Source organism: Pinus tabuliformis, chromosome Q, assembly GCF_031772625.1.
Source record: "Pinus tabuliformis cultivar Carrire ecotype Pingquan chromosome Q, CPIR1, whole genome shotgun sequence".
Lineage (NCBI taxonomy): Eukaryota > Viridiplantae > Streptophyta > Pinopsida > Pinales > Pinaceae > Pinus > Pinus tabuliformis.
Window position 1 is genome coordinate 249,940,186 of NC_142296.1, and position 72,089 is coordinate 250,012,274.

The window sequence follows — 72,089 nt, forward strand, 5'->3', positions numbered from 1 at the left end:
ATGGATATAAATTTTAATAAATAAAAATTAGGTTTAAATTATTTTTATTTATTTGTAATTTATATATTTATATATATATATATATATATATATGTGGAACCATTTTTTAGGTATGGATATTAATTTTAAGTTACATTTTATGAAATCAATAGACAATATTGTAATTATAACCAACATACATTTATCTTAATTTAGGATCTAGTGTTAAAAGGGATAAAATATTTCAAGGTGGAAATCTCTATTTTTCAGTGCAAAACTTGAGGGAAGGTTTGCACTTTTGAGAGATGATTTTTCTCGTAAATTTATAGATCTGGATTTAAGATGGATCTAGGTTGGTTATATCTATATTCTTGTCAGTGAAACCATTTTATTTCAAAGATCATTCATCTTAATTAGCCTATTTAGATGACGGAGTGTCGTCAACAGATTTATATATGTATCTTACATTGCATCGTAAATGAAAATGATTTAATTTATTTGAATTGGGGAATTGGTTTAGGTTTTTCTTCCTATATCCAAGCCTACATGTTATACTGGTGTAAATGCATATAAATTGTAAGGATGGATGCAACCCCTATCATTTATTTCACTCTAGCCTTTTTAATAATTAGGTGGGAGTTGTTTTCCACCCTAGTGCATGACTACAACATTAGATTTTAATACTAAAAATGTAGACATTTGGACAATTCACAATTGTTTATTGATCATGATATTTTATTGTGATCTTATGATTTACCTTGTTTAATAGAATGAAAAATACCAAGCTTGAAAAAATCTATTAAAAAGAATAATGGAAAGAAAAAATTGCAAATAAAAATAAAAGAACACAATGAAATTGATAACGAGGTTCACCCAATGTAGGTTACATCTCTGCGTTTACTTTCAATAGAGTGGCCTCTTCAATTATGATCCAAAATTACTCAAATTACACCAAATCCCCAATCTAAAGTTGGCTCTCTATTATGCAGCTTTACAAAAAGCCTCAAAGAACACCTCATGAAATATTTGATTTCTTATATCTCTAAATGGGCACAAAATCTATGTATTATCATGCAAACATTGATAATCACACTACAAAACTAAAGGGAGCAGCCTTTTCTTACAACTATAACCTATGTGGAAAAGTAGAAGCACTTTTACATATAAATAGTGTTGGGGGTCTGCAGCCTTGTGGTCGATCCCACAAAGCTTATGGCCCCTTTTGTTGGCATCATATAAAAATAACAAATATTAAAAAAAATTATAATCATATAATATATATGGTCCATTGTTATACCATTGTGTTATAACCAAACCATAGCAAATATACCATTCAAACACTATTGGTGGTCGATCATATGGATTATCAATATTGTCAACATATTTTTGGTTGACAAGGAGGTCACGCAGTCAAATCCATGTCCTTCCTCCCATCCTTTTGCATGCAATTACAAATAAAGTTTAAATTTAGAGTATGTTGTTACATTTCAACAAACAACCCAGGGCTCATTGGTGGAGCCCTTGGCTTGTCGTCACCGAGGTAAGGCTTTCAAGCCTTGTCAATCCAACCATTTCAACGAATCAATTTTTTAGTGTTCGAAGGTGCCATGTGGCACCCCCTGATTGGGCCACATGTTGCCACCTAATAGGTCCACCTATCCTACCAACTCAATGTCACTTAATTTCCATGTCACCTTGTGTCTGCCACATGTCAAGACTAGGTGTTGCCATATCATTACATAGGTCACACTCAGATACTGCCTGATCATCCTGTTTGTACTGCCACATGTCAAATCGAGATGCTACCATATGTCCTAATAACTTTTACTTTTACCTATGGGTCAAAATCTTCAAAATGTTATAAATTCTTCATATAGACTTCATTTGACTCTATTCTAGTTGCATTAGAATCATCTCATTGAGTTCTTCAACATGGTGTTATTTCCATAAATTTTGGGGACTTCAAATTTTAGGCGTCTTTGGATCCTCCTAGACCAATCCTCCCCACTGGGAAGCTTTTGGGCCACCAAAAGATAAATTATTCAACAAATAGGTAAGGGTATTTGTCCCTCACTTTATATATCTTGATCTTCCAGACTTTTCTTGGATTATTTCCCTTAAGACCCACTCGAAGATATTCCACATTTCTTCACCGTGAAGTCCTCGTCTTCCTATCTAGAATGAAATCTTCCTGCATCTTCTTTAGATATTTGGGAGAAAAATCATCAAGGGAAGGAAATTGAATACTCTCATCCTGGTCTATGATAATTGAAGGCTCATATACTTTCAATTTATCCACTTTCAAAATTGAATACATTTAAATATACAACAGTAAATTTAACTTTAAAACGTTAGTTCCAACCTTCTCCAAAATAGTAAGTGGGCCATACCAGATTGGCTTAAGCATCCTACCTTCTATTTTTAACATATCTTTGTTGATATTAAGCCAAAATCTATCACCAACTTGGAAATGATGATCCATCCTATGTTTATCATGCCTAACCCTAAGCTTGACTCTTCTGAACTATTCATGTACTGCTTTATGCACCATTTGGATCAAATTCTGAGGTGTTATCTTCATATATTTTCTCATCAAAATCAATATCTTTCCCAAAAACCAAATCCAATGGAGACTTTGATAGGTACTCAAAATCATTTTCAAATGGAGAGATATGTATAGATGACTGCAATTCTTAGTTGTAGGCATGTTCCATGTAGTGTAGTTGTTCATCCCAGAGCTTATGATTCTTGTTGCAGTGTCCTCAAAGCAAATGTACCACGGTCATGTTGACCACCTTCGTCTATTTGTTGGTATGACAGTTAAAATTACTACTTATCTTCATCTTGGTGTCCATCAATCTCCATAAGCTTGACCAAAATTCTCCCTAAAAGGAATCTCGATATAAAATAATAGAAGTGGGAAATCGAAAGTGAACTGAAACATGCTGAAAGAATAATTTCACAGTCTGTTCAGCTATCACCTGCTTTTTGCAAAGTGTCAAAATAAAAATCTTTCTAAACTTATCCACAACTACATACAAGTAATCTTGATCTCTTATGGACATAGACAAACCACGTACGAAATCCATAGAGATTGTTTCCAACGAATGAGAAGGAACTAGAAGAGGTGTATAGAGACACAATTTTTTATTAGTGGGTTTACTAGTAGCACACAATACACACCCTTTGACAAACCTCGACACCATTTCTCTCATTCAAGGCTAATAACAAAATCTCTACAAATGAGCTACAGTCTTTCCTAAACCAAAATGCCCTAAAATAAAAGAAGTATGGGCTTCTCTAATCACACACATTATTTCTTCCTATGGAATACATAATTTATTAACATGATGGAGTAACTTAACTTGAAAATGGTAATTCTTCACTTGTGAACCATGAGTTAACCTCTTGTTGATTGGCATCTAGATTAGGGGCAAAAAGTTGCTCAAAAATCAAATTTCTCATAATCGCTCAAACACTGAATGACTGCATCCGTATCTATGATACGATCCCAACACAACTCGTTTTGCCAAATAAAAGAATTTTGAAAAATAAAATTATAGTCACTGCACAGTCAACAGTCCGTACTGCTGATGTGGCAGGTGACTATGCAGGACAAAATTGGGTTAACATTCAATGAGGACACACCAAGTGGTGCTTTATGATTGTTCGACAGTTTGATGTGTTGGTTTTGTATTGGTTGTTGGAGGACCAATGAGAAGGTGACGTGGCAAGCCCGGAGGCCAACATGTGTCCCTCCCCAAGGGCTTAGCAGGTTGGTGTGCAGTGTAAAATGTTATTTGGCAGGCCAACAGAGTTGAACCCATGACCTCACCCACACAAGCCCCATGCTTTACCACTATGACACCACCATTTGACTTAAAAAATAATGGGTGTGATTTTTATTTAAAAGGGTAGCACATGGCGGTTGGGGGAGGAGAGGGCCAACCCCCTTTTCATATGACCAACACCTCCAAACCGAAGGCTAGCACTTAATGCTAACCGTGTGTTTAATGTGATAAGTGGGGATTAGCACTAATTAAAACATGCGTATCCGTTAATTAATCACGGATTAAGTTGGCAGTGGTTTTAGTAGGCCCGATAAATCTGGCGCTGCTCCAATTTTGGTGGGGCTAACTAGAGTTTCTCTAGATTTTATGGACTTTTCCTAGGGAAAACTGAAGAGACCATGACTTTTGCAAAATTTGACCAATTTTGGCTTAGAAAGAGTCATTCCTAGATTATTTGGATGTTAAAAACACAATGGAATAGGTTGTAGAGGAAGAAAGGCACTTTTGTACGTGATTTTGCTACGTTGAAGTTTAAGGAAGCCTACGGCCACCAGGAGAGGGGGTCAAGCCTAGATCAGCTGAAGTCCAATTGCAGAGCTTGGATATTCATTTTTTGGGTTTTTGGGCCTTCTGAATCCAATGGAGTAGGCTGCAAAGCCATTGGAGCACTACAAGTGAATGTAATAATACAATTGACCATTAATCCAAAGAGGACCTAGCCATTGAAGCAGGTCCAAGGAGATGTAACCCAGGATGGGTGAACTCCTTTATCAGCATTGTGTTATGAGTTACTCTATTTTACTTCTCTGCAATTTAATTTTTGTATATGTGTTTTAAGCAGCTAATTAACCTCATAAATTGCTCATAAAAGACACTCAACACTTGACACATAATTCCGCATAGTTTAGTTAATTTGAGATGATCCTAAGCACATTTTTTAAAATATTTATGAGAGAGATTGCATAGCATTAAAAAAAATTCCCAACATTCAAATCAAGTTGGTATCAGTGTAAGGTTAGCTCATTCTAACCCTAAGATGGTTTGCCAAGGTTAGCTATAAAAATAGTTATTGGTTTTGTATTTGTGCAAGGAGAATTTAACCATGTGCAAGTTTATGTGTGTAAGCAAAAGAAGGGAGATGGTATGAGATGCTTTTTTGTTGAGAAACTTTTTGAAGCTTTGTGAAGCTTTATGATGCATTACAAGTGTGATGGAAACTTCAAAAAGTGATGTTTCTAATACATCTTCCTTAGCAAGACTCTTGATAAAGAGATGTTGCAAGATCTTATCATCATGAGAGATATGGTGCAAGAGATGAATGAATATAGGAAGGAGAAAACTATACTTAAAGAGTTGATGGCCATGAAGGAGGAGAAGCAAAATCTTCTTGAAAAGATGCATGAGATGGAGTTCAACTCCATGATGCCAAGGAAACCCTAACCAAGTATGTGCATGAAAATGAGGTATGAAATTCAATTTTATCTTCAATTTCCTCTCAAAATGATTGCTTAGGTGCTTTTGAAAGACACACTAGAGGAATAGGGTCCAAATTATTGATGAAGATGGGTTATGAAGGTAATGGGTTAGGCAAACATGCACAAGGCATAGTTGAGACAATTGTTGTTGAGAAAAGGCCTAGGTATTTGGGTCTTGGTTATGGACAACATGATGGAGAATGCTCCAAAGTAAAGGAGGCACATGAAGGTGTTCCAAAAAGGACTTTAATCACATGTCCATTACCTCAAGCTTGTGAAGTTTGTGTTCATGAGGAATGAAAAAGTTTTATACCTACTTTGCAAGAAGATGCTCATAAGCATACAACTAGTGGAAATGGAAAACAAGAGGATGTTGAAAGATCCAAGGCCATTGAAACCATTGTTGGTTTTTCGAAGAGAGCCACTACCTCATCGAATTTACCTCTTCAATAAGGCGACAAAGGTGAATGTGCAAGGTATGAATCCGCCTTTAATCAAGTTTCATTTGATTATGATAAACATGGTAAATCTTCACATAAGATTTGGAGAAAATTTACATGTTCCTTTTGTGGTTTGAATAACCATACTATTTCAAGGTGTTGGAAGAGGATAACCATACACAAGAAACTTTCAAAACAAAAGAGACAGAAAGCCAAAGGTCCATTGGATAATGGAAACCATGTTGAAAAGAAGATGCAATTATTTTGCACTCATTGCCATAAGTAGGGTCATCTTGTAGACAAGTGTTGGACTTTGCATCCAACAAGTCATCCATGACATTTGAAGAAGGTGGAGAGAGATTTTGGCAAGAATGGAAAAGAGGATTCCATAATTGATGTGAGTGAGGATGATAAACATTATGAAGTGTAGCTGAAAGAAGCACCATTGAAATGGTTTGGAAAGAGATGGTTATATTTCTTAACCAATTAAGGCCTTGCATTTCTTTTGATAATTGATGCAAATCTTGCCTTATTGATGAATTTTCTTGTTATTTGGATGCATTTATTTTCTCTTGAAAGTATGTTGCATATTGCATCAAGAAAGATGTTGGAAACATAGAGTTATATTGACTCACTTAGATACAACAAAGATGGCAATTTGCAGCTACAAATTTACATGCATGTTGCATTCTTGAACTTGCATGTTTACACCAGGAAGGTATTCAAAAGTGGAGTATGTTGACTCACTTTATTGTAGCAAAATTGGTCATCTTAGCTCTTTAAGTACTCGTACATAGCAATGGGATTCTTTTACTTTTGATTGTGCTTCTGAGAGAGTTGAGAATTGTTATACATGCATGAGAGTTTGTGTATGTGAACAGTGGAATTTTAATAGTTTCATTGTGCTTGAACATGCATGAGTGATTGACTTGTGTTGGTTGATTACTTTGTTAACATGTATGTTGTCAACTTGAGAGTGTTGTTCATTTGCACATGCATGAGTATCAACTTGTGTGGTCGATTGATTGTTACATGTATGTTATATCAATGTGGAAAGGTTGATTTTGTCTCCAAGGATGAAAGGGAGTTGTGACGAATTGTTTCATGAGAATATGGAATTCTTGTTGTAAATCATCAAGTTGTTGTACTTGCTTTTGCTTGACTCGAAAGTCAGTTGTTTGAAAAAGCATGTTTTGTCGACTTGTGTTTAGTCGATGGTTTATACACCAAGATGTAAGAGTACATGGTGATGTTCACATGATGTGACATGTGTTGCTTTGAAGAAGTAAAAGGAAGAGGTCATCAAGTTCTATTCTTGCATGTGTGTTTTTCAAGGTTAATGGTGTTTCTTGTGACAAGATGTCGCGGGATTTTGGAAGGTCCATGCTTGAGGAAGAGGCTCATGATTAGCCTTCATTCTCAAATAATGACATTAGAAGCATGTTAATACTGGAGGATGATGGAATCAAGAAGCAAAAGTGGACAAAAATGCCAAAAAAAAATTACAGCCATTGTAGACCATTTGATGTGATGACGCCCAAAAGCAAAAGAGATGGTGAATGCATTCTTCCAGATGTGGAATTTGGAACCATGGAGGTAAAAGAATAGTTATTAATTTTCTTGTTATTACTGATACTGGAACTCATTACTATAGTTCACTTAGATGGGCTTAACTTGGAAAAGTAGTTTCCAAGGAGAAGCTTGCATTGAATGCATGTGTTGCAAATGAGGAACATGATTCTCAGTGGGAAGGTCATCAGTTAGCTTTCCAAGAACTGAGGGATTGCTTTGGTACAACAGGGTGGTTAATCAACAAGGATCTAGCAAGTGTTGGATTGGGTCAACAACAAAAGGAGAACATTGGTTGAAGTACCAAGCCATTTGCAAGGCAAGGCACATCAGTTAACCCAAGTGGTTTTCATGGAGAATTTTCCAAGTAGAATCAATTGATAAACTTAGGGAGGAGAAGAGTATTCGGCTCTCATCAGATAACCAAATTTTGTGGGTCCAAAATCCTTTCAGTGAGAAGGAGTGATCGGAATTTGGATTAGGAGCAAAAGATTGCTCAAAAATCAAAGTTCTCAAAATTGCTCAAAAACTCAATGACCACATCTGTCTCAGTGATATGATCCCAATGCAATGCGTTTCACTCAAAATAGAGCTCGTGTGAGAAAAATAGAGACTTCTATCTTCTTTGCCAAACAGAAGAATTTTGCAAAAGAAAAAATGTAGTCACTGCCCAGTCAACAGTCTATACTGCTGACATGGTAGGTGACTATGAAGGTAAAAATTGGGTCAACATTTAATGAGGACATGCCAAGTGGCGCTTTATGATTGGTCGATAGTTTTATGTGTTGGTTTTTTTAATTGGTCGTTGGAGGACCAATGAGAAGGTGATGTGGCAAGCCCAAAGGCCACCACATGTCCCTCCCCAAGGGCTTAGCAGGTTGGTGCACAGTGTAAAATGTTATTTGGAAAGCTGGCGGAGTCGAACCCACGACCTTGTCCACACAAGCCCCACACTTTACCACTATGCCGTCACCATTTGACTTAACAAATAATGTGCACGATTTGTATTTAAAAGGGTAGCATGTGGCACTTGGGGGAGGAGAGGGCTAGCCTCGCGGACCATCCCCCTTTGCATATGACCGACACTTAACTCTAACCACGTGTTTAATGCGCTAAGTAGGGATTAACAATAATTAAAACCTGCTTATCCCTTAATTAATCACGGATTAAGTTGGCGGTGATTTTAGCAGGCTTGATAAATCTGGCGCTGCTCCAATTTTCGCAGGGCTAACTAGAGTTTCTCCACAAATTTGGTGGTGTTTTCCTAGGAAAAACTAAAGAGACCATAACCTTTGCAAAATTCAACTAGTTTTGGCTCAGAAAGAGTCATTCCTAGATGATTTGGATGTTAAAAATACAATGGAGCAAGTTGCTGAGGCAGAAAGGCACTTAACATAGTTACCAAACAAACGAGAAAATGACCCAGTAGCCATTTTTTTAAGGTAGCAAAAAATCGCTCGATTTTGAAAAATGGTGATTTAAAATACACATTTTTTTTTAGCATATTTTTTCCACTTTAATTTTTTTTATATATCAAGTATGAACAATTTTTTTAAATGTTAGTGATTTTCATGTTGATTTTCAAGAGTGTTGATGCAACATCAACACATGTTTTTAGAGGGCTTATTTTTGACACTTTAAATATTTTTATGTATCAAATGTGAACATTTTTTTTTTGTTAGTGATTTTCATCTTGATTTTGAAAGTGTTGATGAGCATCAACTGTTTTTGTTTAAAGGGCTTAGTTTTTACACTTTAAATTTTCTAATAAATTAAGTGTGGATATTTTTTTTTAAATGTTGGTGAATTTCATGTTAGTAATAAAACATAAAAATAAAAATAAAAAACATGACAAAAAAAATCAAAATCAAATACCAAAAAAAAAAAAAAAAACTATAAAAATGTAAAAAAGAAACAAAAATGATCTCATAAAAATAAAAAAATTGAATAAAAAATTGACAAGAAAAAAAAAATAAAGAAATATCAAAAAATAAATAAAAAATGAAAAATTTTCAAAAAAAAAAAATAATTTAAAGAAAAACAAATTAAACCAAAAAAAAAATCTAAAAACATTTTTTTAAGTTAAAAAACAAATAAAAAATAAAAAACCTCATTAGAGAAGAAAAAACTTAAAATAATTACCAAAGAAAAATAAATTAATTAATTAAAAAATAAAATTAAAAAATAAAAAAAATTTTAAAATTAAAAAAAGAATTCAAGACAAATAAAAAATAAATATTAAATTGCTTGAACAACAGGGCATGGTGGCATCCTGCATGACTGTGGGAGCATCTATGGAGAGAAGTGGCACGATTATGAGGAGAGAGGTTGGCAAGAACGGTGACCGCAGATGGATGGGACGTAGGGTAGGTGGGAAGGGATACATGAGGATGGCAAGAGGAGGGAGAAAGCATAGAACATGGAGACGAGAAGACGGGAGCAAGGCAGCACAAACGTTGGGGACCTTAGGGGCTGAGCATATTTTTGGGTATGTTTCTACAAGTTTACCTCCTGTAACTCCTATTGAGAAGTATGTTAGAAAATTATATATTACGGAGCAATGGAACACATAAAATATTGCAGAAGTATAAACACAGAAAATGCATAAAACAAGAGAGACACAAATATACGTGGTTCACCCAGTTTGGGCTACGTCCACCCCGAACAACCAGTCCTTCCTTTCTATTATCCAGCAAAAATGAAGAGACACAACCTACAGCAGATCTAGTGTAATACCCTCTGTTTTCTCTCACAGTCTCACCTCTCTGCTTCTTGCTCGAAGAATACACATATATATTACATAGACTCAATACAATTCCCTCATACAAAGAAAGGGGTTTCCTTCTAGGCAAAAAAATGCTAAACTAAACATAAGTTCTACCATCAGATCATCTGCCTAATGAACGGCCCAGATTGACTAGAAATTACTATACTTTTACAAGGCAATTTTACATCTGCTTTTAGCATCGGGGGCACTACCCCCCAAACCCCCCGCTTGGGGGGGGCTCCGCAATGGTCGCAGCCACCCCCCTTGGACCCCCCTTGCAGCGAATATTTTATGGGCAGCGTTGCCACTCTATTTCGAACTGGGGTCCAATGTGGCGATACCTTTGAATACAAAAGATAATCAGGCTCCACATCCAACAATCTCCCACTTGGAGACTGATTATAGCAACTCCATCGCTGCTTCATTTGCTGGACGATGACTCCTCTTAGGACCTGGCCGTTTCTCATCTTCATCATCATCCTTGAAGACAATTGAAACTAAGCATATTCTCAATTTCTCCCTGGTTACAAGTTTTGTTAGCATATCTACAAGATTCTGGCTAGTGTGTATCTTTTCCAGTTTCAACTCTCCATCTTCAAACACTGATCGTATGAAATGGTACTTAGTCTTGGAATGAAATGTTGAGTTCTTTACAAGATGAATGGCACATTGGCTATCACTGTATAACGTGCCCATATCATGCTTCTTATCCAATTCACCCATAAGCCTTTGTAACCAAATCATTTCTTTACTAGCCTCTGTAGCAACAACATACTCTGCTTCTGTTGTTGAAAGTGCAACAACACTTTGGATTTTTGAAACCCAACTGATAGTTGTTCCACCAACAGTAAATACATATCCTGTAGTGCTCCTCCTGTTATCTCTGTCACCTGCCATGTCTGCATCAACATATCCCTGTGGAGAAATGTTCGAACCACCAAAGCATAATGCTTGATTTGTGGTACCTTTCAAATATCTGAGAATCCATTTCACTGCCATCCAATGTTCCTTTCTTGGATTGTTCATGTAGTTTCTTACAACTCCCACTTCATGTGCAATATCAGGCCTTGTGCAGACCATTGCATACATTAAGCTTCCAACTGTTGATGCATATGGAACTTTAGACATATAATCCATGTCTTCTTGGGTCTTTGGGCACATTTCCTTACTAAGTTTGAAATGGCTAGCAAAAGGTGTACTAACTGGTTTTGCATTGTGCATATTAAATCTTTTCAACACTTTTGTATGTACTCATTTTGAGACAATATTAATTTACGATTTTTCTTGTCTCTAGTTATTCTCATACCAAGGATTTGTTTTGCAGCTCCCAAATCCTTCATTGCAAATGAATTTGCCAATTTTCTTTCGAGCGCATTTATTTCCTGCATGTTAAAGCCTGCAACAAGCATGTCATCTACATACAATAAAAATATAATATAGCTGCCATCATTTTGCTTTTTCAGATAAACACAATGATTCGAGTGACATCTAGTATAACCTTGTTCAGACATAAACTTGTCAAATTTTAGATACCACTGCTTTGGAGCCTGTTTTAAGCCATACAAGCTCTTCTTCAACCTGCACACTAGTTTCTCCTTCCCTTTCACTTCATATCCTTGTGGTTGCTTCATATATATCTCTTCCACCAAATCCCCATGGAGAAAGGTTGTCTTTACATCTAACTGCTCAAGATGCAAATCTTCAACTGCTACTAGACTTAAAATAGTTCTGATTGAAGTCATTTTAACAACAGGAGAAAATATTTCATCAAAATCAATACCTTTCTTCTGTGCAAACCCCTTCACCACAAGTCTAGCTTTGTACCTCTGTTTTCCTCCATCTTCTTCTGTTAGCCTATAAACCCATTTATTCTTCAATGTAGTTTTTCCTGCAGGCAACCTGACTAAGTCCCAAGTCTGGTTATGCATTAAGGAGTCCATCTCTTCTTCCATAGCTACCTCCCACTTCTTCTTGCTTTCAACCTGCATTGCTTCTTCATAACATTTGGGTTCACCAGAATCAGTCAGCAATAAATAATATAATGAAGTAGAGTATCGTTTAGGGGGTCTACTTATCCTGGTAGATCTTCTAACACCACTTTCAGGTGTTTGGGGTGCCTGTTGCTGTTGTGGTGGTTTTTGTTGTTGAGGTTGTTGATTATTATTATTTTTAGGCACCTTACTTTTTTAGTGATTTCATCAAGAACTACGTATTCCTTGTTTTCTTTTTCCTGTTTCTTTTCCTGCAACTGATTCTTATACAAGACCCTTTCATTGAATATTACATCTCTGCTCCTAATGATTTTGTGATTTTCGTAATCCTATAAGCAATAACCAAAATCATTAACATCATATCCAATAAAGGTATATTTCTTTGACTTTGCCTCAAGCTTTGTTCTATTTTCTTTATCAATATGGACAAAGGCCTCACAACCAAAAGGCTTTAAAAAAGAGTAGTTTACCTTTTTACCTATCCATGCTTCCTCTAGAACACCACCATCCAAGGAACTTGAAGGCCCTCTGTTTATTAGACAGACAACAGTATCTATATCATCTACCCAAAATTGTAAAGGCAATCCTACATGCAATCTCATGCACCTTGCACGCTCCATGATTGTTCTATTCATCCTTTCTGACACAGCATTTTCTTGTGGTGTTCTTGGAACTGTCTTCTCTCTGCGAATTCCATGCTTTGAACAGTACCTATCAAACTCTTTGCTGCAATATTCACCTCCATTGTCTAATCTGAGACACTTTAATTTCTTTCCTATCTCAATTTCAACCAAAGCTTTCCATTTCTTGAAAGTATCAAATACATCAGATTTTATTCTTAATACAATAAATCCAAGTTTTTCTAGTTGCATCATCAATAAAAGTAACATAATAACGAGAGCCACTGAGAGATGATACCTAAGCAGGTCCCCATACATCTATATGCACAAGCTCTAATTTTTCGCTCTTCTTTTGTTTCCCAACTCTAAGAAATCTGACTTTCTTCTATTTTCCATAAATACAATTCTCATAGAAGTCCAAATCAACATTCTTCAAACCCAGCAACAAATTCCTTGAGTGAAGAATCTTCATCCCCTTTTCACTCATGTGTCTGAGCCTATGATGCCATAATGCTGCATCTGCTCATTTGGAAGTTAAAGCATTAACAGAGTTAGAAATACCATTTCATAAATACAATGTACCAACCTTTTCACCTTTTGCTATTACTAGTGCTCCTTTGGTAACCTTCCAAGCTTTATCTGTGAAAGTTGTCACACAACCTTCACCGCCTAACTACCCTGTTGAAATCAGATTTTTCTTTAGATCTAGAACATGCCTTACCTCCTTTAGTAGCCATTGGTTTCCATTCTACTATTTTACAAGAATCTTACCCATTCCAACAATTTTACAGGGTTTATCATCACCCAAACAAACTTGTCCAAAATCTCCCTGAACATAGTCATGAAAGTATTTCTTATTAGGTGTGGCATGGAATGAGGCCCCTGAATCTACCACCCAGGAATCAGTAATATTTTCGAAGGAAAGAATCAAAGCATCTTGTAACACCTCACTTGTCACAGTTGCTTCATGATTGTTTTCTTGCTGTGCATCTCCTTATTTTCCCTTCTGATATCTACAATCTTTCTTTAAGTGTCCTTTCTTTCTGCATTTCTAGCACACTATCCCTGATCTAGACTTGGATCCGCCTTTCCTTGATTTACTGTGATCCTAAGCTCTTTCCTCTTTCCATTTTTCTTCCTCTAGACTTTGCACCCAAAGCATTACCCGATGTCTCACCAGCTCTTTTCTGTTGCATTTCCTCGCTAAGGATAGCACCGACAACATCATCAAACTTTAAAGTACTAGATCCAGAAACAGAGTTACTAATGGCCATTACTAAACCATTCCAACTTTCTGGTAATGAGCACAAGAATAACAGAGCTCTAACTTCATCATCAAAGTTTACCCCTATAGAACATAACTAACTTGTAATAGTATTAAAATCATTTAAATGGTCTGCAATAGATCCACCTTCCAACATCTTCATATTTAATAACTGTTTCATAAGAAACACCTTGTTTGAGGCCGAGGGTTTTTCATATAGTTTCTCCAATGCCTTAATCAAACCCTCTGTCATTGTTTCCTTCGAAATGTTGAAGGTGACCGACACTGCAAGGCACAACCGTACTGTTCCAAGTGCCTTTCTATTGAGAAGGTTCCATTCTTCATTTTTCATTCCTGTCGACATCTTTGTTTTTCCGCCCAATGGTAGGTACACATCTTTCTGATATAGATAATCTTCCATCTTCATCTTCCACAGCAAGAAGTTTTGGCCGTTAAATTTCTCAACCCTAAACTTACAATCTTCCGCCATTGCTCCCACTCGAATGAGAAACCCTTCTTTCCTATGAGTTTATCAGCCAAATAGACCTTCGGCTCTGATACTAGTTGTTAGAAAATTATATATTACGAAGCAATGGAACACATAGAATATTGCAAAAATATAAACACAGAAAACGCATAAAACAAGAGAGACACAGATATACGTGGTTCACCCAGTTTGGGCTATGTACAACCTGAATAGCCAGTCCTTCCCTTCTATTATCCAGCAAAATGAAGAGACGCAACCTACTTCTCACAGTCTCACCTCTCTGCTTCTCACTCGGAGAATACACATATATTACATAGACTCAATACAATGCCCTCATTCAAAGAGAGGGGTTGCCTTCTAGGGAAAAAAACCCTAAACTAAACATAAGTTCTACTGTCAGATCATCTGCCTAATGAACAACCCAGATTGACTAGAAATTTCTATACTTTAACAAGGAAATTTTACATTGTTTTTAACTTCAAGGGCGCTGCCCCCAAAACCCCCCGCCAGGGGGGGGCTCCCCAAAGGTCGCAGCTGCCTCGCCCCCTTGGACCCCCCTTGCAGTGAGTATTTTATCGGTGGCATTTCAAACTGGGGTCCAATGTGGCAATACCTTTGAATACAGAAGATAATCAGGCTCCACACCCAATAAAGTATAGTATGTTGAATGAGGGGTGCAAGCTTGGGTATGCTGGGAAGGGGCTGCAACAGGGTTGACCTAAGGACAGGGAAGAGAGATAGAGAGATAGCTGAGATCAACTGCATAATAGAAGCTAGGGCATAGACATGAATGAGGAGGGAAATTTCAGGATAAAGGGTCGGTCCTGGGAGAGAGCCATGACTCTACAGAGAGACGGGGGGGATTGAATTGGGTGGGAAGTCTTAGAAAGAAGAAGATGTTGCAAGATTGGATGTATGAAGATTTTCCAAATCTAATTTTTTACGTTGATAATTGTAAGCAGGAGTTGGAAAACAAAGAGATGGCTTGCCTAGGCAGAGGTAGAGGCTGAGGAGGTCAAGGGCGCTAGAGCCAGACAACAAAAAAAGAACCTACCACTTCGGAGAATGCAGGGCCCAGAAAGGGTAGGAAACCCATCGAGGTGGCAGTCAATGAGGCAGCAAGAGCATACAAAGAAGGAACAGATGCCGACATTCGTAAGCTGATCCAGGAGATGGAGGACAGTATCATGGAGGAAGACTCAGAGCCGGAAATGGAAGAATGGGGGGACCTTGTCCCCGACCCAGGGCATACCAGGGGCAGGATGTCTCTATTCAAACAAACCCTGCACATATACTGGGTCATGAAACGCTTGTTGGCCAGAGCTCTGGAACAGGTGGCGGGGGAGATGGCGGAAATTGCCCAAGGCATGCCCAACCTCAAAAAGGATATGAAGAATCTGCAAATGATAATGTTTATGTAGGATAGCAAGCTGGATAGGATCCAGCAACGAATGATGGAGCTGTCTCCGGTGCCGGGTGACTCTGCTGCAGCACTGGCTATTATGGATTCCGAACAGGATGATAGCAAGGAATAGCATTTTACCTTCCAGGTTTTACCAGACTTTTTAGCAGATAGCCTTTACTTTTCTTGTCTTTGTATGTCAGTTTAGACCATAAACTGTGTATCTAGTTGTGAAGTGTATTTAGCTTGGGTTGAAAGACTTGTAAAATTTTGTGACTGGATGGCTTATAACAGACTAAGGTGGCCAACAAACATGGTTTCCCATGTGGGCAAGTTGAGGTCACCAAGATTTTGTATATGGAACAACTTGCTTTTATAAATAGAAAAAAGAAGGAACTACCGTAGCTTACAAAAAAAATAAAATATTAAATTAAAATTAAAAAATAAATAAAAACATTACAAAATATATAAAATAATAATTAAAAATAATAATAAAAAAGAATTAAAAAAAAAATACAGCCACTTTCCTCCCTACCCCTCCCCTCAACCCTGTCCCTTCTAGCCTCCCCCCTCCATTCTCCCCGCACCCCTCTCTCACACCTCTCCCCCTCCCCCCATTCCCCATCTAGCCCCAAGCTTGCAGCCTCGAGGCCGCTCACTAGGGACTAGGAGGTGAGGGGGGTGAGGGAAGCGAGAGAAGCGAGGAGGGGGGAGGTTGGGGCTAGACCCTCACTCACCCCCCGCTTACCTCCCCTCTTCCCTACCCTCTCCACCCCCACCTCCCTCACCTGCCTCACCTCTCCCTCTCCCCCAATGACCACCTGCCCTCCCCCCCTTCCCTCAGCCCCTCCCCTCCCTCCCCCCCTCAACCCCCACCCCTCTCAGCCCTCAGCCAGCGGCCTCCAGGTCGTTGGCTAGGGGCCGGGAGGGGGGGGGTGAGGGAACAGGGGTGGGGAGCAGGGAATGGTGGGGAGGTGGGTGAGGGTAGGTGGTCGAGGGTGGTGGGGAGGGTAGAGGGGAGGCAGGTGAGTCAAGGGTAGGGGGAGAAAGGAGGAGGTAGTGGGGAGGGAGGTGAGTGAAGCAGGGGATGGGGGGATTGTAGAAATTTTGAATAATTTAACACATATTCAACAGAGATTATCCTGATCATGTACTATTGTGGAATACATACACAATACATAATCTCCTCTACGTTGATCATCAATATAGCAGCATCAATAACAATAAAACATCAAGAGCATTCACACATTAACACAGTATGTAACCCGGGGAAAGCATCTCGCTAAAAACCCCACACTATCTGTATATTAATGATTGAGACCATGTAACATTACAAAGTACAATGCTTATCACAAGCAATCCAGTACCAGCTCCACCTGTTACACACAATACAACTAAGATCTGATCTCCAAATCTATTCCACTGCTTGCCTGCCTCCACTGCTCAATACCTGCCCAAGAATGAATGAGAATGGTCTACCAAACTCGTACTTCACCTCCAAAGAATCACTCACAATGTGTAAGACATGAGCAGAAGCTACAAACTGGGCAAATACATGAGCAAACTCATTGGCATACTCAATCCCTTAATTGTGCAAGATCTGATGCACAACTATAGTCACAACTGATAGCAATCTAATTCTCTAACACCTGTCCCTGCTGAACTGAACATGCACTGACATGAAACTGAGTTAACTGATGTATTCTATAGTTGTATTATGAGTTAATAATTAGTTTAACAACTCATCATTAGTCTATTTGCAGTTAGACTAACTACAACTAGTTTAACCAAGTCAAACTGAACACAACTCCATCAACTCCACCAAACTCAACTGATTGAGTTCTAACTGAAGTCATGCATGCAACAACTCAACTGTCTCATAAGAAAAGCGTACTTCCTTCTGACAGCTGCATGGGCCACATCTGTAGCTCAAACTGAAGTGCTCCAAGAGAATAAGATCAAGTTTATAGTCCAAATATTATTATGAGAAAATAATATTTGACTTTTCTATTTTTGACAGCCAGTCTAAAAATAGACTTTGATCACCCACACTGTGGTCACCCACATTTTGGTCACCCACATTGTGGTCACCCACACTTTGGTCACCCACATTGTGGTCACCCACACTGTGATCACTCACACTGTGATCATCCACACTGTGATAAAAAATAGAACTTGCGCCATAATTTGCCTGCGGGCCCACTTAGTGAAGGCGACTCTTTTCACTAAGCTCCATCATCTTGTTGCAATCTCAACAGGGATTTGCGGGAGGGGGGAGTGGGATGGGAAGGGGAGAGCGGAGAGGGGTGAGGGCAGGGGGTCCGAGGGGGGAGAGGGGAGAGGGGTGAGTGAGGGCAGGACAGGGGTGGTTGATAGGGGAGACGGGGGGTTACCTTTTTATTTTTTTATTCTTAATTTTTAATTTTTTATTATTTTCATTATTAATTTTTTTAATGTTTTTTTTTTTTTATTCCTTTTTTTATTTTAATTTTTTTTATTGTCTTGATTTTTTTATAATTTAAATATTTATAATTTTTATTTTTATTTTTTTTATAATTTAAATTTTATAATATTTTTTTTTAATGTTATGTTTTTATTTTGTTTTATTTAAATTTATTTTATGGTAATTATTTAAATTTTTTTAAATGATGTTTTTATTTTTTATTTAAATTTTTCATTTTTACAAGCTAATTTTGATTTTTTTTTTCATATATTTTATATATATATATATATATATATATATATATATATATATATATATATATATATATATATAGTATATTTTTATTTTATTTTTTGTTGTGAATCGTCCCGTTGAAACCCTGGTCAGTTGGGCCTCGGGGCGGTCGGGAATTTTTTTTTTTGGTTTTTAATTTTTTTTAATGTCGTATTTTATTTTTGAAATTTTCAGATTTTGTAATTTTTAATTTTTTATTTGGTTTTTATTTTATTTTAATCATTCTTTTCCCGGAATCGACTTGCCATCCCCTGTACGGGGTTGGCCGTGAGAAGGGAGGCACGCACCCGCACTCACGGCCAACCCTGCCCATAGGTGGCCGATTTTTTTTTAATTAATTTTTTTAATTGTTTCTTATTATTTTATTATTTTTTTTATCTTCTTTTTGTTAAATTTTAAATTTATTTTTTTTAATTGTTTTAATTTTTTTTTTTTCAATTTTTTTTTTTTTTTTTTTTGGTTTTTAATTTAATTATTTTTCATATTTTTTTAAATTTTTTTAATTTAATTATTTTTTTAGTTATGTATTTTTTTTTTATCTAAAAAAAATTATGTTTATTTTGTTAATTTAACATTTTTTTGGTTAAATTGTGTCTTTCTTTTTAATTATTTTATGATTTTTTTTTGTCTAATTTTTTATATTTATAAGTTAATTTTATTTTACTTTTTACATTTTTTAAGTTTCTTTTTTCTTTTGTTGATTTTTTTGTGATGTTTTTAAGTTTTTTTTTTTTAATGCTTTATTTTTTGTTATTATATTTTTTTTAAATTATGTTTTTTGTTTATATATTTGAATTTTTGGTGTCTTTTGCATTATTATTGTGTTTTTTTATTGTTTTTTTTTTTTATATATTTGTTTTTTTTTTCCTTTTGTATTATTTTTTGTGTTTTTTTTAATTGTTTTTATTTTCTTTTCAATATTTAAATTTTGCCTTCTTTTTATTAATTTTTGTTTTTTTTCATTGTTTTTTCTTTTTATCAATATTAATTTTTTTTATTTTTCTTTAGTATTATTTTTGTGTTTTTTTAATTATTTTTATTTTTTTTAACATTTGAATTTTTTATTTCTGTTGTGTTTTCCATTTTTATTTCTTTATACATTTACTTTTTATTTTTATTTTTTTTCTACAGGGTCTGTGTCAATGCTCATCTAGCAACCCAATCCCATTATGGGCAATTTGATAGTTGATTTTAAATTTTTCGTTATAATGAATCGAGTTTGCACGCACAATGTATCAATTCTTGGTTTGTCTTTAAGTTTTCATTACAACGGGTCGAGTTCACATACACTGCGTGTCAATTTGATGGTTGATTTCTAAATTTTTGTTGTAATGTATCAAGTTGTCTTAGGCTAAAATTTTAAAATCGCTATATATTTAGCATTTAAAGAATAAATTACTCTTGGGTGTTCATGTTTAAAGCTTTTTGTCATAAAAAATTTCCATAATGTCATGCTTGAAATATTTTGAAAACTTGAGATTTCTTTGTAATCATAACCTTTGTTTTTAATTGCATGGTTGAAAAGTTGTCAAGATTTTAATGTTTTTCTAAGTCATGATATTTTATCTTCAATGTTGTGGTTGAAAACAATTACAATTTCAGGGTTTTTTAGAGTCAAAATATTTTATCTTTAACAACATGGATGGAAATTGTTGGAACTATCAGGATTTGAGATATGATATTTTATCTTAAACATCATGTCCAAAAATTGTTGGAAATTTACAGTTTTTCAAAGTCCAGATATTTTATCTTTAATTCCATTACTAAAAAATGTCAAAATTGTAACCCGATTTTTTTTTGTTATTCCAGAATCAACACTTATTTTTTTAAGGGTGTTTTTTCATCCATTTTGAAAAAAATATGGTTTTTACTTCCATTTAAAAAAAATGTTGAAAATTTACACAATAAAAAGACATCGTTCCCGAATACACATTTTCAATTTTGGGTTGTTTTTTCATGTTTTTTGGAGTTTTTTGGGCTAGAGTACCCATTTTGAGGTAATAATTCCCGTTTGATCAGTAACTATGTTACTTCTATACGTGATTTTGATACGTTGAAGTTTAAGGAAGTATAAGGCCACCAGGAGAGGAGGTCAAGCCTAGATTAGCTGAAGTCCAATTGCAGAGCTTAGATAGTCATTTTTGGGGTTTTTTGGGTCTTTTGAATCTGATGGAGCAGGTTGAAAAGCCATTGGAGCACTGTAGATGCATGTAATCATAGAATTCACCATTAATCCAAATAGGGCCTAGCCACTGAAGTGGGTCCAAGGAGATGTAGCCCTGGAGGGGTGAACTCCTTTATCAGCTTTGTGTTATTAGATGTTTTGTTTTACTTCTCTGCAATTTACTTGTTGTATATGTGTTTTAAACAACTAATTAACCTCATAAATTTCTCATAAAAGACACTCAACACTTGACACATAATTCCTCACATTTTGGTTAATTTAAGACGATCCTAAACACATTTTTTTTAATATTGATGAGGGAGCTTTCATAGCATTAACAAGTTTTCCCAACATTCAAATCACTTGTACACATCCTTAAAGTTTGCATCCCTAGCATACTGCTCAACATAATTGTCAAGTGCTAAAGAATGATTTTACAAGACTATAGATGCATTTGTTAGAGCTCTATTTAGCATAACAACCACTTTGTTACTTATACCCTTCTTATACTTGATGACCAAATGGAGCCATTGTAGAAAACCCATCCACTTGAAATTCCTTGGTTGTTGTATCTTAGACTTTGATTGCAAATATTGTAATAGTTGATGATTTTATGTATTATAGTTTCCTTCCCCATTAAGCAATGATTCCATTTTTTAACACTTTGTACAAAGGCATACACCTTTTTATCATATGTAGGAAAATTAACAATAGCTTTAGAAAAGGTCTAAGACTGATAACATATTGGATTATGCAGTTGCATCAAAACTGCTCCGATGGCATATCCACATGAATTGGTCTCTATCTCAAATAGTTGTGCAAGTCTGGCAATGGTAACACCAGTGTTGTGCTGATCTTTTCTTTCAATGTATGAAAGGCTTTGTGTTGCTTGTCTCCCTGCCAAAATACATGTTTCACACTAGTCAAAGCATGTAAAGGAGATGCAATGAACAAAAATTTAGCAATAAATTTCCTCCAATACTATATTACTCCTAAAAAGCTTTGAACTTCCATTATTGATGTAGGCTTGGGCTAGTTCACAATAACTTCAACCTTAGAGGGATATATTCTCAATTCACCACCCCTTATGATGTAAACCAAGTATATTAAAGATGTCTTTCCAAAATCACACTTCGAAAATTTTACATATAACTTCTCCTTTGTCAAGGTATCAAATACTTGCTTGACATGGTCATCCGAAATTCTACTAAATACCAGAATATCATCTAAGTATACAATCACGTATTCATTAATGAATGGTCAACAAATGTCATTCACCACATGCATAAAAGTTGATGGGGCATTGCAAAGCCCAAAATCCATCACTAACCATTCAAACAAACCATGCTTTGTTTTAAAAGTGGTTTTCCAAAAATCACATTCTGCAATATGAATCTAATGATAACCACTTCACAAGTCTATCTTAGTAAATAAAATTGCATCTTTTAGCTAATCTAACAAATCATCGATATGAGGAAGAGGGTATCAATTATTTATCATGATTCTATAGATCACACGAAAGTCAACACACATTCTCCATGTACCATCTTTATTCAATACCATTTCAATAGGATATCTACATGGAGAGGAACTAAGCTTGATGACTCCCTTTTCAAGCAATTCTTGAACTTGCTTCTTAATCTCTACATTCCAAATCACCAACATCCTGTACATACCAACAATAGGAAGATGGGCATTTTATTGTAGCTAAATATCATGTTGAATCTCCCTATTCAGAGGCAATCCTTCAAGTTCTTAAAAAAAATCATCATAGTTAGAAATAAGTTTAACTAATTCAATTTTATGAGAAAGATCACAACCCTTAAAAGCATCAAATTATTTAACATATTTTTCTTTAAGAACCAAAAGTACAAAATTATTGTTGGAATTTATGAGCCTCTTCAATTTCCTTACACAAACAAGTGATAAGTTAATCTTCATGATGTGTTCTCTTACAATATAATCAACCCCATCTTTGGTGAGGTGATATTTTTTCTTCTTCCTGAATAATACGGCTTTCCTTTCATACAAGTAAGGGCTACCCAAAAAAAATTTTGAAAATATCAAGAGGAACCACATATAATTTAAATCTAAGTTTAAGTTGCTTCATCACTTGTAACTTTTCATTATCACAACCCAACCAAGAGGATGAGGATTCTTGTGAGGTGTCATTTCTAATCCCAACTTCTTGAAAATCGCTTCAGATATTAAATTCACTTGGGAAACAATATCGAAAAGAGTATCAACTTTCATATGCTTAATAATCACCCTTGCATGCAAAAACTCACTTCTTATGCTTTTAGCACTAGGACATGGAATAGAAGAACAAGAACTAGCATGAGAAAATGATTTACCTTGCACTTCTATAACTGTGACCTAATTTTCATCCCCTAAATTAGATCTTAAATCTTGTTGCACTATTGCAACAATATTTTTCTTTCCTTTGATCCAAACCTCTCATGCCTTAGTTCAGGGTGTAGCTTCCAATAGTGATCATCATCATGCCCTTCATTCTTACAATGAGAGAATGTCGGCTTTGCCTCTTCTTTCTTCACTATAGCAACCTTCTTTCTTTTCCTATTTCCGTTAAATTTTCCTTCAACGAACTTGTATGGTTGCTTCTTCATGAAATCACTCTGCAAATTTTTTCCCTTGGACTCAAGATGAGTAGTTTGGACACATACTTCATCCAAATTAATGGGATTAAATAAAAGAAGAGTATGGAAAAGATATTAACTATGCATTGCACTGACATGTTTCAAAAGTGTATATGGAGAATCTAATAGAATATTTAAAGCCAATGCTTTATTGCTAAATTCTTGAGCAAAAAGTTACATGCCTTTTACTTTTCCTTGTCTTAAATTTTTCCCTTCTATGATTTCTTTCTGATTATAAGCTAAAGGATAAAACTATTTATTTAATGCATTAGTGAATTTTGACCATGAATAAAGACGCTTACCATTCTTTTTTCTACCTTCTCGAAGTTTAATTTCCCACCAAAGAAGCCAAAGAGAGGTTAACTGAATCTTTACCTCTTCTTCATCAATATGTTGAATACAACAATAAAATTTTATTTTTTGAATCCAATTATCTAATCATTTGGCATTAAGCTTTCCATTATACAGTAGTAAGTCAAACTTAACATCCAACTTCGACAATTGCTTCTTTGAAGCAATCTTCTTATGAGGAAATGACGACAGAGAATTTGATGGAGAAGAAGGAGATGAAGAATGAGTAGGAGAAGGAGGCCTTGAAGGAGGAGGAGAAAATAAAGGAAGAGGGGGTTGATCACCCTCGTTCTTTAATTGACTAATTCGTTCTCCTTTTTGAAGTCCTCTTTCCTTATAGAGATGTTCCACCTTTTACTACAACTTAATTAATGTCTCGAGAAAATGTGACCCAGAATTAAAAGGATTATCTCATCTTGGTCAATCCGTCTCTCCTCTTTCATTCAAGCTTCTTGAGCCAACTTCAGGATTCTAAGCTTTAAATTCGCCTTCTCCCTTCTTAAGATTTAGAACTAGAAATCATTCACACTTAAGAATGAAATCAAACTAGCTCATTTAAGCTTTGATACCAAACGTGATCAAGATATTTTATTGTGAGCCTATGATTTATTAGCTTTAATTCGAATGTGAAATACAAAGCTTGAAAAAAAGTTACTAAAAGGAATATGATAGAAAAAGCGACTACAAATAAAAATAAAAGAACACAACAAGATTGATAATGGAGGTCACCCAATGCAGGCTACGTCTTCGAGTATGATTCCAATAGAGTGGATTATTCACTTATGATGCAAAATGACTGAAGTTATAACTAAAGTTTAAATTTATAATATCTTGTTAAAACTAAAGTTTAAATTTATAATATCTTGTTAAATTTCAATGAACAACCTGTGGCTCATTTGTGGAGTTGACAGCTTGTCAACACCAAGGTCGAGGGTTCAAACCCTGTTGATCCAACCATTTCAACGAATCAAAATTTTGGCGTTTTGAGGCACCATGTAACACCCCTTGATTGGGCCCTTTGTTGCTACCTGATAGGTCCACCTACCCTACCAATTTAGTGCCACTTAATTACCATGTCACCATGCATCTACCATGTGTCAAGGCTAGGTGTTGCCACATCATGCTCAGATACTTCCATGTCACCCTATCTCTTCCATGCTACCTTATCCTATTGGTCAAAATCTTCAAACATCATAAATTCTTCATATGGACTCTCTTCAACATGATTCAAGTTGCATTGGAACCATCTCATCAAGCTCTTTTACATAGTGTTATTTTTGTCAAATTTTGTGGACATTGAATTTTAGGCCTGTATGGGTCCTCTTGGATAATTTATCATGGGTTGTCAATCAATGTTATTAACTCTTTTATTGCAAATTAACTACCATTGAAAAGTTTATAAATGTTTGAATGCGCTTCAACTCAAATAGATTCCTAAAATTCTGCATAGGTTCCATTAAAAATGGAAATATAAGCAAGAATAGTGATTTTCACTTGGTGTGGAGAATAACTGCATCACTTTCTTATATTATATGTCATTGAAATTTTATACCTTTAAATAGACTATATTAGAGAATAATACCTTGAGAAAAATCATGTCTTATCAAAACATGGAATCTGAAAACCACTCGTAACTTAACCAAATCAAAATGTTTACATAACATTACAATATCTCCTCCATATTAAGTTGGAGAGGGGCCTCTCAATGCAATCAAGATTTTTTTTCAAACCACACAAATCATAACTATCAAATATTTGGTGATGATATATATATATATATATATATATATATATATATATATATATATATATATATATAGTCATTTGCTTGTCTCAAAGATTAAGCCATGCATGTCTAAGTATGAACTAATTCAGACTGTGAAACTGCGGATGGCTCATTAAATCAGTTAATATATATATATATATATATATATATATATATATATAAACCAATAATCCATTGATTTTCTTTTCACTACTTTACCATTAGTGTAACAAGTATATCATTGACAATAATTAAAATAAAATAAAGTAATTTTATAATTTAACTATGTAAAATAAGTTATTAAACTATACTATATCCCTGAGTATTAGTTTCAATTGACCAAATTTGTTATTATTTTGAATAACCCACATAACACTCATTGCATTGAGTGATGTTCATACTGGTGAAAAAATAAGATTAATACTAACAATTGCACAACATCAATCATCAATAATAAAAAAATTGAAAAAAAAAAATAAATAATAATTAAAAATATCTTAAAAGAATAATTATAATAATATACAACATAAAATACTAAAATAAAAATATTTTTAAATAAAAAAATTATAATTTTCTGGACTATTGAAATTAACAATTATTTATTTGATAAAAACATTAATTAAATATATTATATATTTCTCCAAATTATCTATCTATATATAACCATCAACAATCAGGAGATCAAGGTACGCTAAGTTACTGCCCGACTTGCCTGACAATAATAGGTTATTTATTGCTTACCTACCAAAGGGTGGGGAGGGCAAGGAATCAATTAATAAAGCTAGAGATGCACCGAATTCTCCTACGTATTACTCACTTATATTTGACTTTAACTATACCCAATAAAAATGTTGTATTAAAGAGGAGCGTAGAGAGGTGAGTTGCCTAGATGAGTTGTATTAAATGTTGTATTAAAGTGTTTACAAGACGCGAGAAAGTGTTTACAAAACAATATTCTTACAGTAATAACAACCAAAATCTGGGAGATAAGCATACACCATTTCAGGAACTTTAATCATGGTATTTTACTTTTTACATGATCGTCTTCGTAATCGGAGTCATTAGGTTTGCAATGTTGAAATATATAAATATATATATATAACCCTGATTGATAACTAACATATTCAATGTTCATTACTATTATACCATATTTACTCATAATTATAAATTAATATGCAAAATGCAACAAATTTCTTAACTGTTTTAACATCCCACCTACAAAACTTAAATAAGCTAAATTCCTTGACCGGTGTTCAAAAGATTTGGATGTCCGTTGGGATGGTAAGCTATCATGGTACTCATCTGTTTGATTAAATGATTGATAAGTTACAAGTCAATTTTTTGTTACACGCTATAAATTATATGGTGTAAGTTGTGCAATAAGTTTATGCAGAATTGCATTTCTTTTCTCACAAGTTTTTTATTGGAATTATATACTGGTTGGTATTTTTTTTTAAGGTGTAGCTAAATTTTATGATAAACAAATATATATAAAACTGATATTGATATAAATTAGTTAACATAGATTTTTAAACAATTTATTTAAATATCTTGTTAAAATATTTTTAAAAACTATAATATCATATCATTTTACTTTTAATTATTTTACAACAAATTTATTTTTTTATTATAACAAAAATTATTTTTCTTACCCTATAATTTTAATTTTTTTTTAATTTTACTTAAAAAATGAACATACTCGCAAACTTATACATTCCCTCATATTTATCTGTAAAATAAGTCTCAAAACAGATTTGCCTTGTGAAATCAGGTTGCCCAAATATATGTATTTTGTATTAACTTTAGACAGCGCTTGTGCAAACGCAGTAGCCAACTTGGCAATCTAGAGGAGGAACTGGCACTGACCCCTTGCAGTTCTATGACTACAACTAAGTGGTGAATGGGAGATCTTCAGGATGAATGTTTCGTTTTTCTTTTAATTCAAAGAATAAGGAGCGCCTTGACAAACTGCGATACGCCTCGTTAGCACAAGAAGTATGTCCTCAGTTCTGGAATAGATTCATAGATTTTAGAGTTGTAAAGGTTGGATTCATTAGAGATATCGCATTATATAATTGCAGGTTTAAATGTATAGGAGTAGAGTATGTACATATATATATGTGGAATGAAGAATTTTCAATATAGATAAGGATTTTTTTATTAAGAAAAATAATATGTACATTTAGTGTTTTATAGTAATTATAAAAAGATATTATTATTATTATTATAAATTAAATAATTTTTTTTAAATTTAAATAATTTAATATGAATATTTTTTATTTATATATTTTAAAAATTTTAAATAAATAAATAATGTTTCAATAACTTATAGTTTCATATCTTTCTGTTGGGTAAAGTATATAGTTTTAGGAAATCCTGAGTATAAAGTATGAATAGTCGTAAAAATAGAGCAAAACTTGACTTGCATTATAATGAGAGATTAAAAATACAAATTAAAAACATGGATTATATAAGTATAAATAACCATGTATAAATAACCATGAAACCATGAACTATATGTAAATGGTGACTTTCTTATTTTAATTTTCAACTTAAAATTTTATGTCTATAATGTATTAAATTGTTTATCGCTCAATATTATGTTATGGCTTAGTTAGAGTTCTTCTATAATAGTATAGAAATCAAATTCTCCTTGAGTGTAATCTTCATGCATATTCAGCTAAATCTTAAGAGGGATTTTTCCTCAGTTGTCCCCGCCTGCTATTGACGACATTCAATGCTATGATTCTAGGAGGCCCATGTGCTTACTGAGTTAGGCCAACTCGATTTATTAAAAAGATGATAAAATCCCCAAGATTGCACTACATGCCAACCAATCTCATGCAATGTCTTTAAAGTTGACAAATCGAGGTTTAGTAGGGGCCCTCACCTAGGCCTTTGAAACTCGAGATAAACAACAATTGGTGCCCTCTCATCAAAAAGGTAGATTTTACTCTCATTTTGTTTTTTAAACTTTTCTTTTTCTTTTTTTTTTTTTTAAGAAAAGGAGGATAAGGATCTTGTTTTCAATATCAAGCCATATTTTTATGAGGCATCAAGGCCTTTATCTAGACAAGTGGAGTATTGATTTTAATCTTGAAAATGATGTGCCCTTTGTAGTCACTATGTGGGTTAAATTTCCTCACTTTCCCCTTTAGTGTAGGAATAAGGAGATATCTAGAAATATCAAGAACTCTCTAGGGTGTTATATTAATTGGGTCGAGCCGTGAGAACAAATGCTTTCCTATGGCTAGATATGTGTTGAAGTGGAACTAGATAAGGGTTTACCTATAATGGTTCATCTAAATCTAGACACTGTACCTTACTCCATGAACTTAATTTAGATCAAATTCCCTTTAAGTGCAAGTCATGCCATGAGGATGAACATTTTGCTAGGGATTGCAAAAAGATGGAGGGACAACAATTATAAGATAAGAATGGGGAATAATGAGAGAAAAGTGTAGAAGAGGTCATATATGTCAAAATGCAGCAACAAAAGTCACATGATGAAATGGTGCTAGTAATAAGGCCCAAGTTTCTCCTCAAAAAATATCTTCTAATGAGGCTCAAGCATTCTCTTCAAACAAGAAAAAATGATCTAGGATCTCAAGGTAATAAGTCTGAAGTTTTGAGGAAATTGGAAGAAGAAGGGGAAATTGAAAATAAAGAATGTACTCTAGAAGTCTCTCCAAATAAGAGTATTTATGGAAGAAATGAAAACATGATGTCATTAGAAGATGTCCCACATCATGAAAGACTCAATGTTGATGTGGATTCAAAAGAAGAAGAAACATTCCTCTCTCCCAAAAGTAAAATGAACACTCAGGGGTCCTTCTTTTGTGGATCAACAAATGAAAATTTTAAAGGGGAAAAAGTCAAAGAACACATAAAAAGGTAGGAAGGAAATCCAATAGGGATATCAAGAATGAATGAGAGGCCAAGGATAAGGAAATGAGAAACCAAAAGAAATCAAGGTTTCATTTGTTAAAGAACTATGGATTACCAAGAAAGGAAGTGATTTGACCCCTGCTTAAGGGGGCACCAAATCAACCAGGAAATTATGAAAATTGTTGAAAATGCAATAAGAGAATCCTAATTTAATTTTGTCCTTGCATTACATTAGGAATAAAATTGTAATTCCACATCTCATGACAACTTGTATTAGTTAACTAAGTTAATTTGACATAGCTGGCTCATTTAATTTTAGTTGAGGGTCTAACTTGAGTCCTGTAGATTGTCTCCTACATTATAGGAGCCCTAGTTTAGTTTATTTTGAGTTGGAATTAACTAATTCAGTCTAACTGAGTTAAAATCAGTTAAACTAGTTCCAACTGTTGGATGAAATAGTGGGAGGTAGTGTAGTGTGGTGTTGCCTACAGTGATTAACCAATTAACTAATGATTCACTCATAAATAGCTCATGCATGTTAGATTTGAGAGTTACCCAGTTGAGATTGGAGTTCAAGGACAATGTACTATCAGTTATATAATCATCCGAATTGTACAGGTGGTGCATGTAGTCAGAGGAAACCTTATGATGGATTCCGCAATTCCTTTGAGGAATTTCCCTAATTAATAGGGGGTTAATTCCCAAGGAAACAACACAAGGAAATAGGGGCTTGGGTAAGCGATAAATTGGTTAAGCATTGGCCTAGGCTTGTCTAGGAAGCAATGAGATAAATAGAGATAGTGCAGAGGTTGCTCGAGCTTGAGAAAAGCATTGTAATCTTCTCATATTTTTTTACTAATGCAATATATAGATAGCAAGGGTTTTTAGTTGTGGATTTCCACAGGAAATCATTGTGTAATGTGTTCATTGAATTCTTTCTCTTGTATGCTTCATAATTTCATGATCGTTTAATTGTTCCCACTGATGAGTAGAGTAGATTCAAGTTAATTATTTTAGCATATTACAATTAGCAATTTGAATCTACAAGGGATTTCTACATGGTATCACAACTGAAATCACTATAGAAGAGGAGAATATGAGTTTGTCTTTTGTAGGTGAAATCAAATTTGCAGAATCATACTTCAAAGCTAACAGGATGTCGTTCTACATATTGAGGCTCGATTATGACCTTGAGCGTAGTTCGAACTATATTTCTTTGAAGGAAATGATGGAGGCAGTGCTGGAAGAAACCATGCTTAAGGAATTTATAGATAAAGATATTCCTAAACCTCCAACAACTGATGCTCAAAATCAGGCAAAGTGGAGAAAATGTGTTGCAAAGGCGACAAGGATTATCCTAGAAGGAGTTTGAGATCGTTTTATCTCAAGCCTTCACAGTAAGGAGACTCCATATGCAGTTTGGAAGGCCTCAATAGACCTGTTTCAAAACAAAAGTGACCACAAGAAGTTGGCACTGAAGGAAAAGCTCAGAAAAATAAAGATGAAGAAGGGCAACACAATACCAAAGTACTTGACCAAGTTCACCCAATGTCAAGATGAGCTTGCAAGTGTTGATGTTATAGTTTCTAAAGATGATCCCGTCAACCTAACACTTCTAGACCTTCCTAAGAGTTGCCATAGATACCATGACTCGACAAATGGGAGGGAGAATCTACCATAGTGAAAGTGTTTGTGGTCTGACTTGGTGCAAGAAGAGATTCAACGGAACATCAGAGATGGATCTTCATCCAAGCATGATGATGAGGATAATTGTGCCTTTTCTGGAAATGAAAAGAATGGGAAAGGGAAGTCATCCCATTCCAAATCAAATTCTAGTCAAGGCAGCAAGAAGAAGTACTTGTTGAAGATTAAATGTTTTCACTATCATGAGCTAGGACACTATACCACAAAGTGTCCATGCAAGAATCCCTCAAGAGGAGCTATAGGTGAAGCTCTTGCTTCACAATTCGAGTTGGATTTCACCCTCATCACTTGCATGGTGACATCCATGATGGGTAGTGTGTGGTATCTGGATAGTGGAGACTCATTCCATATGAACAGAAATAAATAATTCTTCAATGACTTGGAGGAGATGGACGTCTATATGTACATTGAAATGACATGTATAATGTGACCAACATCAGTACTATTACCTTTATGAGGGAGTCTGGTTCTCCTCTCACATTAAAATATGTCATGTATGTTCCAGGTTTGAAGAAGAATGTGGTTTCAATTTCTATGTTGGAGGACTGTGGTTATGATGTGATATTTAGCAATGGAAAGAATTTCCTTCATCACATAGCCTCAAGACAAGTGAAGCGGATCAGGGTTGAGGTGAAGAACCTATAAAAATTGGTTGTAGAATATTGTGCTACCTTGAGCACAAAAGTAGAGAAGGTGTAGAGTCGAGACATCGGTGAGTTGTGGCATAAAATATTTGGGTCACTTTCACCATGAAGCCTTGAATATCATGTAGTATATTTCTATAGGACTTCCCAAGGGTACACTAGGCAGAGAGATACATGAAAAGGATGTATATTAGGAAAGTACACCAAAGCCATCTTTCATGAGAAGGACAGTCAAGCGCAAGTGATCCTTGAAATATTTCACTCATATGTGTGTGTGCTGTTCTCGACAGCCTCCATGGTCAAGGACAAGTATTATGTAATATTTGTAGTTGATTTCTCACATAAATGCTAGATTTTCTTCACGCAAAAGAAATATCAGACGTTTGCTAAATTTTGTGAATTTAAAGAACTTTTTTAGAAAGACGCTGGCAGGAAAGTAAAAGCTCTCAGGAGTGATAACAATGGAGAATATGTGTCAAATGAATTCAATATTTTTTTTTCGTTAGAAGGAATTCAGCGGGATTTAATAGCACTCCATAACCCATAACATAATGGGGTGTTGAAAGGAAGAACACAAGTATTATGGGAGATGCACTGGAAATGCTACATGATTAGGGCTTACTATTGCACTTGCGGGCTGAAGCATACAACAAAATTGTATATGTGAAAAATAGGAGTCCTCATCAAATTCTTGGGATGAGTGCACCAAAAGAATCATTTTTAAGGTAAGAAACCAAATGTAGCACACTTCATGATCTTTGGTTCGTCAGTTTGTTGTCATCTTACCGAGGATGCACAGAAAAAGCTAGAACCAGCAACTGAGTTGGGAATATTTGTGGGGTACACTGATACACCTCACAACTATTAGGTGTACCTTTCATCACACAGGATGACAATGGTTCATAGAGTTGTGAAGTTCAAAGAAGAGAATGCCATGATATGTTCCCTTGAGAGGTAGCTTCAGTTGCATGGAGAACATGATCTTTTAACTTGAAATGAAGATCCTCAGGATGATGTGGAGAAACCACATGCAAAGGAGAAGACAGTGGAAGCACCCACTCATGCAGAGACTTACAGAGATGTAAGGAAGCACACCAGAGAGGTTGGAAGATTGATGCATGATGTTAGAGAGAATGTGGGAGCACCCACATCACAACGTAAGCGAAGGAGGTCACTAGATAAATGCACTAGCTACATGGCTGTGATGAGCAAGATTGTAGAGTTTGAGCCATACTCATTCAAGGCATCAGTGCAACAACCAATATGGTTTGATTCCATGGTTGAGGAGTATGGCTCCAATATCAGAAATAGTCAGTGGTGAGCTCCATATGGCTTTACAAGGTAAAGTAAGCAACATATGGGAATGTGGAGAAACACAAGGCCATATTTTTTGCCATAGGGTTCTTTGAGGTGGAGGGAATTTATTACAAGGAGACCTTTTCTCCAGTAGCATGATACTCTTCAATCAAATCTATTCTGACACTTTCAGCACATATGGGATGGAAGATACATCAAATGGATGTGAAGACAACATTCCTCAACAGTGTGATTAAGGAAGAGGTGTACATTAAGCAACCAGAAGGATTTGAGACCTTCAACAAAGAGTCGCACGTGCACAGACTTGAGCGAGTGTTGTATGGATTGAAACAAGCACTTCATTCTTGGTACACCATGGTTGACAACTATTTCACCAGGTTGGGCTTCACCAAAACTGAAGCAGATGCAAACCTTTACCATATTGCGGTTGAAGGTAAATTGTTGATTATAGTATTATATGTGGATGATTTAATTCTAGTAGGTGATGGGAAGCTGGTAAAATCTTGCAAGAGAATTCGAGATGAAGTACCTGGGGCTCATGCATTATTTCCTTAGTATGGAAGTATGGAAAGGAGATGAGGAACTATTTGTATCTCAGTGAAAGTATGCCAACGAGATACTGAAGAAGTTCCACAAGGAGAGCAACAAACCCTTGGGGACTCCTCTAACAGGGAACTCGAGAAAGGAAGATGCTACATCAGGAGAAGTAGTGGAGGCTACTATTTACAAGAGGCTTGTGGGTTCAATTATGTATTTGGTGAACACATGACTAGACATATGTTTTGTAGTTAACCAACTTAGTCAAACAATGGTTAAGCCAACCAAACTCTATTGGAAGGCAGCTAAACATGTGTTGATATACCTCAGAGACACCACTCAGTTTGGTATTTAGTATAGATGGATAGAGGAAGTGAAGCATCAAGGCATCAAAAATTCATATTGGGTAGAGATTCCGTCCGATGGGAAGAGAACATCAGGGGAAATCTTCAGTATTAGGTCAACAATAGTTTCTTGGTACAACAGGAAGTAGAGATCAGAGGCACTGAGTTCAGTAAAAGTAGAGTACATGGATGCTAGTAAAGCAACTTGTGAAGCTATCTAGATGAGGAAGATCCTTGTTGGGTTATTTGGTCAACAAATGGATCCTACAGTGATTTACTGTGACAATCAAAGTTGTGTCAAACTCTCCGATAATCCCGTTTTTCATGATCAGTCCAAACATATCGACATTCAATATCACCATCTACGAGATTGTGTGCAAAGGAGAATCATGTTGCTGGAATACATTCCTACAAAAGAACAAGATGCAGATATTTTGACAAAGGCATTGTCAAGATGAAAATTCAAGTTTCATAGAGGCAGGATCGAGGTAGCAGATAATAGCTTTCTTTCGTAGAGGGAGTGTTGAAAATGAAACAATAAAATCCTAATTTAATTTTATCCTTGAAGTAAATTAGGAATAAAATTGTCATTCCACATATCATGACAAATCGTATTAGTTAACTAAGTTAATTTGACTTAGTTGGCTCAATTAATTCAATTTGAGGGTCTAACTTAAGTCATGTAGAGTGTCTCATACATTATAGGATCCCTGATTGAGTTTATTTTGAGTTGTAACTAATTAATTCAATCTAACTGAGTTAAAGTAGGTTAAACTAGTTCCAACTGTTGGAGCAACTAGTGGGAAGTCTAGTAGTGTGGTGCTACCTACAGTTATCAACCAATTAACTAATGATTCACTCATAAATAACTCATGCATGTCATATCTAAGAGTTACCCAGTGGATATTGGATTTCAAGGACAATGTACTATCCGTTGTATACTCATATGAATTGTATAGGTGGTGTATGCAGTCAAAGGAAGTCCTATAATGGATTGTGCATTTCCTTTGAGGAATTTCCCTAATTAATAGGGGGTTAATTCCTAAGGAAACAATGCAAGGAAGTAGGAACATGGGAGAGAGAAAAATTTGTTAAGTACTGGCCTAGGCTTGTCTAGGAAGCAGTGAGAGAGATAGAGATAGTGCAAAGGTTTCTTAGGCTTGAGCAAAGCATTGTTATCTTCTCAAATTTTTTCACTAATGCAATATACAAATAGTAGGGGTTTTTAGCTATGTTTTTCCTCAGGAAATCATTGTGTAATGTGTTGATTAAATTATTTCTCTTGTATTCTTCATCATTTCGCGATCGTTTAATGGTTTTCGATGATGAGTAGAGTAGATTCAACTCATTTTTTTTAGCATATTACATTTAGCAATTTGATGTATAAGGATTTTCTATAAAAAATTATCTCTTGGCATTCTAGGGGCTTAGGTTTAGAAAATAAATTGTAGAAGTGAAAAATTATAATAAGGGAAGAACCTATAATCCTCCTTCTTTAGGAGATGAAATTGGGAGATCAAGAAGCTTCTGAACATGTGGGCATCTATGGCATGGGTGTGTGGCAAAGGAAAAAAACTCTTATGACACTTCAGGAAGTTTATGTATAATATGTTCTTATTCTTTCTTTTTAGTTCCTTTCTCCCTAATGTTCTCTCCATTGGATCATTGTTTGTTTTCTTTACCTTCCAAATCTAAAGGTATTTTATACTGTCAATGTTTACATGCCAATTATTTATCAAGAAAAAATACATTGTTGGTAATATCTAATTACTCTTGGGGATTCAATGTTCAAATAAAATAATATTTTTGGGGAGGAATTCAACACAAATCTATATCCTTGGGTAGAAAAGAAGGTTTCCTCATTAGAGGCCCTTTTTAGGAGATGTTGGAAGACATGATTTCTATCGTGGAGTTAATGGATATCAAACAAGTTTCCAGTAAATTCACTCAACTCAAGTGCATGGCTTTGGGGCATATTCGAATGCAAATCAATATATTTTTAGCCCAATATGATTTCCTAGCTGAATGATTTTCTTCCTCATCTAAAATTTTGGAATGGAGAGAATAAGACCATCAACCAATCACTTTGAATCTACATTCTCATGTTGATTATGGTCATTTACATTTCTATTTTAACCCTCTATGGATCCCAAAGCAAGGATTTGTAGAGCTAATTTCCAATGCTTGGGTGTAATGGGTCTTCGGTTCCCAAATTTTTATATGGGAACAAAAAGTTAAAATGCAAAGATAGCTCTAACATAGTGAGCAAAAGAAAACTTCCATGATTTCAAGAAAGTATCTCTCCAACAAAAATTCAATGTATAATGCATACAACAAGGAATTGAGCATGATTCCATTTATTTTATAGATCATTTGGACCTCCATGGGGTCGTCTTAATTATCAATGATTTCCTCCTCCATTCAAGTTAAATTTACGTGACTAGAGCTTAGCTATTGTGACAAGGACAATTGTCCCAAAGTAGCTATCATGAAGTGAACCATCAAGTTGACAATATTAATTGATGTGAGAAAATTGGTGCAGTCAAAATGATTTATTAATACGAAACAAAAGAATACAAAAATATATATGTTAAAGGCATTAGCAAGAACATATATCTCTAAATTGTCATATGTATATCCATCTTTTCTCAAAACACTTTATGGATATAAATTTAAGATGGATCATTTTGCGATCGTTTAATGGTTTTCGCTGATAAATTTGATTTAGTATCATCTATAATCTAGATTTATAAAAGTCACTTCAAACATTAAATGAGGATTAAGGTGAACATAACTATGTTCAATGATAAAGAAGGTGAATAGTATGAAAAAAATAAGATGTATATGATAAACAACAAATAGATTAGGTGGTGGTCAATATCTGTTAGAATAATGTTTTTTATTGATGTCAAAGGAGACACCATTTCGAAAAGATTGTCACATAGGAATGTAAAAGAATTCAATCCCTTTCCAACGAGTATTTACTCATCCTCTAACTCCTATTCCTTGAGGAGATTTTGAATTTTTAAATAAAAGGAATATATTTTTTTATTTTCCTTATGTTAGCCTACATGAATTCAGGTTGACCCGTCTCCAATGGATGTGTCTCTTCAAATCATGGTTGAACAAGTATAGATAGAAGTTTTGGTTCCTCATTTGCCCCATATAACTCAACCAAGAGACAAGAAATAGTTTGGATCTAAAGTGAAGGAGTACGAAACTCATGAACTAAGGATTTGTTCAAGGAGGTAAGATAAGGTAGATTTTTTCTTTTGGTTTCTTTTATATGGTTCATTTTGGAGCAGTAGTCATAATTTTGTTGGATTCGTTTTGTTATTTGAGGACTCTATTATGCATAGACCACCCTGCCCTTGGAGAATAATTTTTTGCGTATTAATTTTGGCCCTTTGAATTCACCAAACCTAAGATCCTATAGTTTAGCCCTAACAAAAACAAACCATAGTCACTTACTCATAATTCAACCCTCTATGGATAAGCCCTGAGGCTAGTAAAGTGCCTAGAATTCAACCCTCTATGGCTTGGCTGTGAGGCTAGGACAATCATCAATCCTCTACAAAGCACGACCTTCAGAGAAGTACTATTTGTGCTATAGTTTTAGTCTTGTGATCTATTTGAAGATAATTCTTATTGGAGCTAAAGTTTAAGTCCTGTGAACAGTCTTATTGGAGCAGAAAGTGTCAGTATTGTGATACTTTTAAATAGAATTCCTATTAGAGAAAAAAAGTTTAACATTGTATTCCCTTTTAAAGATCATACCTGTTGACATTACTTGAGCTTAATTGGGCTAACCTGGAGGTCACTATTGAAGTGTCCCTTTAGGACACCTTGCTGAAAAATATTTTAAGAATGAGTTTTATGCATACTTGAAGACGGAGTTGAAGTTGTTAGGAAGAAAAATTTGAGTCTTTTTTGGAGTCATCCATGGAGAACTTTTAAAGACTAGTTTTGTAGATATCTTGAAGATTTTATGAAGCACCCTTGAAGATCAACTCAAGCATTCTTGAGGATTTGTTGAGGAAACATTGTAGACTAGTTAGAGTTTTATGAACCATTGATTAAAGACATCCTTTGAAGTAGCCATGTTGAAGAATTATTGAAGAAAATATTGAATTATTTTTTGTCAGACATTTTGGAACCCTTTTGAAGTAATCATTTCTTGTAGAGTTTTGATTTGACCAAGTTGGAGCTTGGAGTTGAAGGATTGGAATACTAATTTTTTACCAAGTTTGAGCTTAAAAGTTTTTGAGAGGATTGGAGTCCTCATTTTTACCAAGTAGGAGCTTAGATCTATTCAAGGTTGGAGCCTTGAAAAATTCAAAGATATTATTGTATATGTTGGAGCTTGATTTTTTGTATAAGAGGATTGGAGTCATCACTATTTTGATCAATAAAATTAATTTTTTATTTTATCTCTTGTGTTTTAGTATATTTTGTGATAAAAATATTAACTAGTATAAAAAAACAATAGAAAGAAATATTGATTCAACCCCCCTCTCATTATTTTCAAAAATCTCAGTCTGTTTTCTTCATCTTTTATTTTATATACACCTACTACTTTCTCATTTACCCATGTCTACTAGTTTTTAAAATTCTATTTTGATCATATAAGCAAGGAAGTTTATTTTGAAAATCATTAAAACACTTAATTCTTGCTACCCTCTCTTTCTTATTTGAAATATTTATAACTTATTTTCTAGTGTCTCAAGTGTCTCATAGTTTTCTTTGATCCAATTACATGTTTTTAGATTTAATGTATTGTATATATCAATGCGTTCTAGATACCTTAACCCTAGATGGGATGATTAGGGAATAAATAAGATTTGAGGGTGGGATAGCCACCTTCACCTCAAGCATTAACTGAGAGGGGGGTTCCTTGCACCCTCTATAATGAATGCAATCTATAAGGAGATGTGATACATCAATTCAACAATTTAATGGAACTTAATTTGGATCACGCTCTTCCCACATGTGATGTGAGACTTGAAAGCATCGCAAAAGGATATGGGAAGCTTTCAAAAAACCTCTCTCTTTCTTTCGTGATGTTTTTGGATCTTTATATTGGTAACTTCCATACGTTAATTGTAAGCCTTGTGCACCCTCCACTCTTTTATGTTTTTAATTTGGTAGTTAGACTTTGTATCTATAAGTGAGATTCATGGAACTGAAATGATTTTCTTGAGAGTGGTATAGATGAGATACCAGGCCCCCCATATTTCATCCATAGGCTTTGTATTTGATATTTATCATCTTTTAATATTTTCTTACCCTTGTTAATGATTATTCTTTAGTGATTGTCTAACCTAAAGATGCATTTAAAGTTGTCTTGGTTCTGGCTTGTTTGGTGTTTTATGGTTGGATGTGAGGGATTTGTATGTTTTGTGGTGCTATCTCAGAGATGATATCATCTAGGGGTAGAAATTCTAGTGTGCTACTTTTGTATTAAATAAAGCTGGGAAGCTATATGGGTGGTCATTTTTGTTTTTCCTAATGATCTGTGGTTAGAAGTGCGAGACTTGATGGTTTTTTGGCTATATTTCAAAGAGGATAACAACAGGAGGTGCATATTTTAATTTCCTTTAGTCTATTTTGGTGGTAGACTATGTTAAGAGGTGGTCCAATCATATCCTCACATAATTTCAAAACATGAAGCTACTAGTGAGGTTTTTCTGGTGTCAAAGACAAATTGATATCAAAGATTGTTTTTCATGGTCTAATGTCTACGGTTTTCTAGCTTGGATCAAAGTTTCTTCATCATCCTACCTCCCCATTATGCATTAAGGGAATTTTGAGGTCTAAAATGGGTCTCCTATGCAAAATAGTAAAATAATAAATAAAAATTGCAAGTTTTTTAAACGAAAAGAAAGAAAAATATATTTATTTATCATATTTGACTTATATGTCTATAGGCTTACTCAATTTCAAGTGTGGGCACTTGTTGGCTACAAAATCTAATTTTACATCTAAAGGGTACCCACTCTTCATACTTATGAGTAGAACCACACCAAGGAAAAATGAAAATACATGTAAAAAATATGTTTCTTTTTAGAAATGTGTTTCTTTCATGTATTTTCAAATTTTTTTTTGGAGTGGTATTACTCGAAAGTATGAAGAATGGGTCTTGGCTGGATGCAAAATCTGTTTTTATCAACAAGCACCCACACTTCAAATTTGAGTAAATGTATAAGGAGATAAATCAAGAGAAAAGAGATTAAAACTTGTTTAAGAGAATATACTACCATCATAGAAATGATAAAATTGACGAAGGATTACATTGACCACTTCCAACACAAAGAATTTTACAAGATAGAATGCTCCTACAGAAATAGTTATATTGGAGAAACTAGGTGCTCCATAAGAGATAGGATCAAGGAACATGGTGCTAACATAAAACTTGAAATATTAAAAACTCAATTATTTTTTAACATGCTAAGAACACAAAATAACATATATACTTGGAAATTTTCAAAATCCTTTCCATAAAAAAACATTATTATAGAGGTAGGTTAAGGGAAGTATTGGATACTTAGAAACTTTCAAAATCCTATCCATAAAAAAAACAAAAACAAAAAAAAAAAACAAAAAAATCTAATTTAATAGAGATAGTGGCCTTGAGATAAATAAAAAATGGTGGCCCCTACTAACCATCAATCATAATATTTAGTCCTTTTTTTTAAACTTTCCTATGTCATTTTTCCTTCCTCCTCTCTTGTTTGTGATCTCTCTCAATCCTTGCATCCCTCCCCTCCCTCCACCCATTTTTCCCCAGTTTACGTCTTTCTCTCCCTTATTCTTGGCCCTTCTCCTCTTTTCCTCCTCCTCTTCCCCATTTACTTATTTTCCCTTCTCTATCTTATCGTATCGCTCCTTTCCTTCCTTCCTCCCTTCCCGCACCACCCTTCTGTTCTCTCTTTCTCTCACCCTTTTCCCTTAATTTATTATCATATATTTATTTTCTTCCTTAATATTTATTGACCATACCCTTATTTTAGACTTAAATAACTTTATATTAGCTTCTAGATTATTTAGTTTAATTATATATCATTGAAATTCTATCTACTATTTACTATGTATTATATACTACTATAGAATTATATATTTATATACAACCTAGCACATAATATAATTTACATATAAATTGATATTATACATTATATTATCGCATATTTATATATAAAAAAAAAATATCTATTTATTATTTCACCTTACATTTTTCTTTCTTTACAATTTTTAAATTATTTCAGATCAACCATTACAATTTTCAATAACACACCTCCTAACAAGCAATGATAACACTATTTATCTGTACTCCCACTTTTCATATTTTCTCAAGTCTTGAAGATAGACCCAACTAGTCATTCTAAAACATTGACTAAACTCACAAATCTATGGATCTTCCATCATTATTCAACAATCCAAATAAGCATATAGTGTTTATGGCTCCCACGCGAGCTAGTGCGAAGGTTCTTGCGCTTACTTCTCAATTCAACTCTTTTTTATGCAAACCCTTCCTAAAATTCAATGATAACTTAGGGAAGGCAAGGAATATATCATTACTGAGTGTGATTTTCATTTCTACTCTAAAGTCATAGCAATGATGGTTGATTGGGTACCATGTACTAGATGTCAAAATTAGTACGACTAATAGTGGTTGGTTGAGTTCCAAGTACTAGACATCAAACTTAGTCAAATCACACTCTGTACCTCTACTAGAAACTGAATATGCTTTTGGTAATGGTGCTTTTTTATCAATATGATGGAAAATATGAAACTCTCTTGATGTTGCATGAACTTTAGTTTGAATTCTAATCCATGGGAAAATGTTTGGCCAAGATCAAATCCATCTTACTATATAACAAATGGATTTCTCCTCTATGTAGTTTAGGTGATCTAGTGCCCATTGATGGGGACGTTTCAACCACCTCCTAGTTTTTACATGATGGTGTCTATATTTTGTGTTTAGTCTTATAGTTTTCTTCAACATACTATGGTTGTTTATCTCTATCTAGCTGATATGGTATTTTTCCTTGTTAATTAGGCAATACACTATCATATTTTTTAGGAATTAAGGTGCCTATGGTAACTTCATATTTCTGAAGAAAAAAAAAGAAGAAAAAAACAAAACAAAAACAAACAAACAAACAAACAAAAGCAAAAAACAAACTCTTTTATTTCCAAGGGTGTGGTTTCTTGAGTGGTAGGCCAAAGTCACATAGGATTAAATACAATATTTTATCATTTCCTATTAATATATCCCTTTAATTAACAAAAAAAAATTGTAATACTAACATAGGAACGCCCAAACAAAGAAAGTGGTGGACTTTAGTTGAACACTAATAATCCTTTTTGCAACATCATAATATGAATCTTGAAATTGTTTCATAATAAAATAAGTGCACCTAATCATTTTTGTCATATTATTTCTTCAAGTAATGCCCTAAGTATTTTTTCATTATAATATTATCACTTAAATCAATGTACCATCCATAATTTTTTTGTAAAACATGGGTCACAAAATGAAAATGTACTATGCAAACCAATTTTGGAAAAACTAATATGATTTAAGATGATGATATCATCCCTAGGGGTAAATATTTTTTGAGAAAAAAGAACAAAATTACCTTTTTAATGTTATTTTTGGCTTATCTCCTTATAAGTTTACACAAATTTCAAGAATTGGAACTTGTTGGAAGTTGAATTTGAGTTTTCATCTAGTGGGTACCCACTATGTATAACTTTGAGTAAATGCATACCAAGAAAAATGTGAATACATGAAAAACTTGTTAGCTTCAAGAAACACATTTTTTCATGTATTTGTGTTTTTTCTCGATGTGGATTTATGCAAAAGTATGCATAGTAGGTACTCATTGAATGTAGAATCTAATTCCACATCCAATGAGTGCTCACTCTTAGAATTTGAGTAAACCTATAAAGAAATAAGTAAAAAATGCAAAAATAAAATAAATAAATAAATAAATAAATATATTTTTTTTCACTTTAAAAGTTCATAACTCTTATTTGACTACTATTACTATTCTTTTATTATTTTCCTTAGGAGGCTCATTTTGGACATTGAAACTCCCTTAATGATTTTGGGTTATATCATTGTTGATATCAATGCAACTACTAAATTGTTCTAAATTAGAGCAGATTTATCTTAAAGTTGCATCTATCAAACACCAAAAGGGATCAAATCCATCATGAACATGTACTTTCTTATAGTGCAAGACATGAGGAAAGGTTTCCCCTACTAGTCACTATATATATAGAGTTAAAATAGATATAGATTAGTTTTAGTAGTGAGCATCCATGTCAAAATTTAAGATGATGATTATTATCTATATGTTTTAGATGAATTGTTCCATGTAAAATTGATTGAAAATTATTTATAATTCAAAAAACTTACAAAATTATAAAAAACCTAATAAAAATGTAATGATATTTAATAATAAAAGAGCTAACTAATAAGAAATAATAACAACTAGATTTAGTAAAGACAATATCAATCTTTCTTTTTTAATATTTCTTTTAACCACGCGTACTAACATTCTTTCTCATTTTTTTTTTTCTTTTCTCCATATATGTTATTCTATTTCATTAAAAAAAAATGATTTTGAAAATTTTACAAACATATAACTCTACCTCTATCTATCCTTATTTGTAATACCAATAATTTATTTCTTCATTATTTTAAGTTACTCATAATTCTAAATATCATAATATTCCAAATATATTTATAGTTAATGGTTTTGATGAGTAAATTTTAACAAAGAAATAAAAACCGATCACAAGAAGGGTGAACTTCAATTTATCACAAAGATGCTCTTTCACAACATTATAATATCTATTTTAAAATCGATAATGCCCACACATGCTTGCTTTCTTCATTTTTCAAAATTACCTAAAGTTGAAAGCCTTGCTACTTTCTCTCGCTCATTTTCGTTGCAATATCAATAATTTTTTCTTCATAATTTTAAGGTCTTTATATTTATCTCATTCTATTATATCTCTTATTTTAGTTTAAATGCATTCTAAATAGCTTAACATTATATATATCCTTATAGTATAATGGTTTCGATGTACAAAAATTAAAAATAAAAATAAAAATCACACCTATTCACAAGAATTGCTCTAAATTATTATAACTATTTATTGATTAATGAGTTTAAAATTATTATAACTAATGAAATTAATAGATCTTCTTAATTTTTCATTATATATTATTAAAATCAATACGAATTTTAAATTTATAAGCATATGTTATAATATTGGTAAAATAAAATAGTTATGTATTATTGTTGAAATGAAGACAATTAGTTCACCCATTATAGTGTTGCAATTAATTATTACAAATAAACTTTATTTTATGTAGATATTGTTTAAAAAAACTATATTATTATTGTTTTATATAAGTTATTAAAAATTAGAATTACAGTAAAATATATATTTTAAATTTACATTTATTTAATATACAACATAAAAATATATGGTCAATTAGTGCAAGGAGAAATGGAGAAATGAATAGATAGCTAGATTCAATTTATGTTAGTAATATAATGGATATTAATATACATATTATTATTATTCAAATAAATAAAATAAATCTATTAATTGTAATATTACAATATAATCTTTATAAATAAATATAAAGTTTATTATGTGTGTGTGTGAGATGATGATGGCCAAAATTTGGTCTGTCAGACCTAAAGAAACAAATTATTTAGTTTGATTTAAGATTTTATTCCTATTCTTAAAAAGCTTGGAGAGAAGCCGCTCGAGCTCACTATAATTTTGACAACATAAAAGGCTAGGAAGGTCAGTATTGCGACAAAGATTATGAAACTGAGATCTAATGTGGTTGTACGCAGGGAACTCTAAGAGGAAGTGGTTTTCATCGTCGATATTCCTATTCTCATAGAGATGGCATATCCTTTCCATCCATGGTGTTTTAGGAGCTGCCCAACGACCTGTTTCACGATGGAGCTCATGAGAGTTCATTCTAATCTTCGCTATATTAGTTTTCTTCTTTGAGCTAGTTAAAACAGAGAGATACTTTTGATCTTCTAGGGTGGGGTTGATGACCTTCTTATAATAACTTAATTTTCTTTTAGCTGCTAAATCTTTCTCACACAACATTTTTTCTTTGAACTTAGAAGTAACAATCTTTTTAATGTTATTAATGTTTTGCAAAGCATCATTCTCGTTGATCTCTCAAAGGTTTAACCAGGCCTTCGTGTCTTTATACCACCCCTGCTTGAGCCTTAGGTGGTTTTGGCTAGAATTTAAAGCTAGCTTAGGAAGTCTATCATATCCTATGTTATTGAGTTTGTGCTTGTACAACAGAAGCCTAGTCATAGCTAGGCTCTCGATAGGGGAAATACCTACTTCTATAAGGAGAATAGGATAGGGTGTATTTCTTTTAATTTTCAGGTTATACGTTATAAAACACTTCTAGATTTGCTTAATCTTTCTCCAGGATTCTCTAGAGATGTTGCAACCCTAGACCTCACATCCATATAAGATAACAGGAGTGACTAAAGTTTCAAAGAGGAATTTCTTTTTATCCCACATTACAAGGTTTTCCATTTTACAATTATTTTCAAGACCAAAATAAGCTTTCCACCCCCCATTAATCCTTTTCTCAATGCTATAGTTCCAGTTGAGCTTGTGATGAATATCAATTCCTAGGTACTTGTAAGAATACACTTCCTCCAAGTGTCCTTCTTGCATTTGATAATCATAACTTTTGTTTTGTCAGTGTTGACAGTCATACCCATGGTAGAGCAGAAATCCTTAAGAAGCCTAAGTTGCTTATCAGGATCAGATGGGCACCTTGCGAGAAGAACAATATCGTCATCATAGAGAAGAAGTATGATGACTATGTCAGCTAAGATAGTGCCAGCACAACCTACTTCCTCTAAATAACCTTCAAGCTTGTCGATGTAAATGCCAAATAGGGAAGGGGAGAGGGGGCAACCTTGTTTAACTCCAATATTACATTTAATATCTTTCGACCACCCCTCATTGCTTTTTAGCTTGGCAATTACATTATCATATAATATTATAGCGGTAGCTCTCAACTCGAAAGGAACCTTTAGCTCTTCTAATCTATTCCAAAGGTTTTTTCTAGGAACTATATCGAAAGCCTTTCTAAAGTCCACAAAGCAACAAAAGAGATTGGATTTATCATTACGACATTCCTCCACAATGATCTTAAGCGTAACGAGGTGGTCTGTTGTTGAGTGATGCCTTCTAAAACCTGCTTGGCCTTTAGCCCACTTACCTTCACTTTCAAATTTTCCAAAATAATACCATATAGCTTGGCTAAGAGAGGGCTGATCATAATGGTTTGATATTTAGAGGGGTTATTTGTATCCCCACTTTTAAAAATAGGGATAATGAGGCTTTCAATCCATGGTTTAGGGAACCCTTGCTTGACTGCTTGATTGAAAAGCTTTTGGATGTGGGGGATGAGGACAGGACCTCCAATTTTTAAGATTTCTACCTGGTAACCTTCAATGTCCTTAGCTTTCCCATTTGCCAGGTGTTTAACCCCAAAATCAATGTCTTCTAATGAAAAAAATTATTTTGTTGTGAGCAAGGTTTCAAAGTTATCCATGACATTTGGAGATTCATAAATCTTTTTAAGATAGGAATTCCAATCGTGTAAAGCAATTTTATTATTATCTTTAATTTTCCTAGTCAAAATTTGCCTCCAAAATTTCTTAGGATCTACCTTAGAGAGGTCTAAGAGATTCTCTTGTCTTTTACGAATGTACTGCTTCTTTTTCCTTTTAGTTAGGGCTTTGTATATTTTTATCTTACCCATTTTAAGAGATTCATCAACAACTTCCTTAATTTCTCTCCTCGCACTTTTACAATCTTTGTCATACCATGGGTTGGTTTTGCTATTTCTTTTATTATTTGAAACTTCAATTGAGAACTTGTTAATATAATATGAGAGGGTTGTAGTAAAATTATGATAGAGATCTGCTATGTTGTCTATACTAGATAAAGGAAGCAAATTAATTTTTAATTCATTTAGAAATAGATCATTTTTATTTCTATCAAATATTAGGTTCTTTGGGCTATAAGGATTATTTTCTATGGGATCTCTATGCATAACAAAATTGAGAGTTATAAGTAAAGGCCTATGATCAGAGTCAGGCTCATGGTCTTTTAAGATGTCAAAATTTATTATCAACATCTATATATATATATATATTAATTTAATTTAATTTATTTAATAAAAATATTAAATTATTATATTTATATAACCTAAAAATATATTGATTGGCCATAATCTTAACAATGAAAAATATATATATATATATATATAGATAAGTTACAACAATGACACCCTTGTAAATTTTGCAACTACTACACTTAAAATTTGAATAGCTAGTTATTTATATACAACTATATTCTCATAATTAGATCTTTCGCATTTTGATTTTGAATATATATATATATATAAAACTAAAATAAATATTTTACCTAATTATTATACTAATATATAATTATCACTAAATTGAAAAGATTAAAACGATATAATTAATATATCTACTACATTGATGATCATCTTCAAATCCAAAATCTTATTTTATATGATGATTGATATTTATTATCAAAATCAAAGTCTTAACATTGACATTTATTATAAAAGTTAAGGATTTTGAAAAATAATTGAAAATAAATAAGAAAAATTTTGTATTGTATAATTAATTATATTTTAAATTGAACTTTTGTCTTTTTGCTCAAGTTTTTAGCAGATTTTATAAGAGCTAAAAAATAAAAATTAAAATAAAATATGAAAATTATTCGTCCATCATAAAATTTATATTAAATTTCTATATTTCAAAAAAACAATATTTTTAATAACATGTCAATAATTTTTTCTATGTTTTCCAGAGACTAGAGTTCGGTCAAGCACATAAATCACTCAGGTAGTTTCATAGAAGAGACTAGTCAAACAACCTCATACGAGTTATGTCACCGACTCTTCCCAACCTGAGTCAATTAAAACAAATTATCTAAACAGAGAGGTGATTCTTGTGTGGGAGTTATGTCATTGACTTCTACTACTAAGAGTCAACTAAAACATGTTATCTAAGTAGAGAGGTGATTCTTTTGTGGATGTGCCTCGTGGGCAGGTGATTCACAAACTATAGTGAAACTATTTAGAAATTACATTATTTTGATGGGAAACAAAGTGCGAGTTGTTGCTACAAGCATTTAAAAATATAAAAATGTGATCTATACAGAGTTTGCTAAGAGATCGGTCCACAAACCCTATATCTGAAGAGTAAACGTTCGTTCTAACTTTTCATTCGTTTATTCATTTCACCGTTTAAAATATTATAAAGTAAGGTGGAAAATTAATGATGAAGTAATGCTACGTTGCCTTTAAGCCTTGTGATCATTAATTTATTTTCTTACTTCATGCAATTTTAATTTTATTTAAAGTAAATCCTTCAACCGGATTTTTTCAATTTCAACTTGGTTTTTCTTGTGTATGGAGAAGGTAGTAGTTGTTGGTAGTTTCAAGTTTTAATTTCAACTTTCTAGTGACAAAGTTTAGGTATTTAAAAAAAATTATGTTAAATGTCCACTCATTGATGTAATGGTTGGTTTTGCTTGCTACTTGAATCTTTATGTTCTTTTTTCTTGATTATCAATTTGATTTCATAATTTGTTAGGCTTCATTCATGCACTTGGGTAGCTTAGGAAACAAGTATGCTTCAACCTTTCCATTGATGGTGTCCATCCCACTCCATCTAATGACCGGGGTGTGAACATATAGTCTTGTGTTTTTCACTCATAGTATTAACTGTAAACAAAAACAATGAATTATGAATTTCTTATTATTAATATTTAACATTCATATTGCATTTTAAATTATTTCTGATCATCGTAAAGTTGAAAGTAACACTAGATGGAATGTGAAAGCATCACTTAATAGAATATGGGGGGGATTATGTCCATTGTGAAGAGAGCCATATGTAATGGTAAATATTTGTGAGAAGGAAACTATGTTTTGAATGTTATGTGATGATTGTTTTGATCCCTTCTATGGGACCATCATCAAGAGACTTAATGCTTCATGATGATCCAACATAAGGGATCAAAACATCGAGCACATAAAATTCAGAATGTAGTTTTTTTCTCAAGTTATGTCCATATTATTTTAGTCATGTTCATAACGACATATGTACAATAGCAATTTTCAATAGATTTTGACTTAGAAATATAATTTTTTATCAATGAAAAACCTTTAGAAAATAATTTATCATTACAAAAGTAATGATGTGGCCCTCATGCGCTTTTGAGTTTCATGAAACACATGTACAATAAGAATTTTTAATAGAGTTGCATATAGAAATCTAAAATTTTATTATAGAAAATCCTTTATCATTACTTTAAAAATGATGTGGCCCTTATGCACTTTGAGATGCAGGAAGATAAAAAATAATTGTTGTTAAGACTTTACCTCTGTTCTCACCTTATGATAGAGTATTTAATATTGCAACCATACACCTTTATTTATCCTTTGCATTTTTTCTTCAAACTTTTCTTTTAAATGAAAATTTCTTCTAAATCAATTTTCCCTCAACAATATTTTTTTTAATCTTGCTTTAAAATGAAATTTATTATTATTTATTTAAAATGAGTCTTAAGGTTTGGAATTTATGTTTTCAATTTTTTAGGTTTGAAATTCATTATTGTTTTGAGCCTCTCGGTTTTGTTTATCAAATATGGTACACAGATAATTAAGAATCATATTTATATTTAGATTTATATTTGTAACATTTAAGATTCGATATTTTTCTTTATTCAAAATTGTCAATTTATTATTATCCATATAAATTTAAATACAAAAAATTCTCAATTTGTTATTCAGTTTCAAAATGGCCATATAAACCTAAAAATAAACATGAGTGAGTTTGAAATATTATGGAGGGTGGACGAAGTTATTTTTGTTTAACATAAAGCTCTAAAATGTGTTTGACTAAACAAATTTATAAGATCTATTTACACTTATTTCAAGTTTAACATGAAATTCTAGGTTGTGTTTTACAAAACAAAAGCATAATTGGAAAAACATAAATATTTGTAATCCTGAATTTTGAAAATGGTTATTCATATATACAAGATTATCCAATAAATAATCTATTATATTAAAAAAATATATAATCGTTTTTTTTAATACAAAGTTGTTGTTGTTTATTTCACCAACAAATATGTTATTGCTTTTTAATTTATGTATTTATTTGTTCTATTTCTTTTATTGATTGAATAGGTGTAAATATTGAAAAATATCTCGTATCGGTTGCCCTAAGAAGGATAAAAATCAATTGTCTATTGTTGATGCATTTGGTCCCCCACAATAATCTAATCAACCATATAATCTTCAAAATGAAGTTTATGCTCATCTCCATGAATATGATGAATGAGATAGCGTAGAACTTGTTGAAAGAGAAAACCCATCAAATAAATACTAAAGAATATTCAAATCTAAATGGAAGACAAGATTTCCGTGGGATTATGTTGTAAAAGACTGTAATGGTAATGAAAGGATAAAATGTTATTGATGCATTAAAGTTAAAAGAGACACTCCATTTGCAAAGAGGGAAGTACCACTCTTTAAGTTAATGGTCTAAGTGGCCATGTGAAATCAAAAGCTCATAATTCTCTTTACAAATTTTGGAGGGAGAAATAAAATGAAGTAATATTCTAATCACTAAAAATGTCGAACTAATAGTAGATGTTTAGAAGGAGAGAATTATAATAGTGATTGAAAACATGTAATTTGTTGCTATATATGATTTATCTTTAGAAAATTTATAAGTCAATATATGACTTGAATAGGTATAAATGAACTCTACACATGCCTTTAACAGATGAATATTATACGTACACAAATACAACATTAGGAAGATAGTTTCTTCAACCTCCTAAACATGAGGTTTTACATATCTCATTTTACTCATTTTTTGTTGATGAAAGCACTGATTGAACCATGGAACATCATTTGATTGTTTGTATTACATATTTAACCAATGGAGTAAGAGGTCAATATGTAACAAAGTTTATATGTTTGCTTCAAATAAAGGATGGAATAGCTTAGTGTATGTATGATGCAATGAGAACTCTTTTAGCATAAATTGATCTATCTTTGATGAAGTTAATTGGTCTTGGATCCGCTAGTGCATCTTCCATGAGGGGTATTCATGAAGGTTTATCTTCTAATCTTCATCGACTTGCTCCTCATTTACTACATATACATTTCATAGCTCGTAGGGAAGAATTAAAATCCCATGATGTTTCATCTCTTTTTCCAAAGTTGCAATATATTGAAAAATTTGCAAACAAAGTTTATTCATTGCTTGGGAAATTAACTAAAAGACATTGAGAATTGAAAGATGTAATGGATCACTAAGTTAGAAGTTTTACAAATTCATCAAATAAGGTTGCGCTCTAGAGGAAAAGTCATGGAAAGGCTTGTTAAACTCATGTCTTCTTTGTTAAAGGATTGAGAGTTAGGGGAGAAAAAAATGTATAAGTTGGAAGCAATATTTCAAGTGCAATTTTGCATCCATCTACTTGTAGATGTGCACATTGAATTAAATAAGTTGAATCAAATGTTCTAAGAGGATCATGCCAATATTACATCTATTGGCACTACTTTAGATGTTTCTATTAAGATGCTTTGCAAACGATTTTTGGGAAGCATTTTTGGGGTAGGTGTAGTACGCATGTCATGTTTTTTGGTTAAAGAACGAGGAACCCTTTAATTTGCAGACAACATAGGTATGGTACATTTACATCCATTGAGGTTTGAAACTTTTCCAAATATGCTAAGCTCGAGGACACTAGATGATTGTATGTTTTTGAGAAAATGTTCTGTTGTAAAGGTGATTGAATATTTAGATAGGAGATTCACATATTTACATGTAGTTAATGTTGTGAAGTTTTTCAGTCCTGAACATTACTATGAAGAAATTAATGATAGCGATTGTCAAACAAAAATATTGCTGAAATTTTTACGTGAAAAAATTAGTTTTCGAGAATCATCAATTGTGGATACTTCTAAATGTTTGGGTGAAATGGATGAATTTATTTGTACTATTTCTAAATCATACCCCAAAAATCATATGTATGGAGCATGGGATATATGTGGAGATGAACCTGAATGGTTTGAAGGCTTTCCATATTTGATGCAATTTTGGCAAGCTATTCTTGTTATCCCAACAAGCACAACAATGTGTGAAAGAGTCTTCTCAAAATTAAATAGGATAAAAAATGATGATAGATCAAGACTTTCAATGGAGACACTAGATATGTTAATGTTTTTGTCTCTTAGTGCACCTCATGCTCTAAATGTGGTAAACTGAAATGTCCTTTATGATGCATGAAAACAAATGAAAACTACAAATCTTTTTCCATTGAGTAAGTACATTTATATTTTCAATGATGTAAGACCATATAATTTTAAAGATTATCCAATGAATAGAAGAAACATATGTTTACCTTCTTTTAGTGGAATTTGACAAAAATGTTTGTTTATTTACTAAGTTCTATTGATATTTTTTAATGTTTTAATGTAGCCACTCTTTAAATTTTTAAGATTTTGAAGGACACAATTTCATTTTGGAAATTTTTTTAAGGGTTTTAATTAGTATAGGCTTGTGAATAGAAGTATAATTTTTTTTTATAACTTTTCATCCCTTAGATGATATATACCCTTCCAAATGAAATTAAAACCAACCCTTCATATATATATATATATATATATATATATATATAGATAGATAGATAGTTATTTTAATATTTTTTATGTTAATTTATATGTTTTTGCGATTTATTATGAAAATGTATGTGTAATTCTTTTAATACAAGATGGGGTCAAGCTAATCCACCCAATATATATATATATTAAACAAACACATTTCAATGTTTATTTTAAATAAAATATTTTTATATAAATTTTCTCAAAAGATTACTTAAAACATTTTAATATGTATTTTTTATAAGAAGGGGAGATGTGTATTGCTTATGCATTTGAAAAATAACACATATATAAAAGTTGTAACATATTTGAAGAAAAATTATACATATATATTTCAAATTTATTAATATTTATTATATATTAATAAAGAGAATGAAGAGGATGGGTAATGTGGGTGGCCGAAGTTGGCTGACTAGCACACGAATCTCATTAATTTCCGTCTTCCCATGATCTCGAGTTTAATACACTCCACCATCTCCCATTACTCCATAGGCTGGGAAGGCACCATCATTACTCATTTCAATTACATTGAATTGCTTGTAGTTCTTTGAGCTCTGCTCCTCTCGCTTGTTTTTTTCATTGTCTAAACTTTTCCATTAACATCATGTATTTTCTTAGAAATGGGCATTTATTTGTGGCCTTCCATACTGACAATTTCTATTCATCCTCCATGTTTTGGCTGTTTTTTTTACATAGAACCAAAGCCCTAGAAAGAGATAATGGGCTGCATAAGAAGCTATTAGTTTTATAAGGAATGCAAAATCAAGGGGTGATTTTGTTGACCTTTCAAACAGAACATTTGCATCTCCATATTCTTTGTCCGAAAAACAACAACTTGCTTTTGAAATTATCTTAAGGCACTTTGTTGAATATGAGATTCGTGAAGCTCTTCTTATGATTATTCAGGGCACTACGGGCACTGGGAAGTCTTTTCTTATCCATTGTATTTTTGAAGCTCTTTCTAATTCATCTAGTAATGGAAGAATCCCTTTGCTTCTTCTTGGCCCAACATGAATAAGTGCTTTTAATATACATGCAAAAACAATACACTCAGCTCTGAAAATTCCAATTAAAGATATGCAGCCACTACAGGGGCAGTCACTTGCAGTATTCCAAGAAGAAATGTGACATGTTAGATATATATTGATTGATGAAATGAGCTTTCTAGGATCAAGGTTTTTTATGCAAATAGATGATCGATTACGAGAAGCATTTCTAAAGAAAAAGAATTGTCCTTTTAGTGGCAGATCCATCATCCTTGTGGGTGACCTTGGCCAATTGCCTCCTGTGAGTGATAAGCCTTTGTATGCAGGTAATACAACACGGAAAGTATTGTGGAACAAATTCAACATTGTTGTCACTCTTGACACAATCTTTCGCCAACAAGGGAATAATGAGAAACAATCTTCTTTTCATAGAGTCCTCAATAACATAAGAAATGTAGAACCTGTTCTTGAAGATTGGGAGTTTTCTTATGTAACAAGCTGGTATTAGGTTACATCCTAGAGAAAGAGATTTATTTAATGCAACAATTCACATGTTGCCAACAAATAATTTTGTCTCCTTCCATAATAGGCATATGCTAAAATCATTAAATTCTCCAATTGCACGATGTGTTGTTGAGCATTCAAGGCGATCAAACATCAATGGTGTTGATGATGATCAATTGGACTGTGAAGTTTTGTTGTGTCGTGGTCAGTGTGTTATGTTGACATCTAATTTATGGGTTGAAGCTGTCTTGGTGAATGGTGCACTTGGTTATGTTAAGGATATATTTTATCCGCCTACCTCTAAGCCACCTCAACTTCCAATGTTCACAACTATTGTTTTTTATAAGTATGTTGGTGTTCCATTTGATGCAAGCAATCCAAACATTGTCCCTATCATACCAATCATAAGAGGAAATCGAAAACAAATTCCTTTGAATATGGCATGGGCTCTTACAATCTACAAGTCACAGGGACTGACTTTAGAACGAGCGTCAGTTGATATCGGGAATAAAGAGCAGCAAGGCCTTACCCTCACAGCCATATCAAGAGTGAAATCAATAGATGGTTTACGCATTCCACCACCTTTCTCTTTTCAACGTTATGCTAAGATGAAAGATAATGCATATGTTACAATTAGGAAGAAGGAAGAGGAGAAATTGAAGTCCATATCACTATGACATACAACAAATAACGTTGTGACCTTTTTTATAGTATGTTTTTTTAATTGCTTTTATTGTCCTCTTGATTTACTTTTAATATAATAATCATTTTCATATATTTATGAGATTAATAAATTCATCATATTCATAGTAATATTTGAGAAAGTTGTTTACATCGTTTTTCATGTTGTTCAATTTACTTTTTTTTTTTAAGTTCTTATTGTTCTTTTCTTTGCAACAGACCATTCAAACATAAACAACGAGTTATATGAACCAATCATTCAAAATCATTTTTATAACTAGTTCATATTGATATTAATATTGTGGATTCATATTACATCATGAAATGCAAAAATGGAGGTTTTGAATATTGGCCATCACCATGGCCAATATTCATTTTTTGAATATTGGCCATGGTTTTATTCTATTTCCACAGTTTTTCTATTGTATTGTGAAATGAGGCTTATATTTGTAGAAATTTTTATATCATTTGGTTCATGTAACACTAGATTGTTTTTTTTCATGTAACACTATAACATTATGTTTTTTAACATAAATACAAATGGGGTGTTATATTTTATGTATATACATACATATATATATATGTGTGTGTGTGTGTGTGTGCTTATTTATTTGTGCATGTCTTTATTGATTTTGATTTTGTTTTTTTGTCTTTCAAATGCAGATATGGACAATAATAATGTCATCTATTATTTCAGAACAGTACGCGATATTGCAGGAGCTATAATCTTTCTTTCCTATCTTCAGAACAAGTTTGATAGAAAACATGGGTTCCATCCTGCTTTTATTGATGATCATATTCGTGAGCTAGATCAAATGAAAACACATGTAAAATACTTGAAACATGTGCACCAGAGGGAGTCTGGGAGGAGAACAAGAAGGAATTGGTTGGAAAGTGTTAAGTATCGTGATCATTATCCTATTGATTTGAATTGGTGTTGATTTTGTCATCGGTCTGGTTGTGTTTGGAAGAGGCCACTCCATAGATGACTTTTGATGGAGTGTTTCAAGTTCAATTTTGTAGTGGAATTATTTGATGTAAAGAAAACAAAAAATATATGTTAAGACTCAATGTTCTTTCTGGTCTAGTTGTGTTTGGAAGAGGCCACTCCATAGATGACTTTTGATGGAGTGTTTCAAGTTCAATTTTGTAGTGGAATTATTTGATGTAAAGAAAACAAAAAATATATGTTAAGACTCAATGTTCTTTCTGTGGTTGCAATGTTGGTTAAATTGAATTTTTTTTCTCGTTGTTGTTTTTATGTACAAAATTGTATATCTCTAGTCTTAAAATGTCCTATTATGTTGTTCTTATTTATATCCAATGTGTGCAATTTAGATGTGTTTTTTACATTTATATTTCTTTGCTCCAATGGCAGTGTTACTATTTTATTTCTTTCTCTTGCATTTGTGATTTTTGTGGTCTTTTGTGTGGATCCCTTCACTTTGTTCACGTCTTTCATAAATGAAAATATTGTTTACATTTATAATATTATTGTTGGGCTTTCATGTTCTAGGTATTTATATCGATATTCTTGAGATTTATACTATTAATACATTCATGTATTGATATCAATGTATTTATGGCTTAACATTTATTTATTGTTTATAATATAGTGATATACATGTGTTATTATTAATGTGATGATGATTTATCATGTTTTAATGCTTTATGGTTTGCAATGTGGTTCTTATATTGGTTTTGGTTTATGTTTTTTATTATTGTTTTATTTTATAGCATTATTTATGTTTATAATATTGATGCCATGGATTTAGGGCTTAGGTTCGGTTTACTATTTCCTTGCATTTATAATATTAAATGATTAGGTTTATTTATTCTTTAAGTTTGTAATATTAATAATTCCTTCGGTTTATTATTTATTTCCTTTGGTTTATCATTCCCCAATATTAAGGTTTAAATAATAGTCCTAAGGTTGAATGTTAATCCCTTACATTTACAATGTTTATCCCTTCAATTTATTAACATGTTTCTTTCATAATATTAACAATCCCTAGGGTTTATTGATACCTTAGGTTTATAATATTCATATTCATGTAGGTTGATCAATCTGTTGGGTTTAAAATATTAATTCCTATTAATCCCTTTAGTTTTTAATGTTGATCCCTTGCCATTTTTTATCCCTTGGGTTTCTAATATTTTTCCCTTGGGTTTATTAATTCCTTAGATTTATAATATCAAATGCTTGGGTTTATTTGTTCTTCAAATTTTTAATATTAATAATTCCTTGGGTTCATAATCCCTTAAGGTTTTAGTGTTAATCCCTTGGATTTGTTATTCCTTTGGGTTTATAATATCAATCCCTTGGGTTTATTATTCCCTTGGGTTTATATTTTTTAGCCCTTTTGTTTAATAGTATTCCCTTAGGTTCATAATCCCTTGGGGTTTTAGTATTAATCCCTTGGGCTTATAATATTAATCGTCTGGGTTTATTATTCCTGAGTGAAACATGGTTTATTATGATGTCGACCATGGTCCGGCATGGAATTGTAATAAGGATTGTCTCAATATGAAAATAAACGATGGTCGATCATGTTTATTTTAATGTTTATAATATTTGTCTTAGGGTTTATATACATTGGATTTATAATATTAGTCCATTGGGTTTAATATTATTCCCTTGGGTTCATAATCCCTTGGGGTTTTAGTATTAATCCCTTCATTTTATTATTCCTTTGGGTTTCTCATATTAATCCCTTGGGTTTATTATTCCCTTAGGTTTATAATATCGATCATGGTAAACCATTGTCAATCATAGCCAACCATGGTCAACCATGCTTGAATTTCACATTGTGACAAGGATTGTCTCACCATGAAAATAAATCATGTTTATTTTAGTCTTTGTAATATTTATATTTGGGTTTACGAATGTTGGGTTTATAATATTAGTCCCTTGGGTTTAATATTATTCCCTTGGGTTCATAATCCCTTGGGGTTTTAGTATTAATCCCTTGGGTTTATTATTCATTTGGGTTTATAATATCAATCCCTTAGGTTTATTATTCCCTTAGGTTTATAATATCAATCATGGTCAACCATGGTTGAATGTCACATTGTCACAAGGATTGTCTCACCATGAATAAATCATGTGTATTTTAGTCTTTGTAATATTTATATTTGGGTTTACAAATGTTGGGTTTATAATATTAGTCCCTTGCTGGGTTCATAATCCCTTGGGGTTTTAGTATTAATCCCTTGGGTTTATTATTAATTTGGGTTTATAATGTAAATCCCTTGGGTATTATTCCCTTAGCTTTATAATATCAATCCCTTGGGTTTATTATTCATTTGGGTTTATAATATCAATCCCTTAGGTTTATTATTCCCTTAGGTTTATAATATCAATCGTGGTCAACCATGGATGAATGTCACATTGTGACAAGGATCATCTCACCATGAAAATAGATCATGTTTATTTTAGTCTCTGTAGTATTTATATTTGGGTTTACGAATGTTGGGTTTATAATATTAGTCCCTTGGGTTTAATATTATTCCCTTAGGTTCACAATCCCTTGGGGTTTTAGTATTAATCACTTCGGTTTATTATTCATTTGGGTTTATAATATCAATCCCTTGGGTTTATTATTCCCTTAGGTTTTTAATATCAATCATGGTCAACTATGGTTGAATGTCGCATTGTGACAAGGATTGTCCCACCATCAAAATAAATCATGTTTATTTTAGTGTTTGTAGTATTTATATTTGGGTTTGTCAATGTTGGGTTTATAATATTAGTCCCATGGTTGAATGTCGCATTTTGACAAAGATTGTCTCACCATGAAAATAAACCATGTTTATTTTAGTGTTTGTAATATTTATATTTGGGTTTACCATATTAGTCCCATGGTTGAATGTCCCATTTTGACAAATATTGTCTCACCATGAAAATAAATCATGTTTATTTTGGTATTTGTAATATTTACATTTGGTTTTATGAAGGTTGAGTCTATAATATTAGTCCCTTGGGTTTAATATTATTCCCTTGGGGTTTTAGTATTAATCCCTTCGTTTTATTATTCCTTTGGGTTTAGAATATCAATCATGGTCAACCATTGTCAATCATAGCAAACCATGGTCAACCATGTTTGAATGTCGCATTGTGACAATGACTGTCTCACCATCAAAATAAACCATGTTTATTTTAGTGTTTGTAGTATTTATATTTGGGTTTAACAATGTTGGGTTTATAATACTAGTCCCATGGGTTTAATATTATTCCCTTGGGTTCATAATCCCTTGGGGTTTTAGTATTAATCCCTTGGTTTTATTATTCATTTAGGTTTATAATATCAATCCCTTGGGTTTATTATTCCATTAGGTTTATAATATCGATCATGGTCAACCATTGTCAATCATAGATAACCATGGTCAACCATGGTTGAATATCACATTGTGGCAAGGATTGTCTCACCATGAAAATAAACCATGTTGATTTTCATCTTTCTAATATTTATATTAGGGTTTACCAATGTTGGGTTTATAATATTACTCCCTTGGGTTTAATATTATTTCCTTAGGTTCATAATCCCTTGGGGTTTTAGTATTAATCCTTTGGGTTTATTATTAACTTGGGTTTAGTGTTTGTAGTATTTATATTTCAGTTTATCAATGTTGGGTTTATAATATTAGTCCCATGGGTTTAATATTATTCCCTTCGGTTCATAATCCCTTGGGGTTTTAGTATTAATCCCTTCATTTTATTATTCCTTTGGGTCTAGAATATCAATTATGGTCAACCATTGTCAATCATAGCAAACCATGGTTAACCATGTTTGAATGTCGCATTGTGACAATGATTGTCTCACCATCAAAATAAACCATGTTTATTTTGGTGTTTGTAGTGTTTGTATTTGGGTTTAACAATGTTGGGTTTATAATATTAGTCCCATGAGTTTAATATTATTCCCTTGGGTTCATAATCCCTTGGGGTTTTAGTATTAATCCATTAATTTTATTATTCCTTTAGGTTTATAATAGCAATCCCTTGGGTTTATTATTCCCTTAGGTTTATAATATCGATCATGGTCAACCATTGTCAATCATAGATAACCATGGTCAACCATGGTTGACTGTCACATTGTGACAAGGATTGTCTCACCATGAAAATAAACCATGTTTATTTTAGTCTTTCTAATATTGATATTAGGGTTTACCAATGCTGGGTTTATAATATTAGTCCCTTCGGTTTAATATTATATCCTTGGGTTCATAATTCCTTGGCATTTTAGTATTAATCCTTTGGGTTTATAATATCAATCATGGTCATCTTTATTAATCTCTTGTGTTTGTAATATCAATCCCTTGTGCTTCTTGATCCCTTAGGTTTTTAATATTTAACTGTTGGGTTCGCTAATTCCTTGGGTTTATAATATTAAACGGTTGGGTTTATTAGTTCCTTGGATTTAGAATATTAGTCCCTTTTGTTTAATATTATTCTCTTTGGTTCATAATCCCTTGGTATTTTAGTATTAATCCCTTGGGTAATAATAAACAAAAGGGACTAATATTATAAACCCAATGTATACAAACCCTAAGATAAATATTAAAAATACTAAAATAAACATGGTTGAATTAATAAAGCCTAAGAATAATAATAATAATAATAATTATTATTATTATTATTATTATTAATTAATATTACTAATGTTATTATGAGTTTATATTATTAGAATAATATTAATATAATAATCATAAATATATAAATATATAAGAATATGATTGTTATTATTTATATAGTTATTAATTATCATAAATAGTTGGTCTTTAAAAATTACACATAATAATTCAATATAATTGTGATTATTATTATTATTATTTTATATTATTGTTATAATAATATAATAATATTCATAATATATAATAATAATAATAATAATAAAATAATATAATAGTAATTATTATTATTAGCAATATAATAGCTATTATATTATTATTGATGTAGATGATGATGATGGTTAACGTCCACTGAGACCAAAGTTTGGTCTATCGGACCTAAAGAAATGAATTATTTAGTCTGATTTAAGATTTTATTCCTATGCTCAAAAAGCTTGGAGAGAAGCCTCCTAAGCTCACTGTAATTTTGACAATGTAAAAGGCTAGGAAGGTCAGTATTGCAACAAAGGTTTTGAAACTGAGATCTAATGTGGTTGTACGTGGGGCACTCTAAGTGGAAGTGATTTTCATCTTCGATGTCCGTATTCTCACAGAGATGGCAAAACCTTTCCATCCATGGTGTTTTAGGAACTGCCCAACAACCTGTTTCACTATGGAGCTCATGCGAGTTCATTCTAATCTTGGCTATATTAATTTTCTTCTTTGAACTAGTTAAAACAAAGAGATACTTTTGATCTTCTAGGTTGCGGTTGATGATCTCCTTATAATATCATAATTTTCTTTTAGCTGCTAAATCTTTCTCACACCACATTTTTTATTTGAACTTAGAAGTAACAATATTTTTAATGTTATTAAATGTTTTGCAATGCAACATTCTCATCGATCTCCCAATGGTTTAACCAGGCCTTGGTGTCTTTATACCAACCTCGTTTGAGCCTTAGGTGGTTTTGGCTGGAATTTAAAGCTAGCTTAGGAAGTCTATGGTCTCCTATGTTATTGAGTTTGTGCTTGTATAACAGAAGCCTAGTCATAGCTAGGCTCTGAATAGGGGAAAGACCCACTTCTATAAGGAGAATAGGATAGGGTGTGTTGCTTTTAAATTTGACGTTATACATTATAAAACACTTTTGGATTTGCTCAATATTTCTCCAGGATTCTCTAGAGATGCTACAACCCCAAACCTCACATCCATATAAGATAACCGGAGTGACTAAAGTTTCAAAGAGGAACTTCTTTCTATCCCACATTATGAGGTTTGTCATTTTACAATTATTTTCAAGACCAAAATAAGCTTTCCATCCCCTATTAATCCTCTTCTCAATGCTATAGTTCGAGTTGAGCTTGTGATGAATATCAACTCCTAGGTACTTGTAGAAAGACACTTCCTCCAAGTTACTATTGTCATACATAAGATTAGCATAAGTGTCCTTCTTGGATTTGATAATCATAAATTTTGTTTTGTCAGTGTTAACAATCATACCCATGGTAGAGAAGAAATCCTTAAGAAGTATAAGTTTCTTATCAAGATGAGATGGACAACTTGCGAGAAGAATAATATCATCAGCGTAGAGAAGAAGGATGATGACTATCCTAGCTAAGATAATGCTAGCACATCCTGCTTCCTCTAAACAACCTTCTAGCTTGTCGATGTAAATGCCAAATAGGGTAGGGGAGAGGGGGCAACCTTGTTTAACTCTGATATTACACTTAATATCTTTCGACCACCCCTCATTGTTCTTTAACTTGGAAATTACATTCTCGTATAACCTTATAGCGGTAGCTCTCAACTCAAAAGGAACCTTTAGCTCTTCTAATATGTTCCAAAGGTTCTTCTAGGATCGAAAGCCTTTCTAAAGTCCACAAAGCAACAAAACAGATTGGATTTATCATTGCGGCATTCCTCCATAATGATCCTAAGTGTAACAAGGTGGTTTGTTGTTAAGTGCTACTTTCTAAAACCCGCTTGGCCTTTAGCTCGCTTACCTTCACTTTCAAGCCATATGCTCAGCTTCCTTTCCAAAATAATACCATATAACTTGGCTAAGAGAGGGCTGATCATAATTGTCTGATAATTAGAGGAGATATATTATTATAATAATATTAATTATATTATTATTATAATAATTATTATTATATTTGTATATTATTATAATAATGTAATGATAATATAATATTATTATCAGAAGATATTATTATTATTATTATTATTATTATTATAAATATTTTTTTATTATAATAATAATACAATATAATTGTTATTATTATTTTTATAATTTTATATTATTATTATTATAATATAATAATAATTATATTATTATATATTTTTTAATAATATAATGATAATCTACTATTATTATGAGTTTATATTATTATTACAATATTCATATAATAATATATATAAATAATCTGGTTGTTAATATTTATATAGTTATTAATAATCATAAATAGTTGGTGTTTAAAAAAATACCCATAATAATTATTAATGTGGTTGATATAAGCCTATCGGTGTATATCAACCACATTGGAAAATGTGGTTGTATATATGTTTCATATACGCCTATCAGCGTTTATCAACCACATTAGCAAATGTGGTTGTGCTGGTAATAAAAAGAACAAAGAGAATGGGCAATTCCTGTGGCCAAAGTCACCAACGAGCACACGAATCTCATTAATTTATGTCTTCGCATGATCTTGAGTTTAATACATTCCACCATCTCCCATTACTCCATAGGCTGGGGAGGCACCATCATTACTCATTTCAATTACATTGAATTGCTTGTAGTTCTTTGAGCTCTGCTCCTCTCGCTTGTTCTGTTCTTTGTTTGAAATTTTCCATTAACATCATGTATATTCTTAGCAATGAGCCTTTATTTGTGGCCTTCCATGCTAACAATTTCTCTTCATCCTCCATGTTTTGGTTGTTTTTTTACATATAACCCGGGCCATAGAAAAGACATATGGTTTGCCATGATTATCTTAAACCATTTTCCTAGTTGCATTTTATCTCAACCCCTTAGTGAGCTGGTATCTCAATACAATGCATTTTTTCCTTCCATTTGTTGCCATGACATGTAGCATGCGAGATGCAAGTGAGGTGGTGGAGGTCATGAATCTTTAAGTGGTGTGTTGCTTCATTTTCGCGTTGAGTCCTCTGATCAGCTCTACTATGATCATACTCCCACAAAAGTATAACAAGAACTAGCAGACACAGTGGATGATGTGTAGCTCAAACGCCAATGACATCCAAATATAAAGGTGATGGAGGTACTCATTTTCTAGGTTCTAGACATTGCACACATGCGAGTTGGATAAAATTAGTAGCTTCATACTCTAATTTATATAGATTTTTTTTCTTTGAAAGTTATGGAAATTCAGCGGTATTTTAATAAAATTTGGCTAGGATTTTTGTAAATCTAAGTTACACTTGTCAAACTTTAATATTTAAGGTGCCTTAGAAGCTTTTGATGGTGTTGAATTTATTTCCACCATCAAAAACATGATTCAAACACTACTTCTACCAATTTTTTTGAAATTATTTTACCCAAATTCCCACCACTTTTAATAGTCTAGCCAATTCTTTTTCCTCCATATATGACTCCACTTAAAAAATGCCAATGTGAGGCAAATAGAATCAGTATCTTCATACAACTAATTTATAAACATTGTTCAGTAGAGTCTCTTTGAATTGTGATGTGTTATAGGATAGAATTCTAGCAATGGTCGACATAATTCAACTCCAATTGATAGATTAGAGGTACAACTTGTTTGCATTGAAATAGGTGTGGCTTGTGTGCCTACATAACATCAAGGTGGCAACCAAGTAGATTGAGGTAGAAACCTCCCCTTCTCCTTAGTTTTTTATCCATGTGTTTTTAAAAGTTTTTGTTGTTTATCTATTTGATCTATGTCATAATTTTTTATTTTGAGCCCATGCTTTTAACCTCAGCATAAGTTGTAAATACTTTAGCAAGCTTTCTAACCTTTTTTTTAATTTTATAATTATATGGTGTTGGTGGATTATTATTTCGTTGTTGGTCTCAGTTTTCCATGGCATTAAATTCCCATCCATAATATTGATGCTTATTAAAATACATTTTTTCGCATATAAGAAAATATTTCATATTTCTGTCGATAGTTGTTTTCTCCGTGGGGTTTGGGTGGGAAAACACTGTTCACCCAGCCAATTGGAGAGTTTAATTTTTGTCATTAGAGCCAATTACATTTTGACACATGGTGTTTATTGTGTTTCTCTTATGTCAAAAGAAACATGCTTTCCTGTTGTTGGAAGTTCCCAATAGTGTTAAAATTGGTTGCCTGTTGTGTAGCTGCGAATGCCAGGAACCTCTGAGATCTTTCATCCTTAATGGGAAACAAAATCCCCTTTTCACTCAAAGTGACATCCGCATTGTTGTCGAAGTCAAAATTTATAATCAGAAGGTTGACCTGGTTGGAGCTAGATAGGTCATAGCAGGTGTCCATGAGCGAATTTGGGTCTAGGTCCGTGCTCGGAAGATGTTGGGTCTTTCTCCAGAACGAATTTTTTAGGGTAATGTATACATTTGGGGCAAGTTGAGTTATGACAGTTCCAGAGTCCACAAATGTGCCTCCTCCTCCAAGAGCAACACACAAAATCGAGAGCCTCTCACCCCCAATGCTTATTTCGTTCAATCCCATGAAATAGAAGTTGGGATAATTAGAATTTGAGATAAGGGGTGAAAGTAGCAGTGGGAGGAATCAAAATTTGACTGATACTGAGCGAGCATATTGCTATGGATGATAGTAAATCTGGAAGACAATATGAGAGTTCGCTGCCATATTTTCTTTTTTTCTCGGAAAGGAAAGGCAAGTACAATCCGCCCCAATCCTGAAACCTTGGTGGATCCTTTAAAGCCCCCTATATTGGAATGTCCACATCTGAAGGCAAAGCCCTGGAAAGAATCAGAACCTAGAGTGAAGATCTCCTCGATGAAATTTCCCTAGGTTCTTGATCCATCTGTAGAAATTCCCACTGTAGATCAACAGATTATGCAATATAATAAAGCAAAATACAAGATCTACTTCTACAACAAACTTTGTGGAAGCTTAATCAAATTGAGAAAGATCAAATAGAACACATATAACTAAGAACAAGAAATCGATCATACATGAACACAGAAGAATAACCCGGGGAAAGCCTTAGCCTAAAACCCCAATCTCTGTATTATCATACAAGTGGAAATATGTTCAGATTACAAAAAGAATCAAGTCACAAGCTGTCCTTCTCTCTCTACAATCTAACTGTTGCTCATAGATATTCAAAGGCTTCTCACAAACCTTCTCCTCTGCCCTCCAAGCCTCCTATTTCCTTGTACATTTTTCCTTGGGGTCCAATGCTGCCACCTCTGTGAATTGGCCTCTTCACACACTCACTACCCTCTGATCTAACTGTGTAATCCTGAAGGAGATAATTCCTTATGCATGGATGAGTTTCCTATATAGGAAAAATCCTCCAACTGATAGTACATTATCCCTTCCTCTGATCTCAACTGGTTCTCTGAATGAACTGACATGCATGAGCTATTTAAGAGAGAATATTCAGTTATCTGGAGAGCAGCAGTTATGTGCATGCAAGCATTAACTAACTGAACTCACAATTAATTCAAAATACTATTTGAACTAATCTAACTAGACTTGACTTAGTTAACTGAGCCAACTAATTACAACTCAATATCACAACTCATCCTTATCTCTTTAACTGATGGATAAATTCATCAATCAATGGAGAAATGGTTGCATCTCTTCACATAGACTTCATGTTTGATTTTCTACAACTAATTAACTCAAGATTAATTAATTAATTATTTTACAAGCAGCTGCTAAGATCAAATTCGAATTTTACTTCTCTATTTTAGTTCAGGGACTAACTAAAATAGGAATCCATCTCAAAATTCTATTTATAGCAATGCTATTTTTAGCACTTCCATTTTTCATTCCTTGTTGCTATGTCCAACACTGGTACTCGAACTTCTATTTATAGCAGTGCTATTTTTAGCATTTCTTGTTGCCATTTTCAACACTCCCTCTCAACAAGAAAGGCATTCAACTTCAACCAGATCTTAAACCTTTGGAATGTTCTACATACAACACTTCTCCTAAGTGTTGTTGCTCCAGCAACTCTAGAAACAAAAAAATCTCCCAACTGACCTCCCTGTTGGGCTAGAACCATCCTCTAATGCTGAAGCTCCCTCTGCCGTTGATAAGTGATCCCTCTCTGACCTCTGATCTACTACAACACTCCATGGATCTTGCACTGTTGCACACCTCTCTATGCCATCCTGCACTGGTGCAACACTCATGTGCCTCTCGCATTGTTGCAGCCTGCTAGCTCTGCATTGTCTTGGGATTCCTACAGTGTAGCTATCTCTTCCGCTCCATCTGCATCTGTCTCTACCCACTCAGCCAGTCCTACTACTCCTTTTCAGGTCTCCCGTAGCAAGGTCTAATCAAAGAGGTTGGTTACCTCAATGATCCTACGCCTATTCCAGCCTTCTTGGGACTATCACTCCACATTGCCCCACCTCCTACCTAGAGGTATAGATGCATGTGATACCTCTGCCCACTTGGCTCAAACTTTCCCCCTATTGGAGGTGTGTGCATGAGTGGATGCCTCCACTCGGTCTCCTCTCAGCTTCTCCAGTTGTGGCTGCTCCATAACCTCCTGATGCTGCTTCACCAATTATGGCTCCTCCACAATTTTCTAAGACTTCTTCTGGCAGTGCATGTTGAGAGGTAATGTACTCTCCCTCTCAATCACCAAGTCTCCAAAAGTTTCCTTGCTCCTCAAGGCTTTGCATGCATCTTAAACCTCAAGAGCATACAGGTTCTTGACTCGTGAACCGATCTTCTTCACCTGTCTAGTGGTGATGCGTCGAAGGAAAAAATTTCCCTTACTGATGACTACATCATAGCCTTTGTCTTCCAGCATTGCAATCGACACCAAATTTTTCCTCAGTCCTAGTACATACTTGACATCGGTCAAGGTAATGCAATCTCCATGCTCCCTCTGAAACATAACCGTGCATACACCTGAGACACTATACTTTTCATCATTACCCATCGCTATGAGTATCTAGAGATCTTTCTCCTCCAAGGTACTGAACAAACTCTTGTCGCCGATCAAGTGGAAAGAAGCTCCACTGTCAAGAAACCAACCACATCCCACCATGGATGAAACCATGCATGCGAAGAGGGTGAAATCCAAATCAAACTGTGAGGCCAATGCTTCACCTTCAGATCCTTCCTTGGATCCCATCTTGGATTTATTTCGTGGAAAATTTGTTGCAAAATGGCCCACCTCATGGCAAGAAAAGCATCACACTTTCGATTTGTCAAACTTCTTCCAACCATGGGAAGAACTCGATTTTGGATGAGAATCCTTCTCCTTCCCTTTCTTCACCTTACTCACTAAGGTGCAATTCTCTTCATCCTCCTTGGATGAAGAACCATCTCTAGTGCTTCTTCTTGTCTCCTCCTGCATCAGATCTGACCAAAGTCGTTCCCAATCTGGCAGTTTCTCTCTTCCATTAACCGAGTCTTGGTAGCTATGCCAACTCTTAGGAAGATCGAGGAGAGCAAGACTCACCATGTCATCATCGATTGTCGTGATCCCTACACTTCCAAGCTCATCCCTGTAGGTGGTGAGCTTGTTCAGATATGTAGAGATTGTGTCACCCTTTTCGCACTTGATTTTCCGAAGCTTGTCTTTTAGTGCCAGCTTCCTCTGATCGTTTCTGTTCTGATATAGATCTTTCAATGTTTTCGACATCGAAAACATTGTCTCCTTCCCATGGAGACTCAAGACTATGTGGTCTCGAAATCCCTCCAGAAGGATTCTCCTTGCTCTAGCCACACATTTCTTCCATTCCGCCAATTCTATAGCATCAGTCAGCTTAGGGACTTCTTGATCAATGAAGTCCTTTAGACTGTTATCCTCTAATACTGCTTCCATTCAATCCTTCCAGGCTATATAATTCGAGCTACCATCAAGGGTATACTCGATTCTTAAACCATTGAACTCCATTGGTGAAATTGAGATGTGATAAGAACTCGATTTCTATATTTAGGAACCTCAAAATTTGAACTTCTCCCTTCTTGTATATTGTTCTTCACTTTGATCACCTTTTCTCCGATACCATAAAGAAATTCCCACTGTAGATCAACAGATTATGCAATATACTAAAGCAAAATACAAGATCTACTTCTACAATAAACTTTGTGGAAGCTTAATCAAATTGAGCAAGATCAAATAGAACACATATAACTGAGAACGAGAAATCAATCACACATGAACACAGAAGAATAACTAGGGGAAAGCCTCAGCCTAAAACCCCAATATCTATGTTATCATACAAGTGGAAATATGTTCATATTACAAAAAGAATCAGCTCACAAGCTATCCTGCTCTCTCTGCAATACAATTGCTACTCATAGACAGTCAGAGGATTCTCACAAACCTTCTCCTCTACCCTCCAAGCCTCCTATTTCCTTGCGCAGTTTTCCTTGGGATCTAGTGCTGCCACCTATGTGAATTGGCCTCTTCACACACTCACTAACCTCTGATCTAACTGTGCAATCCTGAAGGAGATAATTCCTTCTGCATGGATGAGTTTCCTATATAGGAAGAATCCTCCAACTGATAGTACATTGTCCCTTCCTTTGTTCTCAACTGGGTCTCTAATAGAACTAACATGCATGAGTTATTTAAGAGAGAATATTCAGTTATTTGGAGAACAACAGTTACATGCATGCAAGCATTAACTAACTGAACTCACAATTAATTCAACAAAGTGTTTGAACTAATCTAACCAGACTTGACTCAGTTAACCGAGCCAACTAATTATAGCTCAATATTACAACTCATCCTTATCTCTTTAACTGATGGATAAATTCCTCAATCAATGGAGAAACTGTTGCATGTCTTCACATAGAATTCATGTTTGATTTTCTACGACTAATTAACTCAAGATGAATTAATTAATTATTTTACAAGCAGCTAAGATCAAATTCGAATTTTACTTCTCTATTTTAGTTTAGGGACTAACTAAAATAGGAATCCATCTTGAAATGCTATTTATAGGAATGCTATTTTTAGCACTTCCATTTTCCATTCCTTGTTGCTATGTCCAACACTGGTATCCGAACTGCTATTTATAGCAGTGCTATTTTTATCACTTCTATTTTTAGCATTTCTTGTTTCCATTTTCAACACCATCCCCAAATTTGACTTCATAAACACAACCCACAACACTGTAGGGGTTCCGATTTCCTTCTAAAGTGATCAATTTAGTATAGGAAGTTGATTGAGAGAATAAGTGTTTATAAGAAGATGATTGTTGGGATCTACCTGTGAATAATAGTCTAAACTGTTGGAATAATGTTGGAATAATGTAGAAATGATATGTCCAGATAGAGTTGATGAGTTTTATTCTCGTAGTTAGTGTTGATTCTATCTTTCATGAGTTGTGTAATCATAGTTTGTGTTGTGATTTGGTGATCCAAATTATTTGGATCTAGATTGTCCTAGAAGTTGTCTATGTGTGCCTATATAATGTACTGGTTGTCCAAGCAGTTTGATCAATGAGATTTGATTTCATTCTTATGCATCTCTTTGATTTTCTAATATGGTATCAGAGCCAGAGAGGGAGATATAGTGAGGCCTCAAATCTAAGAGCAAGAGGGCCTAGATCTATGAGAGCTATGAGATCTTGCTGGTCATGGTTCATTACTGCCAGTTATATTAAATGTCGTGCAAGCCTAGATCTGTGAGAGCTCTGAGATATTATTGGCCATGGTTCATTGCTGCGAGTTATATTAAATTTCATGGATCAATGATTTGCAGAAATTTTAAAAGAACAAGGTTGTTAGATGCAAAGGTGTGATTTGTGGCATAAAATTGTGGACACTTTGATCTGTTCGCTAAATCAGGGGTGACATGAAGTTTGTGAAGTTATTTTTTTCCTACGTAGCAGAAGGTGTGAGAAGCAGTTGAATATTTTATTCAACTCGTATTCTCTCCACGATGGTCAGTCGTTGGTCTGATTATTATGCTTCCTCCTCCGTGAACGTATTCTCTACACGACGAACGTATTCTCTCCACAGTGGTGAGTGGAAGTTCTGATTTCATGCTTCCAAAACTTTGACTCCTCTGAAGTTATATTCGCTGAGCCTTGGATATTACTTTTTGTTTTCTTCATGGTGTATATAAAGTTTTCATGAGGAAGTTTTATTCATGAATGTGAAGGAATTTATTTGGAGATATAAGGAATTAAAACTTTTTTATGGTAAAAAAAATAAAAAAATTGGTGAAAATAATTCATATCAAGTTTGTTTTGTTTTTTGAGCGAAAATTCGGTTTGGTAAAAAAAAAAGGTGAAAGTTAAAAATTGGGTGGATTTGATTAAAAAAGGAAATTGATGTTTTGGAAACATGGTTTGGTAAGAAAAAAGGAGAAATAAGAAGTAATTTTAGCTTTGTTTTCTTATTAGAAGCAAGATTAAGTCTTGTTTTCTTAGATCTCGTGCATTTGGTTTTGGACCTGGTGAATTTTGATGTAGATCTGGTGAATTTGGGTGTAGATCTGGTGGATTTGGGTGCATTTTGATGTAGATCTGGTGAATTTGGGTGTAGATTTGGTGGATTTGGGTGCATTTTATTGATTGGGGACAATGTTTTTGTCATTATGTCAATTTTTTTTGTTCAAACTTATTTGAATGAGTCTACAAGACTTGATGGAAGAAATTATGAAAATTGGAAATTCAAGGTATTAACAATTTTAGAGGGAAATAATTTGTCACCCATAGTGAGTGGGGCAGAGCCCAAACCCACTTCTGTTGCAGCTATTCTAGATTGGGAAAAAAGGGAAATAAAAGCAATGGTGTTGCTACAAATTTCAGTTAAGGACAACATAATTTCTCATATTATGGATTTTAAAACATTGAAAGAAGCATGGGATGTTCTCAAAAGCTTGTGTGAAACATCTAATACTAACCAGATTTTGTTCTTGAAGACCAAGCTTTTGTCAATTAAAATGGAGGCCAATGAAAGTATAAGAAATCTCATTTCCCTCGTCAAAGAGCTAAGTGATAAGTTAGGAGACACTGGTGAAAAGGTGTCCAATACTGACTTGGTCACCATCACATTAAATGGCTTAGTGCAAGATTATCAAATTTTTGTTTCAAGTCTTTCAGCTAGAGAGAAGCCTCCTATTTTTGATGAAGTGACAAGTATTCTTCTCCAAGAGGAAGAGAGGATGAAGCAATTCAATTTGGGCTCAAACAATTCAGATTTTGCATTTTTAGCGAAGGGTAAGTAGTCATACAAAGGCAAGCCATGGGACAAAAGCAAAGGAGGAAAGTTTCAAGCAAATCAGAAAGGTATGCCACAATCTAAATTTCCAGTTCATGATAAAAGAAATGATGATTGTTATTATTGTGGAAAACTTGGACATCATGCTAAAGATTGTTATAAAAGGAAATATAATGAGTCTAAACAGAGAAACAGAAGGCATAATGGGAATTTTGTGGACAAATACACCTCAATCAATGATGG